Raw genomic sequence first — 64059 nt, 5'->3', positions numbered from 1 at the left:
ATTTGGGAGACTGGCATTGAAACATGTATAATATCATATGTGAAATGAATCGCCTGTCCAGGTTCGATGCAGGATACAGAATGCTTGGGGCTGGTGCACTGGGATGACCCAGAGGGATGGTACAGGGAGAGAGGTGGGAGGAGGGGTCAGGATGGGGAACACATGTACACCCCTGGCGGATTCATGTTGATGTATGGCAAAACCAATACAATATTGTAAAGCAAAAAATAAAAAATTAAAAAAGAGAATTCCTTTGACATAGTTGGGTGGAGTTGCTTATTGAAAAAACCAAAGAGAATGTCTAGTAAACTGTTGGATCCTGAGCAGATGACAAGAAAATAAAATTCCAGATTTCAGAGTGATCCACTTCACCCACTATGAGGTTGGTGGGATCAAAATGAGTGTATCAACTAAGAATAGAAACATACATAATATATTGGTGGTTAAAAAAAAAAAAAAGGAAAGTCCTAATCTAATGTTGGAAATTCTGATGGAATATTCAGGGACAAACTACTCAAGTATTATATGTAATATCTAATATTATTTATCTTGTACTTCTCCCGCTCTTTGAGATTAAAAAATTTTATGTGTTATTTTATCCTATGGTAAAATGATTTTGTTCTGAGTCTAGCCCTGTTTGTGCCTAACCTGTTACTTAATAACTGTCTTTTTATGCTTAATAGCAGTGATTTGCTAAGACTTCCAGTAGGAACTATTATTTCATACTTCTGAGTATGGTATTTCTTATTTAACAGGAAACGTTAGCATTAAATTTATATAATGTCAACTCTTTTATTGTCTGTTCTTGAAAAATAAAGAACAAAATTTGGAAATGCAGAGTTTAACACGCAAGATACTTGGCTGTGGTACTTCTATATGATAGTAACAAACGGAACCATTGCGAGCAAGCAGCTCTGTCCTGCTGATTCAAAAACTCTTGCTGTTCAACAAAGATATTACCTATAAAAACTGATCTTTTGTAAACACAGAATAGCTTCACCAGCCCATCAAAGGAGATGATGTGTGTGGAGGTGTTTATCATAGTCCCTCCTGAATAAAGGGAATTAAATTATATTTACCACTGGCATATAACTGTAATTTCATGAAATTTTAGATTCCACAGATTTTATAAATACCCCACAGACATGCAAAAAACCAAAAATTGATGTTTTTTCACAGTGCTTACAGCCCAGTAATGAAAACTGGTGCCAGGATTGTTCTGTCACTGTTCCATATAATTGACTACTTTCCCTATGAAGAGTAAATTTATGACTAGAGATATGATTTAATGTTTTCCACTTTCAACAGAACATGTCATTTTTAATCAACTTGAGTGTATAAAAACTTCATATATCTCGAAATGTTATTTTAAAAATAACCAAAATTAAGCCAAACCTCCAGGCTGCAAAGGACGTCTTCCACAGAGAAGTCAGTTTTAAACCCAATTATTTTTCTGTGGCAGAGTCTAAGGCCTTCTTCACTCATTTTGAGCAAAGCTACCACAGTTCAACCATTTTAAAATTAATAATGCCTGTTTATTTGTCTAAATCATCTGTATTATGAATTTATCAATTGACTAAAAATACTCATCCTCTCAAAAAAAACAAGTACCCAGTCTATTGCACAAACATGTGAACACGTGAGCAGAACCTCTATGACGAGTGTTTGTACAGGTTTTCTGGGGCTTCATAAATTAAAAAAAAAAAGTGGATTTGTTATTAGTGTTGTACAAGTATTCTTGACTTCCAAACAGTTTAATAATAATGATAATTATTCTAACAGTCTACCAGTCGTTGAGTTGGGACCTGTGTAGCTTTGCTTGTAACTCTGAAATATGGATGATAGATCACATTAAACTCATATTAAATGTGAATTAAGACTCAGATATGGGGAGTGACTTATGCCAAAATCATATAGTTAATAATGATGAAGAACAGAAAGGAAACCAGGATTTTATCTTTTCAAACCTAAATCCAAGGTCAAAATAGTACAGACATGGGGATTTTTTTTTCCTGTGTGCTTCTTGATGGATATGGATATTGAATCAGTGGAACAAAATACTAATTGGATAAAGTATTTGAAAATTCTAAATGATGTCCACATAGACCACCCCTTGAAAACATGGAAGCTAATGCTTTGCAAGTTTCTTAGAGAAAAAAAAATGTGGATTATTGAATATTCTGAACTGTAGAGTCTCTGAATTTTTACTTTTCTAGTCATATATCCGGAGTTTTATGCAAGTATTCTTTGTGCATAGCTTTTGTGCATGCTGTGTGCAAGTATTCTTGTTAGCATGACTGCTGCTGTGCTCTGAAGCAAATTCAAGTAAAAGAGTGGGAAATTTAAAGACTAAAATATGAATTTTTTTTTCCCACCAGCTGCTTGTGGCCGACCAGGAAGATTACAATTAGGAAGTATTACCATCTAGCTGGCCCTGCAAGAATACAAGCTGATAGAGAAAATCAAGGACTACAATGAATCAAACATCTGCATAATTTGAGCTGCCATACAAACAATTGAAGTGCAGTGTCTTTGTTTGTGAATGCAGAAAAGACACAGGATCATGCCTAAAATGAGATGAGATGGTGTGTTTATCAAAAGTGGAAACTTTGCCTCAAAGGTTTGTATGTAGCAAATCCTTGAGGCTAGTGCTGCAGAATGTTGAACATCTATTTCAACTGACTTAGCCTCCACCCTTTAATAAAACATGAACAGCGTGTGTCTTTTTCATTATTTTTTCCCCCAAATGTGAGATAACGCAAAAGGGTAAAGTGAAATGTAAAACCTCCAAAGTTTAATTAAAGTGTTTCAAATGGGAGACTTTATAATGCTTAACTTCCCTCTACTTCCTTTCTTGTAAAGATTCCTCACAAGTCAAAAAATTTCAGCCAAAGATGAGATAACGCATTATTCCCAAAATCATGATTGTTATATACTTAAAATGGAGCATTGTGCCGTATCACATAGCAGATGATAAAACTATCATGGTAAAGACTCACACTAAAACCATATGTGTAAATATATTTGCAGAATGATTAGCTGTTTCTCCTCCAAGCACCGAGAACAATGTAGGACATTGTAAACCGAAAAAGGGATGCAGAAATAGGCTTCAGAGAGAACCTGTTTACGCCATAGTAGACCAAGCATGTGAAAGGCCCCGATTCTCTGCAGCTCACTGTGCTGATGTTCTTTCCCATGTGACTTTCAGGTTTTTTTTTTTTTTACCGTATTCCTCATCCTTACATCTGAGGCTTCCCTGGTAGCTCAGAGGTTAAAGCATCTGCCTGCAATGCGGAGAGCTGGGTTCGATCCCTGGGTTGGGAAGATCCCCTGGATGAAGGAAATGGAAACCTACTCCCAGTATTCTTGCCTGGAAAATCCCATGGAGAGGAGCCTGGTGGGCTATACTCCATGGGGTAGCAAAGAGTCGGACATGACTGAGTGACTTCACCTTCATCCTTACATCACCACCACCACCGTGAATCCAAATTAACCTTGTTGCTATCTTGGATGAATTCTAGCTCAGTGGAACGTTAGCAAATGTGATGCAAAAAAGACTTAGAAATTTATTTCTGCTTGCCTTTCATTCCTTTGCTAGAGAACATGCTTGAGCTAGTTTGGTGGGGGATGAAAGATGGTGGAACAAAGCCAAATTGTCTGAGTTTTCAGCTGAAGACTTTTTTATAAACCTTAGCTAAGTGAAAGGGGCCAGGCGAGGGCATTAGAACTGCCTAGTTGACCCACTGCTGTCCACAGAAGCACGACTGGGCACAACCAGGACTAACCAAGATCAGCAGAGCCCAATCCAGGGCAGCTGGACTTCGCAAGCTCAGGAGCCAAGACGTGTTTATTATTTTATGCCACTGATATGCTCTATTACATTGTGTGGCAATAAATAAATAATCAGATCAGATCAGTTGCTCAGTCATGTCCGACTCTTTGCGACCCCATGAATTGCAGCACGCCAGGCCTCCCTGTCCCTCACCAACTCCCGGAGTTCACTCAGACTCATGTCCATCGAGTCAGTGATGCCATTCAGCCATCTCATCCTCTGTCCTCCCCTTCTCCTCCTGCCCCTAATCCTTCCCACCATCAGGGTCTTTTCCAATAAGTCAACTCTTCGTATGAGGTGGCCAAAGTACTGGAGTTTCAGCGTTAGGATCATTCCTTCCAAAGAAATCCCAGGGCTGATCTCCTTCAGAATGGACTGGTTGGATCTCCTTGCAGTCCAAGGGACTCTCAAGAGTCTTCTCCAACACCACAGTTCAAAAGCATCAATTCTTCAGCGCTCAGCCTTCTTCACAGTCCAACTCTCACATCCATACATGACCACAGGAAAAACCATAGCCTTGACTAGACGAACCTATGTTGGCAAAGTAATGTCTCTGCTTTTGAATATGCTATCTAGGTTGGTCATAACTTTCTTTCCAAGGAGTAAGCGTCTTTTAATTTCATGGCTGCAGTCACCATCTGTAGTGATTTTGGAGCCCAGAAAAATAAAGTCTGACACTGTTTCCACTGTTTCCCCATCTATTTCCCATGAAGTGGTGGGACCGGATGCCATGATCTTCGTTTTCTGAATGTTGAGCTTTAAGCCAACTTTTTCACTCTCCACTTTCACTTTCATCAAGAGGCTTTTTAGTTCCTCTTCACTTTCTGCCATAAGGGTAGTGTCATCTGCATATCTGAGGTTATTGATATTTCTCCCAGCAATCTTGATTCCAGCTTGTGTTTCTTCCAGTCCAGCATTTCTCATGATGTACTCCGCATATAAGTTAAATAAACAGGGTGACAATATACAGCCCTGACGAACTCCTTTTCCTATTTGGAACCAGTCTGTTGTTCCATGTCCAGTTCTAACTGTTGCTTCCTGACCTGCATACAAATTTCTCAAGAAGCAGATCAGGTGGTCTGGTATTGCCATCTCTTTTAGAATTTTCCACAGTTTATTGTGATCCACACAGTCAAAGGTTTTGGCATAGTCAATAAAGCAGAAATAGATGTTTTTCTGGAACTCTCTTGCTTTTTCCATGAAAAATACACCTATCTAATGAATCAAGAAGCAAGGTATAATCCATGGGCAGGTATTTGCAAATGCAATCACATTCTATTATATGTGAATAAGAGATAGCATTTGTAGCAGATAAGAATTCACCAAACTTTTAATTAACTAGACTGCCCTCTTTGTCCTTTTCCGCCAAATCCACTTCTTGTGATTCTGGATGATTTTCTGTGTGTGTGTGTGTGTGGGGGGGGGCGGTAAACAAGGAGTAGGTTTATCGCACCTGTATTCTGTTCTGTAATGATTTCTGTCTGCATTTCTCCTTCTAGTGTGGGAGTGTGTGTGTTTGTACATGTATGTAGCCTGCTACCAGAAACACTCATACTTACTTCAAGTAAAACAGATGCAGGAGACTGTCAAAGAAAAATTGGCCCAGAGATGTGAAATAGGAAAGTAAGTCTTTATTCAAAAATATTTAAATAAGGGAGTGAGATTGAACTTAAATCTGCTGAAACAAAAAGGAAAGTTTTTAAACACTGGGGTGAGCCAGTGGAGCATTGCTGGAGGGTGTTAGAGGGGAGGTTGGTCAGTGGGACTAGACCATCTATGTCTGCAAATTGGTACTGATCTTGATCAAAGTTAAACACTACATTCTCATGGAGGGATAAGGATGCTGTCTTTCTTGGTGATTATATTTGAAAGGGATGACTCCCAGGTCCTTGAGAAAGATATTCTTAGGTTATAAAACTGACAAGAGGCTGGGAGAGAATTTATATCTTTTGAGAAAAAAAACATTGTATCTGCAGATGTCTGAAGTAAAACCCCAAGAAAAGAGTGGTCTAGGGCTTATAGTCAGGCGTGACTAAGGGGAAAGTTAAGGCTGTCTTGGCTAGGAATTACGTGGAAATAGTGTTGGAAGGTGCAGTGGAAAATTATGCCCACTCTTCTTTCTTAAGTTTGGGTGGATTTATTCTCTTTCTTCCTTCTCTCTGCAAAACCAATTGCATTCTATTTTGCATAAAACAACTCTTTCTGGGTATTCAGTATTTCTAACAGACAGCAGCAACTCAATTAGCATCTGATTTTTATGCTTCAAAGAATTAACACTGGCCCTGAGTTTGTATGTAATGTTGATTCTCGTCTCTGTCAGTCACATCTTATAAAGTTACTGTAAACCCTGAATTAGTGAATACTGAATCAGTGCTCCTTAGTGGGATACAGGGATAGATTTCTCTGAGCCTGAAAGTGAAAGTCGCTCTATTGTGCCTGACTCTTTGCAGCCGCATGGACTATACAGTTCATGGAATTCTCTAAGCCAGAATACTGGAGTAGGGAGCCATTCCTTCCTCCAGGGGATCTTCCCAACCCAAGAATCGAACCGGGGTCTCCTCAAGTCACATTTTTGCCAACCAATCAATAAATACATAACCTTGCTTTCTGTGCTTTCTTTTTAAAGATGCATTTAACAATACATATTGAAGCCGTAGTCAACAGCACTTTTCAACAATTTATTTTGCAAAAAATAATATATTTCAAAATATAAAATAAGAAACAAGAATTCTGTTGGAAACTGAAATAAAATAAGATAATTGTGGAAATAGTATTGAACAACCTAGAAATTTAGGTAGAATCTGAGTTTACTTCATTCGTCTATGTAATAAAATGAATAATTTTTTTGTTTAGTAGGTCAGACATACTCTTTTCAGAATAAAAAGACCATCAGTTGTGAGATTCAATTAATAGTTACTTTATCATGTGTCTGGTAAGAGATGCCCATATAGCACATGCCTTAGATTAAATCTGTGTTAAGCAAAAGTTCTGTGTATTTATTGTAAACAGTTCTACATTGGTCTACTCTGGCTTGATAATATAATCAAACTGACCCATAAAAAGAATAGAATTTGTCAGTGTCTGATACAGACCTTATTCCCCATTCTCTGATTATATACAGCTGTGATCCTAAGTTTAGTCATAGATACCTGCCATTGCCAAAAATATTGCTGACCTAAAAGTATGTGGAAATCAGGATACACATGAAATGAAGCACATTTATTCCTGCTCTAAAACATAAGGGTCACATGGAATATGAAAATCTTTCTCTACTCCCAGGGGATCACCGTGAACAGTATTTTCATATATTCTACATTTTCAGTGTGTGTGTATGGGGGGGTAAGATTGCTATACATCTCATAGGATTATCCACCAAGTCATATTGTGATAGCAAAGAGGTAATAAAATTCAAAACAAAAAGAAAATCCTAAAAAGGTTTCTAATTCTTTGACATGATATATATATATATATTCTAAATAAATGAAAACATTCAAAACAAAAAATATGAAGTGATGATTCAAAAATATAATAACTCCCAAAGTAAGTAAGTAAGGAAGCTTATTTAAAAATGTAAAACCAGCTCTTTTAAAGGCACTTTCCTCTAAGCTGCAAGTTCACTTTTAAAAATAAAACCAAGGCAACATTTTCAATGAGCCAAGGGTCTATCACTGAAGTGTATGTGCATCCAAGCAGGAGGGGCCACAAGGTCTTTGGTGTTTCTGGAGGCTATAGGTGGGATGCACAAGTGGATGGCTATACATCCACACAAATGGACATAGCAATGCCAGAATCTCTAAACACCCACACTTAAAGAGGTTTTGCATCTTCAGACAGAAGGGTCAGGAACTAAAGGTTAGGAAGTTATCAAGTATTGTTTCAACTTTGTCCCAAGTATATTTCAAAATTAATTTCAAAGAGTATGAATTGATTGTAGATGCCTAGGAAGAATGGACATATTGATTATGATTTGAAAAATATTAATATAAATTTTATTTGGATTATAACATCTTATCAGGAAGGAATGCAGATACTCAAACATACACACACATATGTACAAATACATACACATATATGTATGTTTAAGGGAATAATTTCCTTTAAACTGGATAAAACACATAGGAGTAAAATATTTGACCTTGTAAATATCTATGTGTTGCTGTTCTGTTGTTCATTTGCTCAGTGGTGTCCAACTTTTTGTGACCCCATGGACTACAGCACGTCAGGCATCCCTGTCCTTCACCATCACCCACAGCTTGCTCAAATTCATGTCCATTGACTTGGTGATGCCACCCAACCATCTCATCCTCTGTCATCCCCTTCTCCTCCCACCTTCAATCTTTCCCAGCATCAGGGTCTTTTCCAATGAGCTGGCTCTTTACATGTTAGCCAAAGTATTGGAGCTTCAGTTTCAGCATCAGTCCTTCCAATGAATATTAAGGGTTGACTCCCTTTAGGATTTATTGGATTGATCTCCTTGCTGTCCAAGGGGCTTCTCCAGCACCACAGTTCAAAAGCATAACTTCTTTGGTCCTTAGTTTTTTTTACTGTCCAGCTCTCACATCCGTACATGACTACTGGAAAAACCATAGCTTTGACTATATGGACTTTTGTAGGCAAAGTAATATCTCTGCTTTTTAATACACTCTCTATGTTTGTCTTAGCTTTTCTTCCAAGGAGCAAGCATCTTTTTTTAATTTCATGGCTGCAGTCATGGTCCACAGTGATTTTGGAACCCAAGAAAATAAATTTTGTCATTTATTTTTTGTCATTTATTTTTGTCATTTATTGTTTTCATTGTTTTGCTATCTATTGGACATGAAGTGATGGGACTGGATGCCATGATCTTAGTTTTGTGAATGCTGAGTTTTAAGCCGCTTTCTCACTCTCCTCTTTCACTTTCATCAAGAGGCTCTTTAGTTCTTCTTCACTTTCTGTCATAAGGGTGGTGTCATCTGCATATCTGAGGTTATTGACATTTCTCCCAGAAATCTTGATTCCAGTTTGTGCTTCATCCAGCCCAGCATTTCTCATGATGTACTCTGCATATAAGTTAAATAAGCAGGTGACAATATATAGTCTTGACATACTCCTTTTCCTATTTGGAACCAGTCTGTTTTTCCATGTCCAGTTCTAACCGTTGCTTCCTGACCTGCATATAGGTTTCTCAAGAGGCAGGTAAGGTGATCTGACATTCTCATCTCTTTCAGAATTTTCCATAGTTTGCTGTGGTCTACATACTCAGAGGCTTTAGTATAGTCAATGAAGCAGATGAATTTCTGGATTTCTCTAGCTTTTCATATGGTTCAATGGATGTTGACAGTTTGATCTCTGGCTCCTGTGCCTTTTCTAAATCCAGCTTGAACATCTGGAAGTTCTTGATTCATGTACTGTTTTAGCCTAGCTTGGAGAATTTTGAGCATTACCTTGCTAGCCTGTGAGATGAGTGCAATTGTGCAGTAGTTTGAGCATTCTTTGGCATTGCCTTTCTTTGGGATTGGAATAAAAACTGATCTTTTCCAGTTCTGTAGCCACTGATGAGTTTTCCAAATTTGCTGGCATATTGAGTGCATCATTTCACAGCATCATCTTTTAGGATTTGAAATAGCTCAGCTGTAATTCCATTGCCTCCACTTGCTTTGTTCATAGTAATGCTTCCACTTGACTTCACACTCCAGGATGTCTGGCTCTAGGTGAGTGATCACACCATCATGGTTATCTGGGTCATGAAGATCTTTTTTCTTCTCTGTTTTCATGCCGCCTCTTCTTAGTATCGTCTGCTTCTGTCAGGTCCACACTGTTTCTGTTTTTATTGAGCTAATCTTTGCATGAAATTTTCCCTTGGTATCTTTAATTTTCTTGAAGAGATCTCTAGTCTTTCCCATTCTATTGTTTTCCTCTATTTCTTTGCATTGTTCACTTAAAAAGGCTTCTTATCTCTTCTTGCTATTCTTTGGAACTATGCATTCAGTTGGGTATATCCTTCCTTTTCTCCTTTGCCTTTCACTTATTTTCTTTTCTTAGACAACCATTTTGCCTTTTTACGTTTCTTTTCTTGGGAATGGCTTTGATCACTGCCTCCTGTACAATGTCATGAACCTCTATCCACAGTTCTTCAAGTGCTCCCTCAGATCTAATTCCTTGAATCTATTTGTCAGTTCCACTGTATAATCATAAGGAATTTGATTTATGTCATATTTGAACGCCCTAGTGGTTTTCCCCATGTTTTACAAATTAAGTCTGAATTTTGCAATAAGAAGTTCATGGTTTATATATTATGTTGAACCAATAATTTGGCCACCTAAGGTAAACAGCTGACATTGGAATAGCCCCTGATCTTGGGAAATATTGAAGGCAGAAGGAGAAGAGGGTGACAGAGGATGAGATGGTTGGATCCATCACTGATTTAACGGACATGCACTTGGGCAAACCTCAGGAGATGGTGAGGGGCCAGTGAAGCCTGGTGTGCTGCAGCCCATGGGGTCGTGAAGAGCTGGACACAACCTGGTGACTGAACAGCAGCAACATTATGCTGATCAACTAAAAAAATGAGATTAGGGAGATATTATTTTATGTGCACTGGTTCTTCACCTGAATCAGGTTTAACTAGAAGCCATTCTATATATTATTATATATATAAGCCTAATACAGCCTGGCATCCAGTTTGGTACAGAGAGCGAAAATGGTTTTTATATTTTAGATATTAAAGACACGTTATATGTCATTTTACAAACATTAAGAATATTTTCTAATGTGAATTTATATAAAATGCAAACTTCAGTGTTCATTAATAATATTTTATTAGAATACATGCACATTTATTTATCTACATATTTGTGTTAAAATGACAGAAAGGACATGGGACAAATATTGTATGGCTCACAAAATAGGAAATATTTCCTAGCTGACCATTTATAGGAAAAATGTCTTGACTCATATTTTATAATGTGTGCAAATGACAAAATGAGCTTCTATTTTATTTCATTATTATAAATATTTATGCTCTTCCTCTTTAAATCTTTCAGAAACTATTAATGTTATAATTCACATATAATGGGAGATGGGAAGCAAGCAGATAGATAAAAAGTGGGAGGAAGTCCCACTTGGAATCAGTTTTGACTCAAATCCCTTTCCTCTTTGAAAAGGCATGAGGGTTTTCTGGAGTAATTCATCTAAAAGAAGGGAGAAAAGGAGGGAGAGAGAGACAAAGGGATGTCCTGAGAATAAAATATTTGACTTTTAATATCTTCAAGTAATACAGTTTAAGATTCTTCATATTAAGTCACTTGATAGCAAAGAATTTTAATGAGTTAATTTTGAAGGTAAGTAATTTTGAAGGTAATTACTTACCACCAAACACATGTACTGTATTTCACAATCTGGATGACTGGTCAGTTAGCTTGGTGGAGATGAAATTTCACACATGCAGCCTTAAATTTTTCACGTGTTAAGTTTCAAGCTTGAAAATTGTGTAGCTATATGTAGTGACTGCAAAGATGGCTTTTTCTTCCTGAGAAAATCCTAGTGACAACATACGTATTTAGTAAGGACAAACCGCCGAGCCTGAAAAAGGAAATAATGTGAATAATCAATTTGCCAACAACATGTAAATAAAAGTGTTATTGTACTTATCTCATAGACCCAGAGCTTATTTATTAATAATTTCTCAGATCTAAAAATGGAAAATGTTCAGGGATAGCTGCAGTTTTTCTAGCTTCAGTATAAAATCTCAGCTTTCACAGGTGTTAATGAAAGAGATGTAAGTGTATGGAAAAGAGAATAGGCACTGAATTATTTATAAAGGTGAATAACAAAGAAGTGCATAGAACTAGGTAGCTTGGAAGATGGTGATAAAATATGGATCATTTTCGTTATCACTTCTGATCAGTACTTTGATTAGTAGGCGTCTGTAATCTTCACATTAAACCAGTCCCTTACCAGAGTGCATTTATAAATCTGTAGTCAAAATGACTAACTTGCTTTACTCCATATAAATAGTTTTTATTATATTTAAAATTTGGAAACAAGTGTACACGGCAAATTAAAATATATAGAGAGTATTTCATAAAGCAAGAAGAAAAATATACATTGCTCAAATTCTCTACCTTTTTACCATCTACAATCTTATGAATACTTAAACAAACATTCTCAACTCCATATTTAACAAGGTAATGTGACAGAAGAAAGTGCGCCGCAGGTTAGGGATCCTCGGGCAACTGCAGATCAGTGCATATGGTACATCATTACCAGCCTGATTGTAACTGAGCTTTAGAGCTGGAAGCTTCACATCACAGTTGGTGCCGATATGCACTTGAGTGTTATTGCCTTCTCTTTGCCAAATAAAGATAATTGATGATTTTAGTGTATTTTGAAATTTCAATGCAATGTCTGTATTTAACTTTGATATTTTGTTTTTGTATTATCTCTCTTTATTCCCACATCCAATTTGTGTGAGTCACTGTTAAACATTTAAAATGAACAATTCTTAAAATCATCTTAATATTTTACTCATTTAGTCTCAGGTTAAACTGTCCAACCTGATACCTTTATTTGAAATTGGTCATATAATATGTGGTTTTCAGGCAACCAAATATATTATTAGGATTCTGAAATTTTATTACAATCTTTACTGCAGACTTTTAGTTCACATGAAGTGATTATTATTTTGATTTCCAAGTCTTCCAATTTGTACAAATCATAATAATTTCTACATTTTTAAATTTTTATGTGGCATACTTTTAGGATCACCTATTTAATAGAAAAATAAAAACTATTAAACGTGTGTACTAAGTTACAAGTACATCTATGGTGCTTCACAATTACACTCTAATTTGCCTGAGAACCAGGAGTGTGTTTTATACCGCTTTTATTTTTCTTAGAGCAAATGACACAATGTCTATCACATGATGTTTTCCCAGGGCATTTCTACTATAGACGGGAAAGGGCCAAAGGAAGCCGTAGAGCTCCACTCTGACCTTGCTTGGAACAGGGAGGCCCCTATGATATCAGTGGGACTGATGCCCAAATAGCTCCTCACTAATGAAGTAAAGGGAGGACATGCCAACCTTTGAATGAGAAAACCATCTCCCTGTGGACCATGTGCTCCACTCAAATGTGAAATAAGTGTAGAGTCAAGCCAGTCTACTGATGGGTTTCAGCGGGGTGCAGAGTGCATGTTTTGGGTGTTAGTGGGGAAAGAGGGCGTGGCACCCAGGAAGCAGAGGGACTTCAGATGAAATGTGCCCCCTGCTCTCAAACGCAAACCTGTACTTCGGTCTCCAGTACTGTGCATTTTCTGTGACCTCGATTTTGACAGCATATTGAAGGGATGAAGAAACTCTCTAAGAGTGTTTTTATTGATAAGGAATGTTATAAATAAACAGGTGATAAAATCAATGTCTAATTAGGATAGTAGTAAACATTCTAAAGAGTGAATAATTGTGATTTCTGGAGCTAATCAAAACTTGCATATTATTGAAAACATTTCAACATCAACAACATCAACATTAATACTTTATGATCTCCCAACTTGTGCAGGACTTAATCCCAGGTACTATAACTTCAAAGTGACATAGATAAATATACATTTGCTTTAGAAGGTAGCATATCAGCGGTCTGTTCTCCAGTCATTCCCTCTTGCTCCTTTTCAGTAGAAACTGGGCTTATGAGAGTATCCTTCACTCTTTGCTTGCATTGCAGCCCCCCTTTCCACCACGAAACCCTACGCAACTCGAGGAAGAGCTAACGCTGCTGCTGGACCCGGGGTTCACTAACGACTCCGTGAACTACTCCAGGCCGTGTCATATGAGAATACTGTGGACCTTACGGAAAAACGTCCACGTTCTAAAAAAAAAAGACAACCTAATGATGTCTCTTCTTTGTTTTTGTTTGTGTTTCCTGTTATGACGTGTGAATGTGCCCACTGCAATAGCAGAGGCCCCTCTGCTGTCCTTGCAAGGATGAAGCCATGCGGTGGATGATGGAGCAGAGGAACTGAAAAAACTGGATTACTGCATCAACTGACTCTTTTTCTTTTGGTGTGCCGGGTCTTGATTGCTGCCTGGGCTTTTCTCCAGCTGAGGTGGTCGGGGCTCCTCTCTGGCTGCCGTGTGCGGGCCTCTCCCTGCAGTGGCTGCTCTTGTTTCCAAGCGCGAGCTCTCCGGCGTGCGGACTTCAGCAGTTACGGCTCGTGGGTTCAGTGATGACGGCTCCGGGGCTCTAGATCACAGGCTCAGCAGTCCGGACGCACAGGCTTGGTTGCTCCAAGGTAAGTGTGGTTTTTCCGGATCGGAGCTCCAACCCACCTCTCCTGCACTGGCAGGCGGATTCTTTACCCCTGAGCCACCAAGCAAGCACCTTCAAGTCACTATAAGGCCACTTCCCATTTACTATATACGCGTTTCTAGACTTCATGCAATATACAAAATACATTTTCTTACTAATTAAGGCAGTCCGAGCAAGGCATTTTAGTTATTTTGCAGTTGAAGCATATTTTAACTGATGCCCCAGGAGCTTTAGTAGCTTTTCAGAATTTGGTACAGATACACATGAAATGATAAGTGTCATCCAGGGCTTTCCTTTGCCAGGCCTAATTCCAAATATTTTAAGTGTGTTATCTCAATAATCCTCCCACCAACACACAAAACCTAAGAGACAGGTGTTCCTGTTTTTAGTCACATTTTAGAAAGACAGCTAGGATTTATGCTCTAAGATAGAGACAGAAACAGGATTTGAACTCACGCATTTAGCCTTTAGGACTTGAATTATGGTGGTTCTCTAGAAGGTTACATTCTAAGAAAAGACCCAAAGGCTCACTGAGCTCTGCAAACAATTTCAGATAGGGAATTTGCAAATATAAAAACAGTGAAGAATTCATGAGTAAGTAGAATTTGAGTTGAGTCACAAGGAGAAAGGGAGGTCAAAACAACCGGGCTATAGAGAGAGGTATTTCAGGCCCAGGTGAAGGCATGAAATTAAGGTAGAAGTGAGCTTATCACTCTTCTGTGAGGAGCAGTGGGTTGTGGTGGCCAGATTCTTGAGAGGATTAGAGATAAAAAAAAGGCTGGAGGAAGGGTAGGTACCATGACAGAGACTGATGGCTTCACTCCCCTTAAGGTTTATACACACAATCCTTGAAACATGCGAATCTGTTGTGTGTATGGAAACGTGTGTTAGTCGCTCAGTCCTGTCTGACTCTGCCACCCATGTACTGTAGCCTGCCAGGCTCCACAGCTCAAGGAATTCTCCAGGCCAGAATCCTGGAGTGGGGTGCCATTTCCTTCTCTGGGGGAACTTCCTGACCCAGGAATTGAACCCTGGTCTCCTGCATTGCAAGTAGATTTTTTTTTTCCCCTCTGAGCCACTACATGCAAATGGAAATTTATAGATGTGATTAAGGTTAGAAATTGTGAAATCAGAAATATGTCCTGGATAATCGGAAAGTGAAAGTGAAAGTCACTCAGTTGTATCCAGCTCTTTGCGACCTGATGGACTATACAGTCCATGGAATTCTCCAGGCCAGAATACTGGAGTGGGTAGCCTTTCCTTCTCCAGGGAATCTTCCCAACCCAGGAATCAAACCCAGGTCTCCTGCATTGCTGGCGGATTCTTTACCAACTGAGCTATCAAGGAAGCCCTGATCATCTGAGTGCGCCCAGTCTAATCACTTGAGCCCTTGAAATCAGAGCAATTTCTCCTGCTAGAAGAGGGCAGAGATGAGGCAGTAAAGAGATGGGAGGTTTGAAGTGTGAGAAGGACTCCACCTGCCATTGTCTGCTGTGAGGACAGAGAAGGAAAGTGCTGAAAAATGCAGGTAAACTGAGGAAGACCCCCTCACTGACAAGCAGCAGGGACACTGGGGCCTGAATTCCTGGAACTGAATTCTGCACATAAGGCGACTGAGTTTACGAAAAGATTCATCTTCAGAGATCCAGAAAGGAACCGAGAGCTGCCCACGTCTTGACTTTGGCCTTGTGTAACCTAGAGCGGAGAACTGGCCGTGCCCCGTTTATTCCAGGATGCTGAACCACACCTCCAGGAGATCATCCAGGAGTCTGGTGTTATACTTAGCCACCAAATCTGTGGTTGTTTCTTACTGGCAGCGTGCATGCTAAGTCACTTCAGTCGTGTCTGACTCTTTGTGACCGTATGGATGGTAGCACGCCAGACTCCTGTCCTTAGAGTTCTCCAGGCAGAATACTGGAGTGGGTTGCCCTGGCCTCCTCCAGGGGACCTTCCAATGGATGGATCGAACCCTCATCTCTTACATCTCCTGCATCGGCAGTCGGGATCTTTATCACTAGCACCACCAATCCACTCCAGTATTCTTGCCTGGAGAATCCCCATGGACAGAGGAGCCTGGTGGGCTATGGTCCATGGGGTCACCAAGAGGCAGACAGGGCTGAGTGACTAAGCCCAGCACCTGGAAAGCCCTTACAGGCGGCAGTGGGGCACTATCAGAGGCGCCCGGGAAATACGGGAGATTGAGTCAAAGCAAACTCAACAGGAGCATGGACTAGTGTCTTCTGGGTGGTGCTCCAGAGAAAACCAGCTCTTTAAAGTAAAACACTAGATTAAGCAAGCTAAAGTGTTTGATCTTTTGACTTCTTTCATTTTAAATTTGGAAATGAAATACTAAGGTGAACATTCAAGACAAAAATTCTGTGGTGCTTCTCAAACTTACTTAGGTTTAAGTTACCTAGAATTTGTTATAAGTGGCTGAGATAATCCATTCTAGTTCCAACTATACTCAATTAAATACTCATTTTAAATTAAACTACAGGTTGCCTTTTAATTCATTTATATCACTTTAAATTCATTTTTCAGATGATCTGACTGTTTCTTTAGATATGAGTTTTCCTTTGTTCTCAATCTTTTAGTATTCCCTCTTATTTTTCATTTTATTTGTTATTTTATATAATTTTTTCTCTATTAGCATATTTTAAAGACAGCAGAAATTTTCCTGCCATTTACAAATGTGTAAAAGACTGCGGTTCTCACAGGACAATATTCTGCAGTTTTTAGATGGATATGTATTGAGTATTTCAGACTTACAAAATTGTGTGGCAGTAACAGAGCCCTAGGGTGTAAGATTTAATGATTCCTCAAAATTTCCTGGTGAAAAATAATTAGAACTTTAGCCACACTGAAATAAGAGTGAGTATTTCCTTCTGGCTGAGCTTTCAGCACACGTATATATGCATGCGAGGGGAAATCTTTAAATGAATTATTGGATAAGACCAAGGAATAGTCTCAACAGAGAATCACCTGAGTAATGAATAAAATGATATCATATATGAATGGACAGAGGAAGCAATAAAAATTTATTAGGGCAGAATACCAAAGATCACCAAAGATCAATAGCAATATAATTTTTGTCTGACAATGTGAGAAATAATTTCAATATTAAAAGACTTAATAAGATAGCAGGTTATTATTACCAATCAGACATTTTATGTATCTAGTCTATATAATCTTGAAGTTACATATATACATATTAAGGTTGTAATTAAAATAATAAAAAATGAGATTTTAATACAATTTGCATGAAATAACATATGCTAAAAGTGTTATCTGTTATAAAGCAACCATTTTCCTCCACTTTTCTTATTTTATGTCTTGTATATTTTATCACATTGATACTATCAATGATTTCACATGTTGAAAACTAAAAAAACATTTTTCTTTGCTGCTTCTTTCTTCACTGTTTAGTTTGGTTACTTTTCCATAAGCTCCTTTATGTATATGCTTAATACAAAATTTTTGCTATAGAAAGCAAATAAGACATTTTAATCAATGAAACAAAGCCCCAGTGCTGAATGCAGTCCAGGTCATATAAGCTTGTAGTAAGTCTTAACTTTGTTCTTACATTTTTGAAATTACCTCTAGGTTTTATCATCAATATTTCTCTAGTGTATGGACCAATAGATAAAACATTTATAAACATGGTACCTCTTATGTACAAAACTCAAGTTAAATAATTAATGATAGATTAAATAATTTTATTTTACATCATGGGCATAAAATTCAGCTCAGATTAGAGTTGGTTATTTATTATTAGCTTATGTAAAATATAGAGCTTCCCTGATGGATCAGATGGTAAAGAGTCTGCCTGCAATGCAGGAGACCTGGCTTTGAATCCCTGGGTTGGAAAGATCCCCTGGAGAAGGGAATGGCTACCCACTCCAGTATTCTTGCCTGGAGAATTCTATCGACAGAGGAGTCTGGAGGGCTACAGTCTATGAGGTTGCATAGAATTGGACACGACTGAGCAACTGAGCATGCATGTGCTTTTCTCTCAGCCTATGTTGATCACATTTATTTTATATAAAATATATAAAATATAAATTTAGACATAGTTTCTACACAATTTTTTGCCAAGAATAATTTTAAGATTGCAAACTCATTAGTTCTCTAGATATGAGGATTCATAGGTACTGATACACTTAGCAGTTATGACAGAGGGATTTATAGCATTCATATTGAGGTTTTGGCTTCCAGGTAGCTCAATGGTAAAAACCTGCCTGCCAATATATGAGCCACAGGGGATATGGGTTCGATTCCCTGGATTGGAAAGATCCTTTGGAGGAGCAAATAACAACCCCATTCAGTGTTCTTGCTGGGATAACCCCATGGACAGAAGAAAATGGCGGGTTATAGTTCGTGGGGTCGCAGAGAGTTGAACACGACTGAGTAACTGAGTATGCACGCACTTTTCTCACACGAGCCTGCGTTGGTGCACCCTTATTTAAGATGGCTTTGTTGTTGTACGTATCAGAGTCATTTGGTGAAATTCAAATATTTGCTATTTGCAAATAGACATGACAGTCTATTTTGTTAGTCATATTTAAGTTTTCAGTTCCCGTGATTTGCTCCCTTACTCTAACCCTCATTTTCTTTTTTAATAGAATGTATCATTTACAATAATGTCTGTTCTTCCTCAGTCTATTTTATTACTTTCCTTTTCAAGAGCCTAATCTCCCCCACCCCAGTACATATATACATGCTGTCTGGCACCAAGGGCTTCAGAGATCCAGTGGTTTGTAACAACGTCTCAACTTTAAATGGAAAAAGTGTTTCCTACCAGCCCATTTCCCCCTTGAACTCTCATTGTGAGGATAATCAAGGCTACAATTTGATGGGATTTGGTGGATAATGAGGCAGAGATTGTACAACACATGCTGAAGCTCAGTTTAAAAAAAAACAAAAACAAAAAAATTGCTTATGTAAAATGGGCTAGGGATCATGGTTGTTTACAGTATCTCACAAGTTTGGTAAAATAGAGCTTTGATATGAAAGTCCCTTTTATCTCCAAATTAGAAGCAAAATGATTTTGCTTATTACTTCTTTACCTACTTTTTTACTGGCTATTCTGAGGTACAAAATAGGGAAAGATAGAATTGTTCATGCAATTATGGGAGCTGAATCAACAAAAATAACTGGCTCAGAAACAGATGCCAACATTTGCAAAAGTAAGTAGTTAAACTCCAATTGAATAACAGCCAGTCTGGGATGACTCAGAAGTCAAAAGACAGCCTTGACAGTTCAAAACAGTGTGAAGAGAAACTCATTGGAAAAAGTAAAATAGAATGAGTGGAAAAATAAGCTCAAAGTTTCTGTTTAAATTTTAATTATCCTTGTATTTACTATCATTTCTATGAAATATATTATACATATTAATACTTTTAAAAAACAGCTTTTCTGTTGAGAGAAAGCAAAATGGTTTCTACAAAACTGGATCATTGGTTCTGCAGTCTCTAAAATGGTGTCTAACTACAATGTTTTACACTTTTGAAGTTCACATTTGTGAGCTGTGGACACACATTTGCGCTGCAGTTATAATTCTCGATGCAGCAGGGAATCGGGCAGGTCTTCTCCATCGGCTCGGGAGGTCCATTGTCTGTCCTTTTCTGCAGGGAGTTATGCTCTGAGTAATTATCTCCCTGGATTGTAGTATCTAAACATCTTTTGCCCTGTTCATAGTAAGTCAAGTAATTAGGAGCCATACTCAACAGAAAGTATGTTGAGTCTTTAACTTTGTTTTCCTCTCTTTAGTTTCTAGAATTCTAACCCAGTGGACCTTCTGTTTCCCTCTATAGGCATGACAGACATAGGTGAGCACATTGGTTGCTGATAGGAATGTGCCAAGTGAGATGGGAAGATACACCAGGTTCCTGGATTGGAAGTATCAACACTGTCAAAGTAACTACACTACCCAAGGATATCCAGAGATTCAATACAGTCCCCATCAAATCACCAATGGCATTTTTGACAGAACTAGAAGAAAAAGATATAACATTTGCACGAAGACACAAAAACCTTGAGTAGCCAAAGCAATTTGGGAAAGAAACACGGAGCTGGAGGAATCAAGCTACCTGACTTCAGACTATACTACAAGTCTACAGTCATTAAAACAGTATCAGACTGGCACAAAAATAGACATGTAGATCAGTGTAACAGGACGGAACCCAGAGATAAACCCACGCATTTATTGTCAATTAATCTATGACGAAAGATACAAGACTATACAATGGAGTTATAAACAGTCTTTCCAGTAAAAGGTGCTGGCAATGCTGGAGAGCTGAATGTCAAAAAATGAAATTAGAACATTCCTTAACACCATCTGCAAAACTAAACTCAAAATTAATTGAAGACCTAAAGTTAAGAGCCAATGCTCTGAAATGCTTGGAAGAAAACATAGGCAGAAAACTCTTTGACATAAATTGCAGCAAGATCTTTTTTGACTCACCTCCTAGAGTAATGAAAATAAAAACAAAAATACACAAATGAGATCTAGTTAAACTTAAAAGCTTTAACTTTTGCTATTGGAAACCATAAGCAAAATGAAAAGAAAACCTATAGAAAGGGAGAAAATATTTGCATACAATGCAACCATAATGTACAAAGAGCTCCAAAATGTACAAAGAGCTCAAGTAGCTCAGTATCAAAAAAACAGTCCAATCTAAAAATGGACAGAAGACCTAAGTAGACATTTCTCTAAAGAAAACACACACGAACAAGAGGCACATGAAAAGATGATCACCATCACTATTAGAAAAATGCAAATCAAAGCTACAGCAAGATGCCGCCTCACACTGGTCAGAAAGGCCATTATTAAAAAACACACAAACGATAAATGCTGAAGGGGGCACAGAAAAAAGGGAACCTGCTACCCAGTTGGCAGGAATGTAAATGGTGTGGCCACTCTGGAGAGCTGTGTGGAGGTTTCCTAAGGAAAATAAACAGAGCTACTGTATGATTTATCAGTCCCATGCCTAGGCGTATATCCAGAGGGAAAAAATACAGTTTGGAAGGATGCACAACACCAGGGTTCACTGCAGCACTCTTTACAACAGCCAAGACACGGAAGCAGCCTAAATGTTCATTGGTGGTTGAATGGGTACTGACGCTGTGGTACACATATACGATGGAGTATTACTCCTCTGTGAAAAGGAATGAGATAATGCCATTTTCAGCTACATGGAGATTGTCATACTAAGTGAAGTGTGTCAGATGAAAGATAAGTATTATATGAGATGACGTATATGCAGAATCTTAAAACAATGATACAAATAAACTTATTTAAAAACAGAAGCAGACTCAGAGACTTAGGGAAATATGTACCATTTCCAAGGAAAAATGTGGCCGGGAGGGATAGATGGCGGTTTTTGATTGAAGTGTACATATTGCTATATTTAAAAATAGATGAACAACAAGGACCTAGAGCCCAGGGAACTCTGCTCAATATTCCGTAATAGCCGAAAGTGAGAGTGTTAGTCACTCAGTGGTGTCTGACTCTTTGCGATCCCGTGGACTGTGGCTCACCAGGATCCTTTGTCTATGGACTTCTCCAGGCAGTAATACTGGAGTGGGTTGCCATTCCTTTCTCCAGGGGATCTTCCAGACCCAAGGATCAAAACCAGGTCTCCCACATACGCAGGCAGATTGTTTACTGTTTGCCAGCAGGGAAGTCTAAATGGCAAAGAATTTGAAACAGAATATCATTTATAGGTATAGTTAAAACAACATTGCTAATCAACTATAATATAAAATGAAAAGTAAAAAATACAATATAAAAATATATAAATAAAAATATAACATATATGATATGTTATAAAATAAAATAAATGATATATGATATAGATAAATAATATATATTATTTACATATATTAACATATTACTATATATTAATATTTACATAAATAAAATATATGATACAGATATAGTAATGAATATCTACATCTATAGATACATGTACATATATAGTACTTTATCTAATGGTCATCAAATAACCATTTCACATACTTAATTACATGTGTTATAAGATATCTCTGTGCACTATACTATATATTGTATAGTATCTATATCTATATTACTATGATATACAGTATATATTATAATGTATACAAATATATGCTAATTCATATAATCATATATAATCATTTAAAAATATAATAGAGGAAAAAGATGCAAAGTCCACACATTTTAACTTTTATGTGCATTCGTACATAACTTTTTTTCATTCTAAAACACTATTTCATCATTAATCATTTTTTAATTTTTTTCCCATTGAACTTTCACAGAAGAAGCCAGCTTATTTAGACTATGGAATATTCTACACGCTGGATTTGGTTGTTTCTTGTATTACCCTTTAACTTCGTCCTTTATCATAGCTAATACCTCCCATAAAGAGAGTGAGACCAGAGGTCTGACAGCTATGTTGCCTTTTTCACACTGGTTTGCTCTCTGAACTTCATTCTTCTGCCGGGGTTGGTAGGCCCCATCACCCACCTGCGTGGTGTAGGTCAGAAGATGAGCAAGGTCACCCACCTGCTTCTTAAGCAGACTTTCAGCAGCCCCTTACTGTTATTATAGCTTTCATTCCTCTCTCCAGGAGTCCTGCTGCCACTTACTTCTAGGCTTATTGTAAGTTCTTCAGACTGAATTTATCTTCTGCTTACCCTGTGTCAGTAGCTTTAGATACACGGTTTATCATTATTGTTATTATTTTAATAAATTACTTCCCACTTCTTCTGCTTTCAGATTCTAAACTTTTGTTCTATTGTCTCTTTACTGTTATACTTGACTTGATGGGTCTTTTAAAAATACCATTGAAGCTGAGATTTGGAAAAGAACATAAAGTGTGTATTTTTGATCCAGTTTATTTACCTATTTTTACGAGGGCAGGAGGAGAAGGGGACGACAGAGGATGAGATGGCTGGATGGCATCACTGACTCAATGGACATGAGTTTGGGTGGACTCTGGGAGTTGGTGATGGACAGGGAGGCCTGGCATGCTGTGGTTCATGGGGTAGCACAGAGCTGGACGCGACTGAGCAACTGAACTGAACTGAACAGCGGGTATTGTTCTTTATGTATGGGGCTTCCCTGGTTGCTCAGATAGTAAAGATGGATGCAAAAGTACAAAAATATTTTGTTGCTCTAGATATAGTGATACAATCTGTTAATATATAAAATAAAAACTGCATGAGGAAATGTGCCTTCAAGGAAAGAAAGTGGTCAGATTGTCAAGAAGCCTCATGAGTCATCTTACACTTTCAGGGATTTACCAGAGAAGAATATTGGAGTGGATTGCCATTTCCTTCTCCAATGATCCTCCAGGCCTAGGGATCAAACCTACATCTCCTGCATTGTGGCACGTGGAGTACTGGCCACCGAGCTATTGGAAAGCCCAGTTCTTGTTTATTTATTCATTCATTAATGCAATGAGTTGGGCTTCCCTAGTGGCTAAGCTCGTAAAGAATCCTCCTGTAATGTGGGTGACCTGGGTTTGATCCCCGGGTTGGGGAGATCCCCTGGAGAAGGGAACAGCTACCCACTTCAGTATCCTGGCCTAGAGAATTACATGGACTATATAGTCCATGGGATTGCAAAGAGTCGGACACAACTGAGCGACTTTTACAAATGCAATGAATAGCTTTTAGCTCTTACCATGCATCAGAGGGGCTTGCCAGCTGGCTCAGCAGGTGAAAGAATCTGCCTGCAATGCGGGAGTCTAAGGAGACGTGGGTTTGATCCCCTGGATCAGGAAGATCCCCTGGAGGAGGGCATGGCAACCCACTCCAGTGTTCTTGCCTGGAGAATCCCATGGACAGAGGAGCCTGGCGGGCTGCAGTCCACAGGGTCTCAAGAGTCGGACACGACTGAAGGGACAGAGCACAGCACACAGCACATGCATTAGAGGATGAATTCAAATCACATATCACAAGGAAATGATATGTCAAATCATGTTGTCAGTTGCTAATTTCCAGAAGGAAATAGAGCTATCGTGTGGACATGCATATTTACAGAAGCGTGGCCAGCACAATAATCCTTTAAGCAGGTCTACACTGGAAGCCAAATTATACGTGGAAGTTTGCTGAAGCAGGACAGAAAGTCTTATGATCCAGATATTTATTGGCGTCTGAGCATGAGAGGCCTGGACTTGCCAGAGGAGCTGCTGTGATTGAGTCACTGGCAGGAAAGTCATCTGCTTTGGACAGGGCTTCAGCAGGCGCTGCCAAAGCACGGCTCTTCAGTGCTAATACTGCATGTACATCCGCTGCTAAAACATCACTCTGAGAGAGAAACTTCATTTCGGGGGGCCCTAGATCCTTTCGGTACTGTAATGTGACTTTGCTTTTTCATTACTGATGTGTTATGCATGTTGATACTCGAAATTTTAGATTCCAATTTTATATCCAACTTGTTTGTACAGCTCCTAGTGTGCCCCTTATACTTACAGTATTTATTGGGAGCTATTAAATGGTTCAGTTCCATACAGTATAGGCTGTGTTTGTCTACAAATCTGCTTAAAATTTACCCTCCAAAAAAAGGTAAACAGGAAATTATATTGAAATACTTTACATAATTCATTTATCATGCTTAATAAGCATGATATAAATATATATACATGTATCACAGGATTTGAGTTTATATTTTATTTTCAATAATGGAAACTGTGAAATAGATGCATGTAATGTATGTTATGCGCTTCCCTGGTGGCTCAGGTGGTAAAGGATCTGCCTTCAATGTCGGAGACCCAGGCTCTATACCTGGATCAGGAAGATCCCCTGGAGAAGGGCATGGCCACCCACTCCAGCGTTCTTGCCTGGAGAATACCACGGACAGAGGAGCCTTGTGGGCTACAGTCCATGGGATCTCAAAGAGTTGAACACAACTGACCAACACTTTCACTCTCACTTTCAATTTATGTTATAATTTACTGTAGTATATTTCAAGCATCAAATTAATAAAATTTTAATAAATATCACAGCTTTTATTAAAACCATCATCTCAAGGAATGGGAATATAAGTATTATCAGGGGAAATATTCATATCAATTAGCTTTTTGTTTTAAAATGTAAGAAAAAAATAACTTAATGATGCAGAGAGTAGATCTAGAAGGATGAAAGTGAAGCTTTGGCCTTGAGGCAAATCTGCTTAAACGAAAATGCTACTTGCTCAAATTAAAAAAAACAAACCTGATGATAATATTCTACTTCTTACAAGGTTGTAATACTTGTCATCATGTGGAAGTAAAATACATATTAAAACTGATTCACAAATTTTATAATATCATTAGCTTTACTAGCAAACTTTATCTTGGTTTTTATAATGAAATTCATGTACAGATCATCAAAGCAGTCCACAGACAGCTGCAGCTTCATGTTCTCCGCTCTGAGAGGTATGGCCACATCAAGCCCGTTTTAGCTTACTGTCAGCCCTGAGTGGCTCAACGATAAAGAATCTGCTGCCAATGCAGGAGACGTGGGTTTGATCTCTGGGTCAGGAAGATCCCCTGGAGGAGGAAATGGCAACCCACTCCACTATTCTTGCCTGGAGAATCTCACGGACAGAGGAGCCTGGCAGGCTACAGTCCACGGGGTCGCAAAGAATTGGACACGACTCTCCACACACACACGCACAGGTCAACCTCTGTTAGTTTTGGAATCACGAGGAATGGAAACCGAGTGGTTATTGCTGCTGCTTCGGTTTTGTTTCACCAACTGAAGAGTTTACAATTTGAAGGGGAACTAACCATTCTTCACCGTAAACAGAAGGGCTTTTCTGGAGACAAAAATTGCAGAATACAATTAAAACTCTGAAGTTTGAATATTTACAAAGTATAGAATTCTATTCAGTGTGAAATGAATGCTGCAATTTATACCTGAAACACAAGAACAAAAATATTTAATTATTAGAAAAGAACAAAACAGTGACAAAGCATGGGAGGTGAGAGATAAAAAGTGTACCAGACAAGGGCATTCAAGTTAAAGAAGAGGACTTTATTTATATGGTGCAAGAAAAAATATTTAGGGTTCATAGATCATTAGAAAATGATATTGAAAAAAAAACCTCACCATCTGGAATGGTTTGGAAATCAGTGTCCAAACTCAAAAAGAAATATGTCCATAAATGCGTCCAAGATGTGTGGTCACATGAGCTTTGATAACATAATTAATTTCAGTATTCTTTTTTTTTTTTTTTAAGGGAGACCTATCTCAGGGAGGTCAAACAAAAGAGCTGTCTTTCTTTTTAAATTAAAACACTGAAAGAGTGTGAACTTCTGCACCAATGAGAGGTTTGTGAGAGAAATTCATTTTATCCTGAAAAATCCATTGTGTGTTGTTTTACAGATATCATTGTTCAAATGGATTATTCAATCAATTCCGGTGTAGCAGATATTTAAGGATTTCTTTTAGAAAAGTGTCTAGCCTGTTTTGATTGCATATGTTATTTTGTTCTAGATCGCCAGTCTTTCCCCACAGGAGTGAGGTTTGTCAGACTGCTTATGTAAATCACCAGGTCCAAACGCAGCTTGGTGAGCATGCTGCCACTCTCTGGAGCAAGCTTTCAGGAACTAGCTACTTGCTGTGCTCTTTTGAATAAGGAGGATGTCTATATTTCAGAGGTTATATGAAATGGGAGAACTTTGAAAACAGGAGGTGATTAATTTTATGTAATACTTTAGGATTAATGTTTTCTACAACAAAATAAAAAACAATGAGAAATCTCATTTCTACACTCAGGCTTTGAACATGCATGCTGACTTTAAAATATATATATATATATATATATATATATTTTGTGATTTTCTTCCCTTTCTAGTATTGGCCTTAGTCTTGGCCATCCACATGGTCTCATCTAACTTATTTTCATTCTGTAATTAATTAGGTGATTCACAAACATGTATTTACACATCTATTTGGGTTTAATGGATACAACTATGGATAAGTCTCTATTATTAAGGCACTTACTCAGAATAGTTTGCATTAGAGGCAGATATTGAGGGTGTGTGTGTGTGTGTGTGTGTTGTGTTAGTATGGGGGTCAGGGAAGAGGGAAAAGGTATTGTGCCCGTGACTCTGACTTCAGTAAAAGGAGATACTTAAAATTAACTAGCTTACTCCAGCCATGATTATGTTACATAAACTGTATTTTTAGACATTATCTAAACCATTAAATTTATTAGACACTTACCTTTTAAGTTGAAATGAAGAGAGGAATCCAGACCATTCTTCATTCTAAGTACAGATTCAATGGTTTTTAGCAATTTTAGACAAAAGGCTTGGACACATTGGTAAATGCTTTTCTTTCAGTGACATTTCCCACTAGGTCTGATCGTTCCTCACGTTTGCAATCCTTTTGGGGGGAAACATAATTTCTCTCTGACTGTTGTGAGATAAATCGCCTTCTATCCCACTCACTCTTTTCTCATCTAGAATAGGTTTCTACTGAATCTTGATGCCTTATCACAGACCCTCATAGGAGACGCTGTGGGGTCATCGCCTCAGGAGAGACTGGGTCACTGCATCTTCATGCACAGTGCCAGGGAGATGTTTAGAATTGTTCATTGGCTTCTCCTGTCTGAGAGAAAGTGAAATAAAAACTAGGGAAGAAGTCGGGAAAGAGCAATGCAAGGTAATGGGAGCTAAAGTATTTGATGTAAGAACAAAAATCAGAACTGAACACGTGTAGTTTGTTGAAAGGCTTCCCTCATGGCTCAGTCGGTAAAGAATCTGCCTGCAATGCAGGAGACCTGGGGTTTGATTCTGGGATCAGGAAAATCCCCTGGAGAAGGAAATGACAACCCACTCCAGTGTTTTTGCCATAGACAGAGGAGCCTGGAGGGCTACAGTCCATGGGGTCGAAAGAGTCAGACAGAACTTAGAGACTAAACCACCACCATAGTTTGCTGAAACAACATGGGAAGCTATGACAGCTGACTATGAACATCTTATCCTTGGAGGGGCTGATTCTTAGGAGCAGCCCACAGGCATGGTGCCCTGGGTGGGAGTGGACTTACAGGAAAGCAAGTTTAAGTTCAATGCTAGTCTACATTTCTAAATGAAGTGTATCACATGAAGTGTATCACCTTGGGGAACAGAAAAGTATTCCTTGGGGGGGAAGCCTTGAGTTATTCCAAAAGAAAGAGAAAAAAGACAGAGAATGTTGTTGGCTGTTTTCAAGGAAAGCAGAAGACATATATCAGTCCTGAGAGAATTCATTTTTTCCTTAGTTTGATTATTATTCATGGTAGATTTAAATGAGTCACTGGGGGACAGCATTTGAGTGCCTAAAAGATAAAAGCAATATGTAAACATTTGGAGACTATCAGCATTTGTAAACATTCATGACAAGAATGATTGGTGATAAGCAAAGTCCTCTTATAAAACAGAAACCCACTTATAATTCAATACAATCAAACCTTGACCATGTGCATTTGAATACAGAAAGTGTTATGTCAATCATAAATAACTTTCAAACCTCATTTTATCAAATATATTCAAGCTTCATCAAACTGTTTCTATGCTATTAAAAAGGAATCAATTAACTGATGAATATCATTTCTTTTTTTCTCTGAGCCCCTATTGAGGTAGTTTTGGATGAGTAGTGAAATGACCAAAATGGAAGAGATCTTAAAGAAGAAACAACGGGTCAAATGCTCCATAAACAGACAATTACGTTTAATAACGTCGAGGTGGCTGCAGTTCGTTAATAATCATAAGGGACATTTCCTGAGAAAAGAGAAGCTAGTGACACTTTTAAACTAGGCAAAAGCATACTGCCTAAGTCAAGCTGTATGATACTATATTGTATCATTTCAGATGTGTTATTCAGATGTATATTTCAGATGTGTTAACATCTGAAAAAAATCAGTATTCCCAAAGAACAAGTTAGGCTAGCAAATTTGCTTTTAGCAAATTTTTGTTTACTGGTTACAAGTAATGTGGGTGTACAATGCAAACTGGACACATATTTTTATCCAAATCTTCAGCTACCCCTTGACTGTATTTTTATGGCCATAGAGGCAGAAAGCCGTCTCTTGGCAGGAGAAACTTTGACGTCTTCCTGTGTTGCTCCCGATTGGTGACTCACAGAAGCGCAGAGCGGGGCATAGGATGAGGAGGTCTTGTAATCCTTTCTCCTGTGCTCAGCGTCGCTTTGCCTAAGCTGCCCCAGATAATGAGGCAATGGCTTAAAGATTTTCAACGTGTGAGCTGCCGTTTCTCCACTGGTAACCTCTTCCGATGTTACAAACTAGACCGATTTCCTCTTGTTCTGCTTTTTCTTAAAGTAAAAAACAGCTCCTAATTATTGTCAATGTAATAATTAGTCTTACTAGGGGCCAGTCTAGTCATCTAAAGACATTTTCTTAGTGACGGCAGGATACGACTTGAAGATAGGAAAGAATTTCTTACTGTACCTAATTATTGTCATTTCAGTTCATGGCTAAGCTTGAAGTGACGTTTCTTGGTTTGGTTCTGTGTAGTCATTTTGATTAGGTGTATCCAGTGCCTTTGTCTCTTGGGAATTGTTACAGCCTGAACAATTGTTGTTGTCCAGGCATTCTACAGCCACCCAAGGAAGATGTTTGCAACTGAGACATTACTACCACAGAGGAGGGGTTGAATACCAGAGATATCAGATCTAATTTCTCTCACATAAGTTTTAGAATATGTCTGGAAGAGAATTTGGCAAAAAAAAAAAAAAAAAATTAAGAGTTACTCTTATAGATCTTTAATAATGTATCAAGCACTGTCAAACTTTATATCCCTGGTCTTATTTAATGCTCATTATAACCCTTTGATGCAGATAGTATTCTTCTCATTTCTATACAGGAAGAGTAGTGTTTGGATGAGTTGAAAAACTGCCTAAGTTTGCACAGCTGGTTATGTGTTAGATATGCCTCTCAAAATTCTGACTTAGTACAAAGTGTTCATGCTCTCCTGGCTCTACCAAGGAGGCAAAATTCAGCATTTCTAATTCATAGAAATGACTGAAGCAGAACTATCCATTCACAGGTGAGTAAGGAAGCAGGCCTTTAGCTTGTTGTAAACTGATGTGTGGGGAACAACTCATGTAGCAATCAATAGATGAAACTCACAGGAAAATTTCTTCAGGTTCTTGATTGGTGAGTGAGATAAAGATCCTAATAAACATAAGACTACTCTTAACATGAATACCAGAGGATTCATAAAAGCGTTAATGAAAGCAATCAGCAGAAGAAATAGACATATAAGGCAGATGCTTTTCCCTAGCTGAGTCTAGTGTTCATGTCCATGCTACAGCTATTGACCCTGCATGGTTGGTGAAAGACACATTTATGTATATGTATACATATACATCCGTGTCTATGTATATATACATACACCATGAACCTAAGTTAACACTGAAAAAATATTGTGGTTTCTTTTTCAATTAACTATTCTGATAATCTTATATGGTCTAAACCAAAATAATATTTCTGCTTTGAATGGTGAATAGATGATAGAAACAAGGCTTGGGAGAATTGCCATGAGAGTTTTTGCTTAGGTGATGAATCTGTTCATTCAGTCAGTTCAGTTCAGTTGCTCAGTTGTGTCTGATTCTCTGCGACCCCATGAACCACAGCACGCCAGGCCTCCCTGTCCATCACCAACTCCTGGAGTTCACCCAAACTCATGTCCATTGAGTCAGCAATGCCATCCAACCATCTCATCCTCTGTCATACCCTTCTCCTCCTGCCTTAAATCTTTCCCAGCATCAGGGTAGGGTCTTTTCAAATGAGTCAGGTCTTCACATCAGGTGACCAAAGTATTAGAGTTTCAGCTTCAGCATCAGTCCTTCCAATGAATATTCAGGACTGATTTCCTTTAGGATTGACTGGTTGGATCTCCTTGCAGTCCAAGGGACTCCCAAGAGTCTTCTCCAACACCACAGTTCAAAACCATCAATTCTTCGGCTTTCTTCACAGTCCAGCTCTCACAGCCATACATGACTACTGGAAAAACCACAGCCTTGATAGATGGAGCTTTGTTGGCAAAGTAATGTCTCTGCTTTTTAATACGCTGTCTAGGTTGGTCATAACTTTTCTTCCAAGGAACAAGCGACTTTTAATTTCATGGCTGCAGTCACCATCTGCAGTGATTTTGGAGCCCCCCAAAATAAAGTCTCTCACTGTTTCCATTGTTTCCCCATCTATTTGACATGAAGTGATGGAATGAGATGCCATGATATTAGTTTTCCGAATGTTGAGTTTTAGGCCTGATTTTTCCACTCTCTTTTTTCACTTTCATTAAGAGGCTCTTTAGTTTTTTGCTTTCTGCCATAAGGGTGGTGTCGTCTGCATATCTGAGGTTATTGATATTTCTCCTGGCAGTCTTGATTCCAGCTTGTGCTTCATCCAGCCCAGCATTTCTCATGATGTACTCTGCATATAAATTAAATAAGCAGGTGACAATATACAGCCTTGACATATTCCTTTTCGTATTTGGAACCAGTCTGTTGTTCCATGTCCACTTTCAACTGTTGCTTCCTGACCTGCATACAGGTTTCTCAGGAGGTAGATCAGGTGGCCTGGTATTCCCATCACTTTAAGAATTTTCCACAGTTTATTGTGATCTACACAGTGAAACACTTTGGCATAGTCATTAAAGCAAAAGTAGATGTTTTTCTGGAACTCTCTCACTTTTCTGATGATCCAGCGGATGTTGGTGATTTCATCTCTGGTTCCTCTGCCTTTTCTAAATCCAGCTTGAACATCTGGAAGTTCATGGTTCACATATTGCTGAAGCCTGGCTTGGAGAATTTTGAGCATGAATTTGCTAGTGTGTGAGATGAGTGCGATTGTTCAGTAGTTTGAGCATTTATTGGCATTGCCTTCTTTGGGATTGGAATGAAAACTGACCTTTTCCAGTTCTGTGGCCACTGATGAGTTTTCCAAATTTGCTGGCATTTTGAGTGCAGCACTTTCGCAGCATCATCTTTAAGATTTGAAATCCTAAAAGGATATTTTAGGATTTGAATCTGTTCACTATTTTTTTTTTAAATCATTGAAGTAAAGTTGATTTATATGTCAATTTCTGCCATAAAGCAGAGGGACTCAGTTACATGTATACATTATTTTCCAATATGGTTTATCCCAAGATATTGAGACTAGTTCCTTGCTATAGAGTAGGACCTTGTTATTTATCCACAGCGTGTATAATAGCTTGCATCTGCTACGTCCAGGCTCCCAGTACATCCCTCCTCTTCTCCTGGCAACCACAAGTCTATTCTTTATGCATGTGACAATTTTGGTCAAGAGCTTGGTGCCCAGAGTGGGAAAAACTACAACCCTTATCTGATGCAATTATTAACATTTTTTTGCTTAAGACGTTTAAGCTTTTTTCAAAATCAGGGTTTATTTAACTTTTTTAAGGCCTGGCTTACTTCAATATTTAGTTAACATTTCAGGATCATGGAAAGTTTTTAGCCTCCCACCTCAATGATTCCTTTGTTTATTATCCAAAATGATTTTTAAAAACATTATTTTAGGTCTTTTCTCAGATTTCGTCTTCCTCGTAGCAACTGACCGGACCATTTTATTTAAACTGTAATCTCACTCCCAACCCTCCTAAACCCCTTTACCTTCTGATCCTCTTCTGCTTTTAAACTTTACTTTTCTACTTTTCAATTTTCAACTGTATCACGTATTTCCTTCTAATATATGTGAATACATGTTTGCTTCTACATCTGTAGACCATTACTTAAGTATTATGTTGTCTATCTCTTGCCACTAGAATGCAAGTTCCGTAGATCAGGGATACTTGTTTGCTTAGTTCATTCTTATATTCCCAGTGCCTGGAGTGATGGTCAGACATTAGTAGGCACCCAGTAAATATTTATGAATAAATAAAAATGGTCACTCATTATTGCTCTAACTTAAGCTCTCTGCTTGAAAGAATAATTTTTCAAAATATTATAAATGTACAGATTTTTGGTTTTAATATGAAAAAGCAACTAATCTTACTGGTTACTGTTTGCCACAGGGCAACTACTTCTAAGGGGTAAATATTTTAACTCTTTTTATTTACCTTATTTTACAAAAATCATCAGTTCAGATAATGTACAGGAAGCCTTGACTTTGAGCTAGTCCAGTGGGCATTTCCTTTTCCATTCCATATTTATAGGAAACCATTGAGAAGGCAGAGTTTTTAGAGGAAGCAATTCCTCACAAAAATTTTTTGCAAGTTCAGTTATTCAAATTAAGTCATACAGACCTCAGAGCTCTCCTATGATGTGTGTGTCCAATCACACCAGAGGTTTAAATATCATATACAGTATCACTCCTCTAATAAATATGTGAACTTTCTATAGCATTCTGACTGATGCTTCCTGGCTTCAGAGTCTACTTTTTTCTACTATACTATTCAGGTTCACATTTTAATTTCCTCTTTTTCTGAAGATGGAACAGAAATTAATTGCATGACGAGAGTTGAGGGAGAGACCTGTGCCCTGTGTTTCTTAGGCCCATCCAGTGAAACTGCACCGAGGTTCTTCCAGAGAACATTGAGCTATAACTCAAAGCCTGACAAGACACATATTGGTCTGTAGAAATTCTGATGTCAACTATCAGGTCAGTTTAATGTACTCAGTGTTCCTAGCCTAAGGAAAATAAAAGTTTCACATCAGAAGCCTTGAAGTTAATTGGCTTCCACTGATAGCTCAGCAGTAAAGAATCTGCCTGCAATGCAAGAGACAAAGATACACGGGTTTGATCCCTGGGTTGGTAAGATTCCCCTGGAGGAGGACATGGCAACCCACTCCAGTATTCTTGCCTGGAGAATCCCATGGACAGAGGAGACTAGCAGGCTGCAGTCCACCGTGTCACAAAGAGTCAGACACGACTGACATGACTTAACACAAGCACAAAAGAGAACTATAGGTATATACCAATTACTGGGCATTAAAAACAAGAGATTAGGGTTAGTCCCAGATGGTCCCCTAAGAAGACAAACGCAACACCAAATGCTGCTTTGTTGATGCTGAGGGTCATCTAGGAGCTATATAAAGTGTCCAGACCAGCAGTAATACTTATGTGTTATCAGGTCCCAGAAATTCAGATGCCTGTTTTTTAATAGTGAGAACTTTAAAGTTAGTGTATTAGAGATATTTCATTACAAATGAACAAGGTCATAGGCAATCTACCAGAATGCTAAATATGTCTTTGAAAATGCACGGAGCTTTTAAATTCAGCATAAAATTCGATTCTTTGCTTGGACTCTACTATTGATTAGTGAGCTGATTGTGCTGAAATATCAACACAGTAATTAGGATGCCCTCTAATTAGTTCAGCCTCCTCCGCCTCCTCTCCTCCTGTGAGCATCGCTTGGCAATAGGAGAGGCTAAGCGTTTGTAAATGTAGCGCCTCACATAATGTCGTTAAGTGTGTTTGATTCAACTGCAACTTGAAAAGGAATGGCAACTTTCCTAACTCGTTTTACTTTAAGGCTTAACTCTGTATATTTCAGGCTTAAAGTTGTAACGAGAAGAGTTAATTTTGACTCCGTAGCCTACCTGTTTCTGTGACTTCAATGCTTGTTTTTTTTGCTGCTTTTGTTATTGCAGCATCCATAACGGCCTGCCGCAGGGAACACTGCCGCCTTCTGCCCGGCTGTTGACTGAAGCGCCTTTGTTCACAACCCTGGCCCTTCCTAGATTTCAGGAGGAGAGACATTAACATGAACACATCCCCCCGCCTGAGGCTTGTCCTTCTAGGAGACATTTTCAGGAGGGCTTTTTACTTTGTTCCCTCACCAACTCCGCCATCTCTGATCCATGAGGGAACCGGACATCCGGTCCCGACAAAATGGCTGTTTCGAGCCCGGTGCAGGGAGGAAGCACCTGACTCCGTGCTGGAACTGCTTCTTGGATTTGCTTTCTGTTGCATTTGCTATTAAGTCGCACTTAATGACTTACTTAGAAGAACACCGCCTCTCTGCCCGTTAAAAAGTGCCTTTGATCGGAACCCTGTCCACCTGTGGACGGCAGGAAGGAAGAAACGGACACATCCCCTGACTGAGGCTTGCCATTCTAGGAGAGCTTAGCAAGACTAACGGCCTTTTTACTTTGCTTCCTCACCTCCCTCCACCCCTGATCTGTTGAAGAACCTGGCGTCCAGACCCCGATTAGACGGTTATTTTGAGGCACCAGCCTGCCATCTTGTTGGCCCACTGCTTTTCGGAAAAAGCTGTTTTCCTTGCCTCGACACCTCCTCTCTCGGATTCCTTGCCCTGTCGTGTGGGGAGTGGAGCGAGCTAGGACTTGATGACGTTCCATCTTCTCAGTCAGTCATCTTTCCGAATAAAAGCATATTTTTTGCCTCAACACCTTGTGTCTTGGATTTATTGGCAGCAAACAGAGTGAGATTGGACTCGGCAACAAATTGATGATCCATTGCTTACCTTGAGTATATTGCTTACTGTGTGAAAAATAGTTTAAAGGTGACTGCTGGTAAAACGATATCTCCTTAGCTGTTTCTTTGCTAGCCTTAACAAACTATCTAACATACTTGTGAGAATCAAAACTTTTAATAACATTGCCCATGAAGTTTTAAAAGAGTCAGTAGATTGGCAAAATCCAGAATGCCTTTCCACTAACTATAAAACTTCTGGTACTGAAGTGGCCTCTGAAGTTGATGACACAACTAAGTTTTGCTATTTCTACTACAGCAAATTCAAACACACTGTCCTGAAAATAAGCAGAATTAAGCAACGTCTGTTCTCTGCTCCACTGACACTATTTCAAAGATCCTTCCAGCGATCAGGCCTGAATAGTGACGTATTCATTGTGCCAGCATTGCTTGAAGAAGAACCCAAAGTAGTGTTTTATTGACCCAAATTATATTGTCACCTCATTTAATGGCTTATGCGAATAACTGAAAAAATACAATAAAAAGACCCTGAGGGGGGATACTGGCAATGAATCACTGCATCTTACTTCAAATAGTGAAGCTGTGCATGGGGGGGGGGGGAGTGTCGTGGAGGGCAAAGGAAGCGTGCTGGCCACACTGCATAACAGTATCAGTGTCTTTGAGTTGTCCGTTCATTCACCACATGGAAGATTCAGTCACGGAGCAAGTGGATGCTTTATCGGCCTTCAGTGGGGCTCTACTGAAGGCTATGCCTACCCACATGCAAAATGGTTGTTGAAAACAACCTACCCTCTGTGTGCAGACTTCATAAAACTATTCTTACTACATCTAAGTGAATGTAAAGTGGAATAAACATAGTTGTATTAGGTTGGTTAGTGAAACTCTGTCTGGACAAAATTGATATGAAGAAGAAAAAATAGAATGCTAGGGTCTGTTGTTAGAGGCTATAGAATGAAATTAGAAGCTTATTCTGAAGATTTAGAGCAAGCCTCATAAAATAGGTTACATCTTAGAAGTTTTAAGCATATTGTGTGTTTTTACGGGTTAGAATCACATTGCCTCTGAAAAAGCACAAAACAGAATCTATAGGAAAATAAAACTGATCCTTGGATGGTGCAGGGGTTGGAAACCCTCCTGCATAGTAGAAAGCCCATGTTTAGCTTATGATCCACGTTCTGTATCCACAGGCTCAAGCTACCTTGGGTTGTATAGTACTATGCGTGCGTGCATGCTGGAACTATTCAGTTCTGCTGACTCTTTGCAACTCTATGGACTGTAGCCCACCAGCCTCCTCTGTCCATGGGATTCTGCAGGCAAGAATACTGGTCTGGGTCGCCACGCCCTTCTCCAGGGGGTCTTCCCCACCCAGGAATCCAAGCCCTTGTCTCCTGCATTGCCAGTGAATTCTTTACTGCTGAGACCCAGGGAAGCCTGGGTAATACCACAGTGTGTATTTACTGCAAGAAAATCTGTGTGTCAATATCGATGGACCTGTGCAGGTCCAAGTTCATGTTGTTCAAGGATCAACTGTATGAGCTTAAAAATTACTGAAAAGGATTTATCTCAAAGTCAGCATCTAAGATGAAAATAGAGGTGAAATGTTTAAAAGACTGAAAGAAAAAATTAGTAAAATAGTTAAAATCCATATTATTGATTTGGACTTCACCTGTGACTCAGCTGGTAAAAAATCTGCCCTCAATGTGAGAGACCTGGGTTCGATCCCTGAGTTGGGAAGATCCCCTGGAGAAGGGAAAGGCTACCCACCCCAGTATTCTGTCCTGGAGGATTCCATGGCCTGTATAGTCCATGGGGTAGCAAAGAGTCGGACACGACTGAGAGACTTTCACATATATTGCTTTTGTGGAAAATAAATCACTAGTGAATTGATAAACTTGAGAACAGGTTCCAGATTTAGAAGGAAAGCATACAGTAATAAAAATACTGAGTGTCTTTTCTTATAAGGATGCTATTCCAATCCTGAGAGCACCAGCCTTATAATCTCACTAAACTTATCTATCCCCCAATGGCCCCGTCTCCAGATACCATTGCATTGGGGTTAAGGGCTTCAACATTTGAATTCTGAGGAGACACGGAGCATTTAGTCCATAATATTATCCTACATTGATAATCAGTGCCTCTAGTTAGAAGCACAAAATTGGACCTGGAGAAATAGGAAAATGCCATCCAGTAATGACTCCGACTCAGTGTGGACACTGATGCATTTTGAGCACTAGACAAGAGGGAGAGAATGCTCAGAAGGTACATTTTCAAGTGACTGATGTTGTATGGACTTTTTGTCCCTGGGTGATTACAATGATTGGGTCCATGCCACAGATATGAATAATAAAAGATAAATTTGCTTTAATATGCATAGCTGATATACAGACACCACAAATCAATATGCCAAACTTCAGTCTCATAAACAAGATCTATTTTCAGATGTAACTGTTGCTTTCACACACTTATTGTTATTTGAACTATAATTCTGTTTCCCAGGAAACCGGGCACTGGAGTTATGAAGTGTTCTAATATTATCAAAATAAGTTTCTAAATTACTGTTTTACTACTGAAATTATTTTCACTAATTCATTTTTAAATGAATCCCTACAATTTCTTTCAAATGGATTTTTTAAAAAATTGGAATATAGTTATGTCACAGTGTAGAGTCAGTTCCTGCTGCACAGCAAAGTGAGTTAGCCTCATGTGTGCACACATCCCTCTTTCTTGGGTTTCCTTTCCATTTGGGTCACCAACAGCACTGAGTAGATTTCCCTGTGCTGTGAAGTGCGTAGGGTCTTGTTTTCTGTTTTACACATAATAGCGTATATCAGATCAGATCAGTCGCTCAGTCGTGTCCGACTCTTTGCGACCCCACGAATCGCAGCACGCCAGGCCTCCCTGTCCATCACCAACTCCCGGAGTTCACTCAGACTCACATCCATCGAGTCAGTGATGCCATCCAGCCATCTCATCCTCTGTCATCCCCTTCTCCTCCTGCCCCCAATCGCTTCCAGCATCAGGGTCTTTTCCAATGAGTCAACTCTTCACATGAGGTGGCCAAAGTACAGGAGTTTCAGCTTTAGCATCATTCCTTCCAAAGAAATCCCAGGGCTGATCTCCTTCAGAATGGACTGGTTGGATCTCCTTGCAGTCCAAGGGACTCTCAAGAGTCTTCTCCAACACCACAGTTCAAAAGCATCAATTCTTCGGCGCTCAGCTTTCTTCACAGTCCAACTCTCACATCCATACATGACCACAGGAAAAACCATAGCCTTGACTAGACGAAGCTTTGTTGGCAAAGTAATGTCTCTGCTTTTGAATATGCTATCTAGATTGGTCATAACTTTCCTTCCAAGGAGTAAGTGTCTTTTAATTTCATGGCTGCAGTCACCATCTGCAGTGATTTTGGAGCCCAGAAAAATAAAGTCTGACACTGTTTCCCCATCTATTTCCCATGAAGGGGTGGAACCGGATGCCATGATCTTCGTTTTCTGAATGTTGAGCTTTAAGCCAACTTTTTCACTCTCCACTTTCACTTTCATCAAGAGGCTTTTGAGTTCCTCTTCACTTTCTGCCATAAGGGTGGTGTCATCTGTGTATCTGAGGTTACTGATATTTCTCCCGGCAATCTTGACTCCAGCTTGTGCTTCTTCCAGTCCAGCGCCAATCCTAATCTCCCAATTCATCCAACCACTTCCCGCTTGGTATCCATGTTTGTTCTCTACATCTGTGCATCTATTTCTTCATTGTAAATAAGATCACCTTTACCATTTTTCTAGGTTCCACATGTATATGTTAATATATGCTATTTGTTTCTCTAATTTCTTTCTCACTTCATTCTGTGTGATAGTCTCTAGGTCTACTCACATCTCTGTAAATGACACAATTTTATTACTTGTTATGGCTGAGTAATATTTCATTTTGCATATGCACCACATCACCTTTAGTCATTCCTCTGTTGATGGGCATTTAGATCGCTTCCATGTCCTGGCTGTTGTATATGGTGCTACAATGAACACTGGAGTATATGTGTCTTTTTGAATTATGGTTTTCTCTGCGTCTACGCCCAGGACTTGGATTGCTGAATCATAGGAGTTCTGTTTTTAGCTTTTTAAGGAATGTCCATACTGTTCTCTACTGTATCAATTTACATTCCCACCAACAGTGTAAGATGCCTTCCTTTTCACCACACCCTCTCTAGCATTTAAATGTTGTAGATTTTTTGATGATGGCCATTCTGACTGGTGTGAGGTGATACCTCATTGGAGTTTGGTTTTAATTTTTCTAATAATTAGTGATGTTGAGCAGTTTTTTCATGTGTTTTTGGGCCATCTTTTTGGAGAAATATCTTTTTAGGTCTTCAACTCAGTTTTTGATTGGGTTGTTTCTTGGTTTATTTTTTTGATATTGAGCTACATGAGTTCTTTAATGCATTTTGAAGATTAATCATTTGTCAGTAGCTTCATCTGCAAATATTTTCTCCCATTCTGAGGGCTATATTTTCATGTTTATGGTTTCCTTTGCTGTGCAAAGGCTTGTAAGTTTAATTAGGCACCATTTGTTTGCTTTTTTTTTTTTTAAATTTTCATTACTCTAGGAGGTGGGTCAAAAAAGATGTTGCTGCTTTTTATGTCAGAGAGTGTTTTGCTTATGTTTTCTTGTAAGAAGTTTATAGTGTCTGGCCTTACATATAGGACTTTAATCCACTTTAAGTTTGTTTTTCTGTGTGGTGTTAGGGAGTATACTAATTTCATTCTTTTATATGAAGAGGTCCAGTTTTTTGAGCACCACTTATTGAAGAGACTATCTTTTCTCCACTGTATATCTTTGCTTCCTTTGTCATAATTTAGGTAACCATAGATGTGTGTTTCCAACAGATTTTTCAACTTAGAACTAGATTTTTAAAAGTATACCAAGTTGGCTATTAAAAATTACATTTCAATTTTACATTAATACTATTTAAAGTGTATATTTACACTATAAAATGTGGATTGAAAAACAACAAAAAGGCTCAGATGCATCTGATTCAGTGAAATGAGAATTCTCTGTGACTGTTTACATGGCAGTTCCCCATCTCCTTCAAAGTAATATTGGAATCTCATCTTTTCTGGATGATAAATCATTGCAATATCAGAATGTTTATGTAGCATGTGTTATTTCATTCTTGAGGTGCAAAAGGAAAAATGACAATATTTTTATTGCATCAGTATGGAGCATGGAACTAGTTGTCATGAAGGCTGATTGAAGAAATGCTCCTATCTCAAATCCATTTAAAGTGACTTTGCAAGAACTGAGCTATAAACATGAAATGACCAGAACACCATAAAGCCAATGTGACTATATTAACCATCTTAGCAATTTATTCCAATGGCAGTTGCTGATGCAATTGTGCCATCATTTATCAAAGGGCAGTCACAGGACTGGATTGGCAATTCCCCCTCCGGGGTTGTAGGGTGCATGTTTGTGTATATGTTTGCCTGTATGTATTCACACATCATATAGCTTATTAGCTATCATCAAATACAGAGGTCAGTGGGATAATCTGAGTTTTGCCAAGCAATAAGCTCATGGTGAACTATTATACTGATGGCAGAATTTGAGAAAGGGTCAGATTTTTCAAATGTAAAGAAACAAGTCAAATTATCTCCAGGAAGACACTTTAAATTTCAGGTACATTTTTTCTGCAGGTTTGAAGATTTTGTTGTTGCTGTTCAGTTGCACAGTCGTGTCCAACTCTTTGCAACCCCATGGACTGCAGCATGCCAGGCCTCCCTGTCTATCACCAACTCCTGGAGTTTACTCAAACCCATGTCCATTGAGCCAGTGATGTCATCCAACCATCTCATCCTCTGTCGTCCCCTTCTCTTCCCGCCCTCAACTTTTCCCAGATGCAGGGTCTTTTCCAATGGGTCAACTCTTTGTATCAAGTGGCCAAAGTATGGCCAGTTCCCTGACCTCATATTAGTTAAAATACCCACCCTATTACCCAGCCTATAACATCCTAACCAAATCACTTAATGCCACCCTTGTAGTAGGAATTTTCTCTGTCTCAAGGCTATAAAAATTGGCTTCTAGCCCGTGAAAGGTTTTGGCTCTCCCTTGAGTTGGCCTGATGTTCTAACAGCATCTCCCACTCTCTGAAACTTTATTCTCCTCTCTGCCTGATGTTTAGAAATTATTTTCCAACCCACACATGGACCACAGCATTGATGACCTTGTGATTTTAGTCAAGGGTGGATGCTGGCTCACAAGTTTGGGGTTGGGTCTAAGATTCTGATTTTCTAAAATTCTTCTAGGTGATACCACTGCAGTGGACTCTCTGACCTCGCTTTGACCTCTAGGAGCTACTGACTAAAGGATGTGAGAATCTTACTGAGTCACGTTAGTAATGCAGACTTTTCCAAACTTTCTATCAGAAAAAAACACCTGGAGGTTCTTCTCATAAATACAGAGTCCTAAGTCTTGTTGCTATATATAAAATAATATACTTTAAGGAAAAGGATCAAATTTTATTTATTTTTAATTATTATCCCAGATGGTTCCTAGGGTAATTACTAAAAGTAAAAAAGAAAATAAAATTAAAAAATTGACCCTTTTCCTTAAAGCATATTATTTCTGGACTTCCCAAGTGGCACAGAGGTGAAAAATCCATCTGCCAATGCAGGAGATGCAAGAGACTGTGGTTTGAGTCAGGAAGATCCCATGGAGCAGGAAGTTGCAACACACTGCAGTATTCTTGCCTGGAGAATCCCATGGACAGAGGAGTCTGGTGGCCTACAGTCCATGGGGTCACAAAGAATTGGACATGACTGAGAGGCTGAGCATGCGCGCAACAGATATTTCCTATGATCAGCAAGTTTATACAGCATGGAGACGATGCAGTGTTTTTCTGGGCTGATCTTCAGACCACGGCCAAGCAGATTATGCAAGAAGCTGCTCTCCCGAGTTCCTACCAAAAATGAGCGTGGATGTCCTCACTAAATGTTAGAATTCAAATTTCCCCAAGACTCTGATGCACGCCAAGCTTGTGAATCACTGATTTTGTGTGCTACTGTTTGATGTGAGTTACCAGATATTCCCCAGACTTTAAAGAAGCGGCTTAATATTCGAGCCTGTCTATATTGGCCCCAGTAAGAGTGCTAGAGGCAGTGCCTCCCTGAGGTCACCGTGATGATAGCAGTAGTAATTAGCGAAAAGGCAGAGAGAACGGGCTCCTTGGGGATAGTTGGGCCTTCACCAACCTCCATTAATCTGAGAGCTTTCTGCGTAAGAGTGTTTTAATGAGGCTGACAAGGTTTTTCATGTAAGCAATTCTAGCCAGCTTGCTGAGTTTAGAGTAGAATTGTGTTCTCCAGAGGGAACTGTTGCGTTTGGTGGATACTTATATGGTAGAAAACTTTTAAGTATATTTGAAATAAAAACTTCTAAATATATTTGAAAAAAAATGTTCTTTTGACTTGGATACATTTAGTTTTAGCTCTATTTACCTATTTATCATAATAGAAATAGTAATAATAACTAATAATACTAATAGTTTTTCAGCACTTATTATGAACCAGGCCAATATTTGTCTAGGGACCAAACGTTTATTTAAATTTCTAAGCAAGTGACGTAACCCCTCTGAATTCTTTTCGCTTCCTATTTTGGTTTCCAAACCATTGTTTGATCTCCCTTATGCAAATAAAATATTTTCTACAGAAATGAACTCAAGTGACTTTATCGCCAATCTTGGCAGCACATGTAGCGCCTCAGATGCAGTCCTGTAATCCCCTCAGTTACAGCTGATCTCTGCCTTCACTGCACCTTATCCTGCACCCCAGACTCAGAGCCGGTTCATTGTAGTTGTTTCTGAACGTCTTGCTAAATGACACACTGTTGGCCTACAGTTGTAAACATTTATCTCAAATATGCCCTTGCTGTATCTATCCTTTCACCGAACATCTTGTTGTTCAGCCGCTCAGTCGTGTCCGACTCTTTGCGACCCCATAGACTGTAATACCCAGGCCTCCCTTTCCTTCCCCATCTCCTGGAGCTTACTCAAACTCATATCCATTGAGTCGGTGATGCCATCCAACCATCTCATCCTCTGTTGTCCCCTTCTCCTCCCGCCCTCAATCTTTCCCAGCATCAGGGTCTTTTCAGATGGGTCGGTTCTTCGCATCAGGTGGCCAAAGTATTGGAGTTTCAGCTTCAGCATCAGTCCTTCCAATGAATACTCAGGATTGATTTCCTTCAAGATTGACTGGTTTGAACCCCTTGCAGTCCAAGGGACTCTCAAGAGTCTTCTCCAACACCACAGTTCAAAAGTATCAATTCTTCGGCACTCAGCTTTCTTTAAAAGAGAGTCCAACTCTCTCATCCATACATGACTACTGGAAAAACCATAGCTTTGACTATATGGACCTCTATTGGCAAAGTAATGTCTCTGCTTTTTAATATGCTATCTGGGTTAGCCATAGCTTTTCTTTCAAGGACCAAGAATCTTTAATTTCATGATTGCAATCACCCCAGACAATAAAGTCTGTCACTGTTTCCATTGTTTCCCTATCTATTTGCCATTAAGTGATGGGACCGGATGCTATGGTTGTAGTTTTCTGAATGTTGAGCTTTAAGCCAGCTTTTTCACTTTCCTCTTTAACTTTCATCAGGAGGTTCTTTAGTCCTCTTCACTTTCTGCCATAAGAGTGGTATCATCTTATATCTGAAGTCATTGATTCTATGGCTTCATAATTCCTTTGTTTTCTTCTAGTCTATCTGGACACTTGCAGCTTCCTTCCTTAACAACCCTAGATCCTTCTTCATCTGCACTATATCTCAGGAGATTCTTCTATTCAAGGCCTCACCATTCCTAGAAATTTCAACCATCTCTTTGTCCTCACTCGTTGGACATCTGAGTACTAATACAAAAGCCTATATGAGCAGGTGGAGTGGTGAGATTATTGAGGGTCCAAACTCCATAGCGGTGTGTGTATACCCATTTGTTCTTTCACTGTGTTATGGGCTGCTTCCTGGAATATTATTCACAGGGGTAATTCCAAAACTTATTGCTACCCTTAGAGATCTAACCAAGGGTTCTTAAGTCTGGCTTTAATTTTAATTATTTATTGAATTATTATTGATTCACCAAAGCAGATGTATTCTCTTATGATCAGACTCACATCAGAGCAATTAAATAATAATCTGAAGATTAAGCTCAAGCAGTTGTATTTAACATTTTTTTCCAAGTTGATTCCAACATGCAGCCAAGTCAGAAACCACTGCTATAACGCAACTCCCAGTGGCTCCGGTTTTCAGCAGAAAAATTTCATCTCCTAATCTTTTCAAAGGTATGCAGACCCTCACACTTGAACCAGTCTCTTTCTTTCTTTTTAAGATAACTTGTAGAGTTATTTATGGCTCCTCTGGTGGCTCAGAATGTGCTGGCAGTGGAGGAGACCCGTTTTGATCCCTGGGTTGGGAAGATCCCCTGGAGAAGGGAAAGGCTACCTGTTCCTGGTGGGCTCAGTCTGTGGGGTCAGGAAGAGTCAGACACAACTGAGCAACTAAACTTTCACAATTTATGCTTCCCAGGTGGCGCTAGTGGTAAGGAGCCCACCTGCCGATGCAGGAGATGTAAGAGACAGGGGTTCAGTCCCTGGTCAGGAAGATCCCCTGTAGGAGGGCATGGCAACCCACCTCAGGATTCTTGCCTGGAGAGTCCCATGGACAGAGAGGAGCTTGGTTGGCTACAGTTCATGGGGTCGCAAATAGTTGGACACAGCTGAAGCAACTTAGCACAGCACAGATGTATTTACTTTTCCCAGTCTTTCAACTATCCTGGTTAAGGTCTTAGAGCCATGGACTAAAACTAAAAATTTCAATTTATAGACACTCTGCATCATAACTTTTTGCAAAAATTTAGATAATAAGAATTTTCTCTGGACAAAGCAGTTAAAAATATCCAGTGGGAATATTTGCTTCTAATTTGTGTGATACTAGCTTTTATTTTATTTTAAAAATTTATTTATTTTAATTGGAGGATAATTACTTTACAATATGGTGATTTTTTTGCCATACCTCAACACGAATCAGCTATAGGCATACATGTGTCTCCTCCCTTCTGAACCCGCATCCCACCTCCCTCCCCATCCCACCCGTCCAGGTTGTCACGGAGTGCTGGGTTCGTGTTCTCTACATCATATATATACATTACTATATGTATTACATATATATGTATATAATATGGTATATATACATATATATGTGATATGGTGGTGTATATACCATTTACATATTTATGGTATGTATGTATCCATAACATATATATGTAATATGGTATATATACATTACATCATATATATATTACCATATATATAGTAATGTGTATATATATACATTATTATTACAATTTATTTATGTATATTATATATATATATATGTATACACGTTGAAATGTATATATTTCAATATTCTTCTCTCAATCATCCCACCTCTCCTTCTCCCACTGTGTCCGAAATCTGCTCTTGATGTCTGGTCTCTTTTCCGTCCTGTACATAGGCGCACTGATACCGTCTTTCAGGATTCCATATATGTGTCTCATACAATGTTTGTCTTTCTGACTTCACTCTGTATAGCAGGCTCTTGGTCCATCCACCTCATTAGAACTGACTTAAATTTCACTTTAAACTTAGATTTCCATAACATTCTGACCATGAAACAATTTATTTTCAATTTTCTTTACTTTAGAAAATAAGATTAGACATTTTTGGCAAGTCAACAAAAAAATCTCAAGTTCAAGAATGTTGGTGGTATTTAGCTAATTTAAGTACATCTAATTATCTTGCATTAAGTTAAGTTCTAATTAGTTTCCTATTCAATAGATCTTTCAAACCAAGAAAACTTTTTCTGTGCATAATTCCTTTTAGGATTTGTTTTTAATAAAAAAAATTAAGTGCGTCTTTTGTGTATCTTTCTCTGTAATATTCCCCCACTTGCAAGTGTTATCAAAACATTGCCCTATAAACAACCATGGAAAAGCTGCAACTGTTTAACTTAACTTTGAACATTTTTAGTATTTTCTAATAAAGCAAGAAGGCTATAGTCTTAAGGCATAAGTAAAATGGATTCTACATCTGAAATAAGCTCCAGTGAGACATCTAATGGAGAAGGAAATAGCAACCCACTCCAGTGTTCTTGCCTGGAGAATCCCAGAGACGGGGGAGGCTGGTGGGCTGCCGTCTATGGGGTTGCACGGAGTCGGACACGACTGAAGCGACTTAGCAACAGCAGCAGCAGCAGAGACATCTAAAAGTGGAGTCAGGGCAAGCTAGGGTAGTTAGTGCAGAAAAAGCTGCCACAAGCAGCAGAAGCCAAAGCGGAAAAGAACAGCCTCTTCTTGGAAGGCAGAGCTCATTTTCAATTTGCTCTTTTTTCCCTTTAAGATATCTCGGATATAATAAAGTTTAGGATGTTTTCTGGATTGCTATCTGATTGCTCCCTCCCCTTTAATTTGTAAATTGATTTAATCTGGACTCTCAAGAGGCAGAACAATTTTCTGAGCCATCAGTGCGATTACTTATCAAAGTTTGAAATGTTTGCAAAATGCCGTCACTTAGAAAAGGCAATTCTTTTAAAAATTAAATGAGATCAAGATAACAATCATAGCAATCAAGTAATGGCACAATATAAGGTTCATTCTTTATGTCTTCTAGGGCAAAATAACATCAGGTAGGGTGGCTGCAGGATTTACTGTTTTTGTCTAAACTAGAAACACTTTCTAGAGAAATAAGCTATTTTTTCCTAACAATAATTATTAGATAGTTAAAAAAACAAATATGAGAATTATAATTGCTCTTAATGCTTTTAAAAATCACAATACATTTAAAGGGTAGAAATAGTTACTATCTCTGGAGGAGGAAATGGCAACCCACTCCAGTATTCATGCCTGGGAAATCCCATAGACAGAAGATGATGGTTTACAGTTCATGGAGGTCAGAAAGAGCTGAACACATCTCAAATGACTGAGCTCGCAGTTGTTACTATCAGGGTTAATTATATGTATAATGTTACTGTCACATATGGATGTACATGCTTTCTTTAGTTTCAGCAGGAAACTTCATTTAATATTAGTGATCAGACACTGCAGTGTTTTTCAAAACTAGAACTTTATTGCTGAGAAAGTTATAAAATACATATCTGTAGGCAATCGTCCCAATATTTTTAAGCACAGCAGGCAAAAAAATAATTATACATGCTTTATTTTATTATCATGACAAAGAATTTTAGTTAATTTTTATTTTTGCAGTCTCATTCAAGTTAATGTTTGCATTATTTAATTACATTCAGTTTTTTAAAAGATTTATTGTCATTTTTCTGAAATGAGATGGGACTTTTTTATTCAATTATTTTTGCAAAATACTTTTTATATTTTATGCCTTAAGCTTCCTCTTCTCTTTTAAATTAGTTTATGATTGCCCTCAGTGAATCAAGAGGGCAAAGTAGACTCAGTGTGCATTGAAGTCTTTGTTACATTAAACTCCATTCATCCAGTGATGGGCACTGAGGTTAGCCATTGTGAACAGTGATTCTGTGAACATGAGTGCACACGTACGTGTTTAAATCCTTGCTTTCCGCTCTTTCGGATATATTCCACAGAAGTGCAATTGCTAGATCATACAGTTATTTTATGTGTCATTATTTGAGGAGCAGCTATACTGTTTTTCTTAGGGCCTGAGTCACTCTATATTTCCACCAGCAATGAATGCATAAGGGCTCCAATTTCTCTACGTTCTTGATAACATTCATTATTCTCTATCATTTTTTTATAACAGCCACCCTAAGGTGTGTGTAAGTGGCATTGAATACTTTTGAGTATGATTTAATTCATTCTGTTGTCAACAAATATAAAGATATAAAATCTGAAATAAACATACATAAAATAATTTATGCAATTACACACAGAAATATAAATCAAGAAGTTTCACTGGTCCCACTCTCTATAGGTCAGATGAAAAGGTATTTTTGTGCCATAAAATTATTTATGCAATTAGCATAAAATATTTAGGACTTATTTGATGGCTCAAGGCTATGTGGTGTTGTGTAATATATCACATTCAGGTTTTTGTTCAACAGTGAAAGAAAAATGGAAAAACAATCAGAGTAAAAATTTTAAAAGTAATTTAGATAAAAAAATAATGTGATGGGCTATTTCCACATGAAGTTCCAACCCGATCTCTCATGGCAACATGTCTTTTTGTAACGTGACTTCTATCTTCTCTCTTCAAGTGGGTGATCCTTTCCTCTGGCACGGTCCAGCTGACCAAAAAGTTTTCTTTTTCTCTTCTGCCTTTTGAATCCTTCTCCACTTTAATTGTTCCTGATCTACAATCTGCATTGATCACTGTTTTCTTCTTTTCGGAGGACCCACCTGTTACGCACACCACATGCCCCGCACCTCTCCCCTCTAACTCTGTGTGAACTACACTCCTCCGCATCTATTGTCTTGTAACTTTGCGCTAGTCACCTCCTGGGCTTTAACTTTACAGCACTCTCTCAGCAATCCGCCCTTTGTCCTTTGCTTCTCCCTCTTCTGGCTTTATGCTGATCACATCCATCCTGGTGCTTAGCTTTATGGTACTCTCTTTGCAATCCACCCCCTAGTAGCTTGCTTTCCCTCTTTTTGTGTTACAAAAAGAAAATTATAGTGCAATCCACAAAAGACAGTGTACCCAAGGGACTGACTGTCAGATCCAAATGCCCTGGCCACCTGATGTCAGCCAATTGACTGTTCTGAAACAATGCAGAAAGAAAGAATATAGGATCCTTACACTTTGCTCTTTATATCCAACGCCTGACTGTGAGCCTCAACTATATGATCCTCTTGATTCTGCATGATCGGGGGAGACACAGTTCTTGAGGCATGAGCTATGTTCTCTGCTGGCTTGGGGATTAAAGCCATCTTTCTATGTCCTCCAAGTTCTGTCTTTGTATTTTCTTATTTGGCTCCAGTGGGCAGAGAAAGCCAAGATTTTGACAGCAACAACCTAGGACTCGCCAAGTGGAATACGGCCTCACAGGAAAGATCATACTTATTGTCTATAAGCCCATTGGCTACGAAATCTGAAAAGTTTGAGACGGTTCCCTCAACTAGACTCTCTCAACTAGACATTAAGTTCTTCTGAGAATCTTGATAGCTTTTTCTCACAGTATACTCACACATGCAAAATAGAAATAATTCTACCTTGAAAAAAATATGGATATTGTTTAGGGGGCATGAAGTGAATTCTAATGAAATGTATAGAAAAATCTTCAAATTTTAAGAGCCCTGGACTATCAAAAATACCACCTGATTGGACTAAAGGGGACAAAGATATTTTGAAATGCAAAAAGTTCCCAACTTCTAAGGGCAAGAAGCAGACTAAGAGATACTTAGCTCCAAATACTGGCTACTTCTTCCAGAAAAGCTGGGCTAACTCTGAGGCAAAGCCAAGACTTTTGTAAAACAAAGGATTAGGAACTAGAAGTATACTCCACCGAGACTATCCCTGGTGTCTAAGAAAAAGGGAAATGTTGGCCACCTGATGCGAGAGCCAACTCACTGAAAAAGACCCTGATGCTGTGAAAGATTGAGGGCAAGAGAAGTGGGCAGCAAAAGATGAGATGGTGGATGACATCACTGACTCAATGGATGTGAGTTGGAGCAAAGTCTGGGAGATAGTGAAGGACAGGGAAGCCTGGTGTGCTGCAGCTCATGGGGTCTCAGTGTCAGACACGACCGAGCGACTGAACAATGAACAGCAACAACAACATGAATCAGTATTGCCTTGGGCCAGTGACAAAAATCTGCTTTTTATTCTTCTTTTAAAATGCAAGTGTCCATTGCAATGATGTTAACTGTGTTTTACCAGCATATGTAGGTGGTTAACAGTCTATTATTTTATTTCTCGTGTCTCTGGATCCAGAGCAACTCAACCCGAGCAGCTGCATCCGATAAACCTCAGACACACAGGGACACAGTTCACATGATGCCATTCTGGATTCCGAGACAGAACCTGAAGGGCACGGGGCTTTTGGAGGAGGGAGGGATGTGTTTTGCATGTGGGAGGTCTGTAAATTGCTGTGGCCAGAGGGTAGACAGCAGTAGACTGTTTGCAAAGATGTGAACATCAGTCCCTGAATCCCGCCTGTCTGCTGTGTGAACGCTCCACTCCTCCACTGATGAGAGATGATACTTCCCTTCCCTTTGGACTTCCCTGGTGGCTCAGAGGGTAAGGCATCTGCCTACAATGCTGGAGACCTCGGTTAAATCCCTGGGTCGGGAAGATCCCCTGGAGAAGGCAATGGCAGCCCACTCCAGTACTCTTGTCTGGAAAATCCTATGGACTGAGAAGCCTGGTAGGCTACAGTCCATAGGGTCGCAAAGAGTCAGACACGACTGAGCGACTTCACTTCACCCCCTTTGGACTTACACAGGCCCTGTGACATTTCAGTGAGTACAGTAGAAATGACATTGTATAATTTCTGGGCCTGAGTTTAAGAAAACTTCCAGTTTCTATTTTTTTTAATTTTATTTTATTTTTAAACTTTACGTAATTGTATTAGTTTTGCCAAATATCAAAATGAATCCACCACAGGTATATATGGGTTCCCCATCCTGAAGCCTCCTCCCTCCTGCCTCCCCATACCATCCCTCTGGGTCGTCCCAGTGCACTAGCCCCAAGCATCCAGTATCGTGCATCGAACCCTTCCATTTTAATCTGGTTACCATGTAAAGAAGCTTAAACCAGGCTTCTTAATGATGGTTGGAGAAGGAAATGGCAACCCGCTCCAGTACTCTTGCCTGGAAAATCCCATGGATGGAGGAGCCTGGTAGGCCACAGTCCATGGGGTCGCAAAGAGTCGGGCACCACTGAGCGACTTCACTTCACTTCTTCACTTTTAATGATGGTTATTGGAGAGTAGACGAATGAGCAGAATGGAGGGGAGGGAAGAGATTGAGGTTTTGCTCAGGAGAACCTTGGCCCCCACTGCATCTCCCGGCTGAACGGAGCCACGTGAGTGACTTCCACGGACATCATGTGAAGTAGAAAATAGAACTCATCAGGTGAATACACCTCAATTTGGGGGTGGTTTTCTTATACGGCAAAAGGGAACTTAGCTTTATTTGTCTTAATATTTAGAGAGATAGTAAAGTTGGGATAACATTTCTTTTCATTTATGGCTTATATATTTTTTCAAAACAATTATTTTCATTGACAGATGAGCATAGAGAATTTATGGACAGTATTACAGGAAGAGGTAAAAGCACCTTTATATGATGGCATTATTAACTTTCCTTCTTTTCTTATAACCAATACTTTTTTTGACTATAAAACTGATTATTTTGTTACTATTTTTGGAATAGTATGCATATTACTTTCCTTGTAATTGTACTGATAATTGAGTATCTCATTTATATCATCTAGTTTATTTCTTTGATCCAAAAATAAATACCAAGAATTGCAACTTCTTTGGAGCCAGGCCTAAATATCTTTATTTTTTTTCTGCTTTCAATTTTGTATATAAAACTATGTCTTAAAGTAATGAATGACTCTGGCATCTTATCACAGCCCTAGACTGCAAATTTCCAGTGGCTGCACAGCTGCTATTCATAAAGTAATGCTTAAAGAATCACAGATTCCTAATTTAAACAGGAACTCAGCAAGAAAGACTAGCTTTTCCTAATCACAGAAAACTCAGGTGTTTCATTGGAAATACATTCAGTTGCTATATCAGGATAAAAGAAAGGCTAGTGAAATCTAAAATGCAAATTGTAGAAAAGTTATTACACCTATATACCATTTTTTGTAATATGTGTTTAATTAACCAAGATTTAATTTACATCAATATCCTTTTATAATTATGTGATCATTTTATTGTTATGTTATAATTTAACATTATATTTAACATTAAATAGTTACAACTTTACAGATTAAGTCAAAACTCACTTTAGAAGATTCCTTTCTTTTAACTGACATTCCTTTAATATCATAAGTTAAAATATTACTATTTTGGGTTGCTATATTTTAAGATTATCTACATAATAACAATTATGTGTTAAATTATAATTACAGGAAGAAATGAAAAATTTTAGATGTTTAAATTCCCACAGATTTTTCAATAATGAAAGAACAGACAGTTTGGAGAAAATACCTAAAGAAGTTCTATTTTCTGAACTTTGTCTTCTAGGAAGTATTTGAGGATGAGATGGTTAGATGGCATCACCGACTCAATGGACATGAGTTTGGGTAAACTCCGGGAGTTGGTGATGGACAGGGAGGCCTGGCGTCCTGTAGTTCATGGGGTCGCAAAGAGTCGGACACGGCTGAAGAACAGAACTGAACTGAACTGGAGTATTTGATTCTTTTAAAAATGAAGGACTAATATCTAAAGTGTTTTGTGCTATTTAAAATATCAAAAGTCTTCTCTATTTTTAAATGATGACAAAACCTTCTCCTAAACACAAGACCTGGTGCTCACTAAATTTCTATAATTAAAAGTTTCATTATTATTATGCATAAATTATTTCAAACATTTTTGATATTTCTACACAGATTCGGTGTGAGTAGAAGAGATTAAATTGGACTAGGAGTCTTGGTCTTGGCTCATTTCTAAAAATTGTATCATCTCTTTCTTACTGATATGTGTGAAATATTTCTGTTTTGATACAAGTCCCTTTTAGGTCGTATGGATTTTCAATATATTCTTTCGCTTTTATGCTTCCTTCTTCACTCTTTCAATGGTGTGTAGGACAACTCCCCATGGGGTTTCTGCACATCTGGGATCTGCTCCTATTTCAGGGTGTTGTTTCAATAATTTATAGGAAATAGTTTGGGAAGGTAGAGATAGGGCCTCCCGTTGGGTAGAGAGATTTATTTTCTGACCAGGATGACAACAAAGCCTTCTCCTGGAACACCGTATGGGCTGCTTTTGCTAGCAGCCTTCTTGTAAGACTGGAGAGTCTGCTAGCTCGGGTTCACTCCTGTAATGCATCCCGCTGCTGTAAAGCATCATCCGATTACTCACAGTGTCCTGCCTGCCCTGGTGCTCAGGGAACTGGTATGAGTGTTAGTCTGTCTGTTGCTCCCGTTGTAAATTAAATACGTTGACTTTTGCCTTTGACTTAGGAGCTTCATGCCCACTGCCAGTATCCTTGTACTTCTAATTATTTTTTGATTTATATATTTTGAGACCATGTTATCTAGTATATTTTAAGTTGAATAATTTCTGAGTTCATTGGCTCTTTATTGTTTTAAAATGCTTTTTTATTTTGCTCATAGTATTTACTGTCTTACTGTCCATTTTGTCTAATATTATTATCAACATATACTTTTGATCCTTATTTTTAAATCAACATGATCTTTTTAAAACGGGATAATTTATTTTTGTTGTGCAGTCTCTAAGTCGTGTCTGATTCTCTGTGGGCCCGTGGACTGCAGCACACCAGGCTCTTCCGTCCTTCACTATCTCCCAGAGTTTGCTCAAATTCATGTCCATTGAGGGGGTGATGCTATCTAGCCACACCAACTTTCCAATATTATTAGTGTCTTATATTAGTATGGTCAATTTGTTTGCATCAGTGAACCAATATTGACAGTTTTTATTACCTAAAGTCCATATTCTACTCAGATCCCTTACATTTTGCCTAACCTAATTTTCTGTTCCAGGATTCCATCTGGGCACCACGTTCCATTCAGTTGTCATGTCTCCTGAAGTTCCTCTTGACTGTAATAGATTCTCAGAATTTCTTTGTTTTTCATGACCTTGACAGTTTTGAGTACTGAATGGGCAGTTCATACAGTGTTCCTCATGGGCTTGTTGACTGTTTTTCTCATGATTAGGCTAGGATTATAGATTTTTACTGAGAATGCTTTGGAGGTGAAAAATTCTTCTCATATCATTAAGCTTACATATTGTCAAGATTACTTATCACCGTTGACGCTCACTTTGGTCACTTGGCTAAGATCACTTTTTTATGGTATCCACTGAAGCAGAAAAATTTTAATTTTGCTGAAGTCTAATTTATCTGCTTTTTGTTTTGTCCCTTTTGTTTTTGGAGTTATCTAAAAAGACTTTGTCCAACCCGAGAATTTGAAGATTAACTATTGTATTTTCCTCTTATATTTTTACAGTTTTAGCTTTTATACTTAGATCTATGATTCATTTTGAGTTCATTTTTTTTGTATGGCAAGAGAAAGAAGTTTTAACTTCATTACATTTGTACGTGAATATTCAATTGTCCCAGCACCGTTTGTTGAAAAGACTATTCTTTCTGATTGAGTTGTCTTGGGACTCTTGTCAAAATTCAACTGACCATTAACATAAGAGTTTATTTCTGAACCTTCAGCTCTATCACATTGATTGATCAATTGACTATTTATGTCTCGGTCTCTCTATATTTCTCCTTATTTTAGTTCCACACATTCTTGACTATTTATTGTAAGTTTTCAAATTGAGAAGTGAGTCCTTCAGCTCTGTTCTTTTCCCCTATCACTTCTCTTTTTGTAAAGATTGTATTTCTGTATGAATTTTAGATCAGTTTGTCCATTTCTGCAAAAAAGCTTGCTTAGATTTTGATGGAAATTGCATTTACTTTAAGATCAGTTTGAGGCATATTGCTATCTTATCATTTATTAAGTTTTATAATCCATGAACATGTTTTTTTTTCTTTCATTTATTTAAGTCTTCTATAATTTCTTTCAGCAATGTCAAAGTTTTTAGGTTATAACCTTTGGATTTGCATTACATTTATTCCTAAGTATTTCATTTTTTGATGCCATTGTTAATTGAATTGCTTTGTGATTTCAATTTTTGATGGCTCATTGGTAACGTATAGAAATAGCAACAGATTTTTCTATATTGATCCTCTGTCCTGCAACGCTTATGAACTTGTTTATCAGTTCTAAAGTTCTTAATGTGTCCTTAAGTTATTTTGTGTATATATATGTATATATATATAATCATGTCACCTATAAATATAGCTTTATTTAACCCCATTCTAGAAAGGCATTATTACGAACTATAAAGTCATGAAAAATGAGAATTACAGGATTCATATGGGTACAAGTGGCACAACTGAATCTGGATTCATCTGAGATCAGAACCATTCTTCTTTATACATGTCTAGCATAATATCAAGATGAAAAAACATTGTAATGTATTTTAAGATCCTTGAAAATAACCTCACCCTTGAAAATGAATGCATCAATTTTTCACTGTGTTCTCTGGCTTCAATCATTCATAATTTGGTAAAGTCGCAACATCTTTATCATGTTAATAGTGGAGAGTACACATCACTTATAATCATTTCTCTTATCTCTATACTGATTAGAGGACAATTTCCTTTCTTTATGTGTGTGTGTGTGTGTGTGTGTGTGTGTGGTGTGTTAGTCGTTCAGTTATGTTTGAGTCTGAAACCCCACAGACTGTAACCTGAAAACTCCTTTGTCCATGGAATTCTCCAGGCAAGAATACTGGAGCGGACTACTCCCTTCTCCAAGGGGATCTTCCCAACTCAGGCATCAAACCCGGTTCTCCTGCATTGCCTGTTTACTCATTTACTCGTTCATTCATCACTGGGTGAATGCTTAAATTGCTTCCACCTTTTGACTATTGTGAATAACATTTATGGACATGAGTGTCTCTTTGAGATCTGGCTTTCAATTATTTTGGGTTTATGCCCCAAAGTGGAATTGTTGGGTCATATGGCAATTATATTTTTAATTTATTCAGGACGTCACCCACTGGTATCCATGCTCACCAGCAGGTGACAATGTTTCAGTTTGTCTACATGTTGGCCCAACCTTGTTATTTTCTGCTTTTTAAAAAAAAATAGATTCCCAGTTTTACAAAAGAGGAGTTCTCAAGACTGTTTTCACAACAGTGCGAGTGTCCGTAACACTGCCTGCTTGTGTGCTCAGCTGTCCCGTTGTGTCTGACCCTTTGTGACCCTGGGGACCGTAGCCCGCCAGGCTCCTCAGTCCATGGCATTCTCCACGCTAGACTGCAGTGGGTTGCATGCCCTCCTCCAGGGGATCTTATCGAACCAGGGAATCAGACCTACAGCTTCTGCATTACAGGCGGATTCTTTACTCCTGAGCCACCAGGGAAGTCTGTCCTTAACACTAGTGAACTGTAAAATTCAGAGTGGTTATGGTGATAAATTTTTATGTTATGTGCATCTTACCACAATTTTTAAAAATTAGAAAAGTGAAAAATACCAAAAAATGTGAATGTGAAAAAAATGTTAAGAATTACCAAAGTTAGAAAGAGTCATAAAGTTATTGCTTCTAAATATTAACAGAGGGTAATATTTAATATTTCCTAGATGAGACTCTAACTGTGTTATATAATTGTATTTTTTTTTTCATGAAACCCTTCTTCTTCTGGAAATAAGAAATATTCACTTTAAAAAGTCCTGGAATTTTCATCTTTGATTTTAAAAATGTCACAGTACTTACCTTCAATTTTTGCAACGTCATTCTTGATTTTTTATGTTGCAAATTTTAAATGGATATTAAAGCCACTCACCACCAAATATATTTCATTCATATGGCAATTTTTGATAGACATTTAATTTTATGACAGTTTATTAACACTGTAACCATAAAGAGCATTGATGTGCAGTTGTAATTTTAAAATGTATTTTCAAATTTTTTAAATGTTTCTAGATTTGTATTAAAATATGGGCTTAGGTTTTTCACTGCTCATATAATTCAATCTGAGCAGAGCCCCATTTTAAGGTTATTTTATTCTGTTACTTACAAGCAATCAGTTTCTGATGTACTGGCTACATATTAGCATAGCATATACACCAATCTTTAAAAACTTTAGAATGTAGAGCCACATTCTAGGAAAAATAGCAATGTGTGCTTAACTTGAAACTTACATTACATTTCCTTCAGATTAAATTGTAAACTCAGTGAATTTTCCATTAGACTTAGTTCTTTAATTATCATTTATTAATATTATTATTATCATGCATCCACTATGTAAAGCCTGTATTACCTGTGATGTGCTTCAAAACCAATCTTACATGCTGGAAACATTGGACAAAACTTGGAAAAGTTGATGTATTTAACTCAGGTCATGTAATTTGTAAGAGATTGGACTCTGCTTTTGAATCAGTTTCCCAGTAAGGCTGTTAATACCTATTGCAGTTCAATGCATTACCTGAGAGATTTAGGCATTCAAATACAGCATTATTTTTATAAATTCCAAAGCAAGGATAGATTATGGATGTAGATGTATATAACTATAAAGATAAAGCTAACTACTAAATGTTAAGAAAAGAACTTCCACTTTTAACCCAGAATATCAAAGCATATTCCTGTCAAATACACTTTAAAATATACGATGAGAGAGTTGATAGTAGTGGTTTTTGCGTCTTTCTACTCAAAGCATAGAAAAACTACATTAGATGCTCAATAAATATTTGCTGAACTAATGAATGACAAGGGGCTATAGAACACTAAATGATGCCAGCTGCCAAATTCTAAGACAACATTATTTCTGAAAGGGAAGCTATTGAAGCTCCCCACCAGACAGCCCTATTCCTGGTGGCTGGCCGAATCTCGGCCAATTCTTTTTCAGTCAACGACTATGTCAAATGCAACAGCATAATCTCTGATGAAAATGTAGTATCCAGGCCATGTTAGGACGAAGGGGAAGGAGGAGAACCGCTTAAAGCGGCCGGAGCGGGTGCGGGAGGAGGGCTAAGGCAGGCCCCGCCCCCTCCCTCCGGCCTCAGTGGATCATGCCCAGGGCGGCAGCGGCGTTGGTTGCAGGCAAACACGGCCGCCACAGAAGCACTATGGCATTACTTCTCCCATCAGCTTAGCAGCCCCCAAGGAGACTGACTGCCTACTCACACAGAAGCTAGTTGAGACTCTGAAGCCCTTTGGGGTTTTTGAAGAGGAAGAGGAACTGCAGCGCAGGATTTTAATTTTGGGAAAATTAAATAACCTGGTAAAAGAGTGGATACGAGAAACCAGTGAAAGCAAGAATCTTCCACCATCTGTAACTGAAAATGTTGGTGGGAAAATTTTTACATTTGGATCTTATAGGTTAGGAGTACATACAAAAGGTGCTGATATTGATGCACTGTGTGTTGCACCGAGACATGTTGATCGAAGTGATTTTTTCACCTCATTCTATGATAAGTTGAAATTACAGGAAGAAGTAAAAGATTTAAGAGCTGTTGAAGAGGCATTTGTACCACTTATCAAACTGTGCTTTGATGGGATAGAGATTGATATTTTGTTTGCAAGATTAGCACTGCAGACTATTCCAGAAGACTTGGACTTAAGAGATGACAGTCTGCTTAAAAATTTAGATATAAGATGTATAAGAAGTCTTAATGGTTGCAGGGTAACTGATGAAATTTTACATCTAGTACCAAACATTGACAACTTCAGGTTAACCCTGAGAGCTATCAAACTGTGGCCCAAACGCCACAACATCTATTCCAATATATTAGGTTTCCTCGGTGGTGTTTCCTGGCTGTGACAGTAGCAAGAACTTGCCAGCTTTATCCAAATGCAATAGCATCAAGTCTTGTACACAAATTTTTCTTGGTATTTTCTAAATGGGAATGGCCAAATCCAGTCCTGTTGAAACAGCCTGAAGAATGCAATCGTAATTTGCCTGTATGGGACCCAAGGGTTAGTGTATTATTTTTTCCCCTACAAATTTGCACTGTGCAATAACGAGTAGAAGTCATCTGCATAAACTGAGGGAGACTTCCCATTCTGTTACGTATGAGTGGACATGTTCGTATCACACTTTCTTTTTAATCTCAACTAGAATTGTCCTCTGGGGTCAGAAGCATAATTATGTACCCTGGAATCATGTTTAATTGTACATAGTTTATAATATCAAAGTCACTAACAATTTATATATTGAACTACCTTATAAGTCAAAGTTGTGTGAGCATTTGCACTTTAAAAAAAATAATAATAAAAGGATACTAAAAAAAAAAAGAAAATTTAGTATCCAGTAATGAGCAAATTTACTATTATTCCCAATACTGTATAAAGTGAAATTAAAGAACAGTAAGATCTTTCATTGATTAATTAACAAAGATATTTGAGATTTTTGACCAAAGCAAAATTAGTAAAGAAATATCGGCATGATCCGAAGCGCATCTTTAGCCACCTCAGATGCAGTGAGGAGAGTGAGCATCACACTCCAGTGAAGAATTCTGCATCCAGCGTGGACATGGACTGAATTAAAGCACATTTTTCTTTGACGTTGCTCGTAGAGTGGCCTTATTATTCTCTTACATTTTACAAGGAAAGACAAATCAATGACTATTATTTTCATGAACACAGAAGTGCTTCAAAAAGATTTATTTTCTGAAATCTGAAATACTGTTTGAAAAAAAAAATGTGTTTTCTTTGGGTAGCAGTTGTTTCTCCGATGGGTTTTGCTTATATTTTTATGAGTGTCTTGTAGTGGAAACCACACATCTTTATTAAGGCCTATGTTCTGACTCTAGCATATGCACTAACTAGCTTTGTAATTTACACAATGGAAATATATATATACTTTCCTTCAACTTCAAAATTTTAATCTCAAGGTAATGTTTTTATTATGGTTTCTAAGTATGCATTTGAATTGTCTTCTTTTTACTATGTGCAGAATTTTTTTTTCCTGTTTTATACATGCATGTGTTCCATTTAGGTTGACTGGTGAACAGTTACATTCATTGCACAGATATAAACAGATTTCCCAGTGTTTGCATTGGGAGTTCATCCTGATAGAAACATATGTCCTTGCTCTCGTTCTGCATTTTATTTTATTTTTTTTCTTAATTTGGAGTATCGTTGCTATACAGTGTTGTGTTAATTTCTGGCTGTATCGCGAAGTGAGGTGAATCAGTCATGCATATACATGTATCTGCTATTTTTTAGATTCCCTTCCCATTTAGGTCACCACAGAGAACTGAGTAGAGCCCCTTGTGCTGTACAGAAGATAAATTAGTTATCTATTTTATACATAGTAGTGTATACATTTCAGTAGACCTTTAATTTTGACAACTATTAACTCTCCCTTTTTTCTGCCTCAAAGAGAATATTAAGGGCTGCTGATCAGAGAAAAGTCATCCAGAAGAGTACAATATCCTGGTGTTAGATATATAACAATGCTTGAATTATAGTTTCTTAAATTCTATAGATATTTAGGAAGGCTTTAAAAACATGATGTATATTACATAAAATGAGATGCATTAAGAACAAATACCAATAAATGTTGTAAAGAGGTCAAACACAACTTAGCCACTGAACAACAGCAACCAATAAATGTATTTAGATGATTCAGAACAGTGAAGAGGATGCTGTTAACGTTAGGTGAAGCTTTATAAACTATGAGGGAAAATAATAATTTATTTACAAGAGAATCACAATACTAGGTATATTTAAATATTGATAAATGAAAAGCAATAATAATAATGGGAGCGTAGACTATAAAGGAAATACCAAAACACTTTCATCACACTAACAAATAAACTGCTTTCTTTTCCCCACATTCTCCTCTGGGCCTAAGGCAGAGCTGTGATCACATCATAATTGTGGGAGGTATGGATGGTAATGCATTTATTTTCTTTTTTTGAAGGAAGTGGCAAGGAAGGAAAGGAACGATTTTTAAGATAATTTTTGAATAATCTTAAAACTTTAAAAGTTATTTTCTAATTTAAAAAATCAAGCTACATTTTAGCCTGGTAATCCAATAAAAAGAAAATTGCAATGGAAAAGAAGGTCACAATTGTTACTGATTATATCATCCCACTGACGTTTATCTAATGCACGTGACCATCTAACTGCAGCCCGAGCCTCACATAAACTTTGTAACTTCACAGTTGAGACTAAGGAAACATCAATTTAGCTACAGTGATCAGGGGCTTCCCTTGTGGCTCAGTAGGTACAGAATCCGCCTGCAATGCAGGAGACCTGGGTTCGATCCCTGGGTTGGGAAGATCCCTTGGAGGATGACATGGCAACCCACTCCAGTATTCTTGCCTGGAGAATCCCCATGAAGAGAGGAGCCTGGCAGGCTACAGTCTATGGGGTCACAAAGAGTCAGACTTGACTGGGTGACTAAGCACACACTGATCAGTACTGACTCATGAAATAGCTGAAATGCCCCTACTCGTCATGATTCTGGCTGGTTTTAACTCTGCATAGGAATTAAAAAGATGATTCAGTGATTTGAAACAATAGAAATCCAGCCACATATTCATATTTTGGGATAATGGTAAATTATGTTTTAAAATACAATGTAAGTAATTTTAGTCATCAGTTCTACTTTTCGGGGGGAGGTCACAGCTTCCAATACAGACTGATATTGTGATTATCAGTCTAGACTCCCAGGACGATGCTAGATGAGCTGAAAGTCTAGCCTCCTTATTCAGAAAATGTTAATGCAAGAAGATCTTATTACACATGAACTCCTTAGCATGTACAACCAGACTGGAACTTCTGGTTTTTTCAGAGACTCTATGGAATAGGGGAAGCTCCTCTCCAATATGAAACTGTCGTGGTGGTGGTGGAGATCTTAAAAAGTCAAATCTTACCTAAGCCTTTTAACAGTGAGGATCATTATTCTTCCGCCCTGTCTATCCCAGGAGGCTTTTCAGCTGGAATGGAGCTCTTCAGGAAACTGAGAAAGTAAGAAGCTATAGTGTCCCAGAAGGGTGATATAGGAAAGAATATCAATAAAACCAGAGGAATTGAAGGCTGAAGATTCCATGGGGTTTCAAGATGCTGTCTTATCAACATGATTAGACATACTAGTATTCATTTTGGTAAAATTTTTATATAATTCTGATACCTTAGTAACTTTTATTTATTTACTTCAGTTTCACAGTAGTGTATAACTTTAAGCATTTAGAAATATTAAACTGGTATTTGAGACTAGCTGGAATTAGGTAGTTTCACAACTTGACTTGGGGGAGGAAACAGCTTTTGGGTATAGATAAATATTAAAAATCTATAATATAAAAGGTGAAGCTGAGAATAAGACTATCTTCTTTCTTTGAGCAAAAAATGCACAAGTGTAGAAAGAAAAGAAGAAGGAGATAACACAATTTAAATAAAACCCCAACATTTATGGGCAGTGAAATTGCAACGTGAGAAGGTAGCAAAACACAACCTCAAGGAAACTTTGCTGGATGCAAAATGCTCCAGAAAAACTGATGAAGACACCAGGAGCATGACTTCCTTTTCCGGGAAAGCACTGCGGTGTTCTGGGAAGGAAATTAAAGAACGTTTGGCGTATTCCATCAACATTCCCCGTTTTGGAGAGGTTAGTGAAGGGTGTGTGTAGACCATAAAGTGAGTGAGGGGCTTCCCGGGGGTAAGAGTGGATGAGAATCCTCCTGCCAGTGCAGGGGTGCAGCTTCAACCCCTGGTCTGGGAGTATTCCACATGCCAAGGAGCAACTCAGCCCGTGGGCCACTGCCGGGAGCCACCACGGGAGATCCCACCCATGACAAGGTCATGTGGAAGAGCCATGACGAGCAAGGCAGATCATGGCTCGAGAGATTCCCTGGATCTGCTCGAGCGTCTGCCCCAAAACCAGAATCTATCGGTCTTACTATTTTGTGCCTTTCACCAACTCTTTTGACATTAACAGGGGGCTATCCCCGACCACCTTTCTCTGGAAAAAGTCAACTTAGGGCTTTAGTTAACAAGTCTCCTGGGCATGATAGGAGTGTTTCAATTCAAACCCCTCTGATGGCTTTCTAGCTTGCCTGACAGGTTTATCCAGACTCTTGCAGCTACACATGTGATTGATCACAGCCTCCCCACTGTGAGAGACATGGGAAGCCTAAAACATTCTAAAAATATAGAGCCTTTCAAAGAGTTAAAATCTATTAGAGTGGTGCTGGTGTAGGATTTCATTGTTGAGCCAGTGCTTGCTGCCAGGTGCCCATATCCCTTATCCACTGTGCGCCTGGGAGCGCATTGGTTAACATAGTGGGAATGTAAGAAAAACAAGCAGCAGCCTTGGAATTAACCACATCAGACCTTTGAGCTAATTGGTTCTTTCTTTGTTGTAACTCACTGCACCTTTGCTCCGTGAGAATGTAACTCTGTTTAGTACTTTCTGAGGCTGGGAGAAATAAAGAAGAAACACTTTAAGGGAAAACAAGTTTTCTGGCTGAGCAGCCTTTATCACAAAAGGGTCATAAAATGTCCACAGGCCTCCAAGGCCAGAAGATGTTGTACACAACATTGTTTTGGGAAAGGTACGCAGAAAAAATCCTGGTTTTGATAAAGACAAAACAGATGTGATGTTTGGGCTGACTCTGTATGACTTTGCATCTTTCATTTCCCTCTATGTACAAGTCAAGGTATAAAAGTTCCTTTTGAAAATAAAGTTGTGGGCCTCACTCACCGAAGCTTGGTGTGGAAAATTCTTCAAGAGATGGGAATACCAAACCACCTGATCTGCCTCTTGAGAAATTTGTATGCAGGTCAGGAAGCAACAGTTAGAACTGGACATGGAACAGCAGACTGGTTCCAAATAGGAAAAG

General features: G+C 38.4%; 1 protein-coding gene across 1 annotated transcript; it reads left to right on the top strand.

Annotated features, from left to right (window-relative positions):
* The first annotated feature begins 10244 nt into the window (after positions 1-10244).
* LOC104993118 (poly(A) polymerase alpha-like) lies at positions 10245-59230 on the top strand. Its single transcript, XM_010846239.1, is given in 5 exon segments — positions 10245-10271; positions 13529-13609; positions 13979-14096; positions 58273-59022; positions 59025-59230. Coding segments are annotated over 5 exon segments (1182 nt in total).
* The last annotated feature ends 4829 nt before the right edge of the window (positions 59231-64059 follow it).

This window comes from Bison bison, unplaced genomic scaffold (genome assembly GCF_000754665.1).
Source record: "Bison bison bison isolate TAMUID 2011002044 unplaced genomic scaffold, Bison_UMD1.0 scf7180017864233, whole genome shotgun sequence".
Classification (NCBI taxonomy): Eukaryota; Metazoa; Chordata; class Mammalia; order Artiodactyla; family Bovidae; genus Bison; species Bison bison.
Note: the sequence above shows the minus strand (reverse complement) of the source record. Positions and strands in the feature narration are given on the sequence as shown.